The sequence below is a fragment of the Ctenopharyngodon idella genome, chromosome 5, assembly GCF_019924925.1.
Source record: "Ctenopharyngodon idella isolate HZGC_01 chromosome 5, HZGC01, whole genome shotgun sequence".
Lineage (NCBI taxonomy): Eukaryota > Metazoa > Chordata > Actinopteri > Cypriniformes > Xenocyprididae > Ctenopharyngodon > Ctenopharyngodon idella.
In genome coordinates, this window is record NC_067224.1 from 8,993,461 (window position 1) to 9,065,549 (window position 72,089).

Here is a 72,089-nt window from a genome sequence, read left to right on the forward strand (position 1 = left end):
ATGGAGCAGTGCAGCCATTAACACAGAACTGTCCAGTGGGATAGAGCAACATGATTTGGACGCAGGATCTATTCTTGTTTGTGTGTGTGCGAGGAGAAGGTTTGTTTTATCTGAAGAGCTGATTAAAATTGTCACTGCCACATTTGCTCCCGATCCACTTTGTCCTTTCCATAAACCACACTAACCCTTACCCTTGTGCAAATTATATGTACAGTGTTTTCTTAAAATGTAAGAGTTTTCCAGTCATCTTAGGGTCAGTGACAGACATGAAATTATTTATTTGGGGTATCTCCCCTGTACTGTAAGCAATTTTTGAAATTCTGGGGTCATAAGGTCAAACATGTTAAAGTGATATGACTATATATATATATATATATATATATATATTTAAAGGAGATTATATCATCAACAGGACCCCTGCTATTTTAATACCATTGATATACTATTATAGTTTTTGTTAATATCTTGAGTTACATTTTATTTTTTACATTTCAGTTTTAATTTTAGTAAAAGTTTCAGTAATTTTGTTTAGTGTTTTTGTAATTTTTATTACATTTTGTTTTATATATATTATATTTTGTTTTTTAAATATGTCTATATATTTTTAGTATTTAGTTTTACTTTTTATTATTTCGGTACTTCAATTTAAACTAAACAAAAATGAGAAATGTTGCATTGGCAACTAACTGAAATAAAATAAGGTTAAGATTTTTTTGTTTTATTTTTTATTTCAGTTCATATTTAATTTATTTCAAGTACTGTTTTGTTTGTTTGTTTGATTTAGTGATAGTTTTAGTTAATGAAGTTGTTTAAAATATCAGATATTTTTTGCCTTTTAAGAGTAATACAAGGGAAGGTTAGTTCGGGTTGTCATATGCCGGGACTTATAATTTCTATGAAAAAATACATTTATTCTTTTTTTTTTTTTTTTTTTAAATAATTACTAGGATGTGTACACTTCAGTGTATTCAAGGTAGAAGAAACACTTAAAGTACCTCTCTAGAATATGCGTTTTAAGCCTTTTAAAGTTAGTTTTCATGAATGGAGACTTTATTGATAAGTCAAGTGCTGTAAAATGGTATATAACAGTTGGTTGCACAAACCTGAGCCAGATGGGTTTCGCGCTAAAGGTGTTCTGATCAGTCCAGCTTTCCTAAATATAGTTCATTTACACTTAACAATGTTCTCTTTTGTTCTCTGCTTATGATGCTTGGTGCCTCTGAAACCCCTAGAGCCCCTAATTGTTGTTGAAAACCACCAATGACTCTGGGCTCTTATAATAAACAGGGCTATGTATTTTGAGAGGCTTTAAAGCATTACTCTACATTTCATTGAACCTGGCACCTGGCCTCCGATGACACTGCTAAAGCACTTAAGACAGATAGAAACTGCGATTATGTCGCCAGAGAGGGTCATCGCTGTTCGGATCAGAGCGAGGTGACAAAACCAAAGTGTTCCAGTCACCTGGTTCTTGATAAGAAGCTCTGGTGGTGTGAAGGTGGAAGCTAGTTGAGTGTATGTGTGTGTGTGTGGTCCTGGTAAACCCTATGTTATGGGGACAAAATGTCCCCACAAAGATGGCAATATCCGAAATCCTTGAGGACATTTTTTGGTCCCCTTGATGAAAACAGCAAGTGATGTTTTTTGAAAATGTAAAAATGCAGAAAGTTTCCTGTGATGGCTAGGTTTAGGGTTAGGGGATAGAATATACAGTTTGTACAGTATAAAAATTATTGTCTATGGAAAGTCCCCATAAAACATGAAAACCAGTGTATGTGTGTGTGTGTGTGTGTGTGTGTGTATGCGTGAGTTCATTAGGCTAGAGTTGAGGGAGTCCTATGAGGTTGCAAACAAGGAAAGGGTTCCTCTGATTACTGTTAATTACCTGCAGGGCCTTATAACACACACACTGAGTACGCAGCAAGTCTGAGCACACTGCCAGGCCACCCCTGAACTTCCTTTGGGTCTACCCTCATTTCCTCTTCCCGGCCATGAGTGATGAGAGCTGTAATGAGATCATGTTAAGTGTGTGTGTGTTGGGGGGGCAATGCTTTCTTCTGGTAATCAAGTATATGCTTCGCTTAGAAGGTTTGTTCCTAATTCTGTTGATTTCCCAAGTAAAACGTTAGGAAATAATCAAAAAGGCTTTTTTTCTTTTTCTTTTCTTTTTTTTTTTTTTTTTTGCCACTTGTATTTATAGCTATAGTGGGGGGAGAGGACTGGATGGAAAGAGGAGCCTTCAGGAAATGTTGCAAGCCAGATTCAAACTTGCGTTGTTCAAATGAGACACACCACAGTTCAAAATTTTCTCAGTTTTAGGCCTACTTTTTATTAGTTTTATCTGCTGGGAAAGAAAGTCATCAAAGTTCCCAGAACATGCGTTGTGCAGTGTATCTGAACTGAACTGAAAAATATGGCCCATATCCATAAAACAGCCATGAAAATCATAGGAATAAAACAATATGAGCCTGTACAAACTTTATATGAACAGGCAGTGATGAGAAGAGCAATAAGTATCAGTACTGATTCCGAACATCCTCTTTTAGCGAATACCAGCTGTTGCCATCGGGAAAGAGTGCCAATGTGTAAAACTAATAGACTGAAGCTTTCATTTGTTCCTGCTTCGATAAAACTGCTGAATTCTACCAAAAACAATGCACCTATAGTACTTTAGCACTTTTCTGTGTTTTGCACTTTACATATCTTGTATTTTATATCTATATACTGTTGTGTTTTAATGTATGTTCTTACTTGTTTTGTTTGTTTAATTGTCATGTTATTGTATGGTCAGAGTAACACTGTAGCACTTTGCCCAAGACAGATTTCCCTTCAGGGACAAATAAAGTTTATCCTTATCCTTATCATCTTCTTTCAAGACAGAACAAGTAGCTGAAGTTTGTGAGGATTATGGCATTAAGTCATTCATATTCATCATATTCAAGTGTTGCTGTTTTTTGTTGTTGTTGTTGTTGTTGTTGTTGTTGTTGTTGTTGTTGTTGTTGTTTGTTTGTTTGTTTTTAAGATTAAGTGAGATATCCTTAATCACTTTACAGTGAACATGATTTAACCAAGTACAATATGTAACAACATTCTAATCAACCAATTGGATTTGAGGGACAAGTTTACAGTCTATGTGAAGTTTAACCAGGGTTAGGTGCTCCTACACAAGTGTTATTCACCTATCATTTCACACATTTGATTTTAGTTATGGGTAGGGTTAGATTTAGGGGTAGGAATAGGGTTAGGAATACTGGCTACAGTAACAAAGATGTCAGTAAAGGTACCTTCTCGTTCCTCTTTTTCTTCTGGGCTGCTTTTCTAATTATCAGAAAAAAGGAGCCAGGAAGGAAATGACATCTCCAGCCTCCCTTGAGGGTGTCTTATCAAAGTGCTGAAATGCAGACACTAAAAATATCTACAAAGGTGTGCACTATGCCATCAGCAGGTTACAGGGTCATCAAATTGGCAGCGCTGGAGAGTTGTGATATGAAGATTCATCATGTCTTCACTTCTGTAATGAAATCATCTTTAATACACCAACAATGCTGGAACTTATTCAGCAGGAAATTTCACAAATGATAATACTGCTAGCTATGAAGGAGTTTCATCCTTCTGTCTAATCTTCACTTTGTCGTCACTTTAAATTCAGCTAAAACAAAGACACCAGACATCCGGCCATGGCACGCAAACAGGCGCACAAGATCCCACATCATACAATTCTCAATCCCGTCTCTGATGACAGGAATGTCTTGGATCTTAAGCAGTGACCCAGACATTTGCAGGCCTTTCATTTAGGTCTCACCCCAAACGAAGCAGCTGGGCCATCAGGCCTCATTTCCCCTAACTCTGGTTCTGCAGGCTGGCCAGAGCGCTGGGGCTTGTGGCAAGAGACCTGGCCAGCGTTTCCGTACTGTAAGCTGTGGTCTCTAGGGTAGCAAGGCTCATTTGCTAGCTCAATGGAGGCTGTCTCCTGCCCTGCGCCTCACCGCACTCTCCTTGGACTGCAACACGTTTCTTTTCTTTGCTTATGAGGAACAGAGAAGGAGAAAGAGAGAGAGAGAGAAACTGAGATGGAGGGAGCATGATCGATGGAGGGGCAAAGCTTTAGAGACACAAAGACAGACTTAAAAGAAGGGTGCAGAAAGGAGAACACTGTGAGCTATACATCATCATCATCATTTTTACATCGTAATTTATAACAAAAAAAAAAGTGGTACTGTTATGATTTTAGCATAGTTTTTTTTAAAAAAATACTATGGAGTACAATGTTAAAAGTGTCACGGTATCCCGGACGAGCCCCCATTTGTCACGGCGGCTCGCAAGCCACAACAAAGAAGGAGACAACACGTTGGATCATAATCAAAAAAGGAATAACATTTATTAAAGTAAGAATAAAATAAGAAAAATGACTAAACGAAAACAAAACAAACAACTGAAAAGAGAACAAGAATGATACGAGGAGAGGAGAGTGAGCGCCATCACAACTGAAGGGAAGCATTTGCCGGCATCAGCTCCAACACAGGTCCTTAGCCATAATGACGTAATGATGTCACTCACCCTAACACCATCCTGCAAAACAAACAAAGGGAAAAAACAAACAAGCAACCCACAAATATAACCCATACTGGGTTCATAACAAAAGAAGAATATGGTTAGCATTCACTGGTTTATTTCAAAGTAACGTAACATATCTTGTCTCCAACAAATGTCATGCTTTGCTCGCTGGTGCCCCAGAGTGGGATGCTAGTTTGCTGATGTCCCCAAAAAGGTTCTAAACTGGCTGAACAAGCAAGACCAAACGGTCTGAGCAGAAAGATCTTGATGGTCAACCAGCTTCAGCAAGTTCCACCAGTTTCCACAAGTTTTGCAATGCCATTCTGGTCACCAGCTAGACTAGCTCCAAATCAGCACTAACCACCAGCCTGGTTCAACATATAAACTGGTCTGATACCACAAATGTACCATGGCACTGTCCCAAAACCTTATCTTGTGATAAATCTGTAGTTTAGCTTTAGCTGAGGTTCTTATTGAGCATGTAGCACCTCTGATCAGAGATGGCAGTTGTTCTGTTGCTATATTGTGTTCTTCTCCAGACACATAATTAAACTCTAATTTTGTCCCTCGCTTAATCCACTGTCCCCAAAAATCAATGTTGCCCTGTCTGTCATGCTGACCCATCACCCTTCATACCATCTGCTGCCCCTCGCCTATAATTCCCTCTGTTAGTGCTTTAGGACCACTGTATGTCTGACTGCCTACAAACAGCACATACAGTTGCTCAGAATAACTAGACATTCTACAATGACCTGGTTACACACAAACACACTATAATTAAAAACAATAATAATAGACAGGTAGCACCTTTAATGACAGTATCAAACAAGTCGCAACAAGTTCTTTTTATATTGCTTTCTGTGCACCCTTTCTTGGCATTTGTGAATGTATCTATCTGCACGTGTTGAGGAGAGAAGAAAGCTAAAAGAACTAGCCCGAGCAGGGGAAGTGGCCTCCCCTCGATCCCTTAGCCCTTCTTTGAAAAGCAAACTTCAAGCCGGGAGTGTTTACCTTGGCCAGGGCAGTGGCAGATCGATGATCTGCAAAGTGGATTTGTTATTGCCTTGTTTGCCTTGGCAGCCCTTGAGAGCAGCCCACTGATTGCCGCCCCAGATGTCTACAGTACGAACACACACACATACATAGACAAATTCATATATATCTATACATTTATACACACACAACGTGCCTCAACAGCATCCAAATTTCTGGTGTCTCTGGAATATTTTTGAGTCTGTGAAGTTCTGCCCAATGGTGGGACATGATGCTTCCAGAGTCTGCATGTTCCCTATATTTATACTTCCTCTCATCCCAGTCCACCATCCTCTTATCCTGTCATTTGTCACAGAGCAGGGGTTCTCCATCGTATTCCAGGACATCTACCTTCCTGCGGAGTAGAGTTCCAATTTTAATGAAACACATCTGATCCAGCTAATCAAGGTCTTTGGGCTCTCTTGAAAAATGATAGGTGGGTGCTGGGATTAACCTCAACCAGGAGCCGAATTGAGCATCCATGTCACCATTTGGGAGATACATTATAAACTTTATCAACTTAGCTAATAAATATTAATTAGGTGCTCACTGATATTAATTTGGTGATGTTTGCCCTGTAGTTCTTGTTGAAAGGCATATAAGTGGACGCTATAGACAATTACAGCTTACTGCAAAACAGCTAGTTGATCTTAAAGTTATAATTTTATGCGAATTTTAGGCTACAAATTTTCCTTTACACATTGGCTGAAAATGTTAAAATATAATGATTATTCCCAAAAAGTGTGGGGACAAACTTAGAAGTTAGGGAGAGCATGTCCCCCGGTTATAATGGTTGCTACACCCCTGCCTGTCCCAGTGTGAACACTGCAGAGGAAGCAGCTCAGCTTTAATCTTGTAAAGACACACAGATGGATCTCCTCTTTCATGGTCTTCATGACCGCATCCTCATCATTGGAACTGGTAGAGCTGTAATTTCCATCCACTTCAAAATGTATTAAATATTAGCTTATGTTAAACTGGACCAACATTGACTTTATATTGAAGATAATAGACAGTAAGACTGCTGTTCAAAGAGAAAAGTGAGTTGTGTGCGTGTGTATTGGTGCAATGTCTCCTCGCTTATGCTGTCCACTCCAACTCTGCCAGACCTCCAGGGTTTTCAGGACTCTGGCCTCAACATCGAGGGCTGAGTTGGGGGCCTCTCTCTGTGTCTGTGTGGCCAAATAAAAATAACCTCTTGACACTTTTATGGCAGGACACAGTTGTGTGGATTTATGCTGCTTGTTTTCGCACAGTTTAAAGTGAGACTGTCCAGGGCCAAAGGCTTATAGCCTCTGTCAGCACATATTAAATGTTTATGCTGTTTGTCTCACACACTTGTCCTTTTATTTGAAACCAATTGACTCTTAGCCTTTATGCTAGCAATTCTGATATGCACCCTATTGAGACAAGTTGTGACATGGCCTTCAAATGAGAAAAATACAATTTCTTCTTCTTTTGTTAATCTCAGTAATTAAAATTATGTGTGGTATCCAGTAATAACTGAGCCAAAACAAAGAGTGAAATTGTCAATGCTGTCATAGAACTTGGTAGAACTGAATTTTCCAAGCAGGACACATTCTTGGATCAATATCCTTGTTGGCCATGGAAAAACATTCCTATCAACCAGTTTTTTTTTTTCTTTTCTTCTTCTTCTCACTATTCTTTACCTTCCAAACAAGAATATGGTTCCCTACCAGAGGTCCACTACCAACATTAACAAACTGTCTGGTTTTTCAAGAGCAATTTTGGGTTTGGTCTTAAAACTTGAAAGTACCAGTCAGGTTAGGTCACAGGGTCTCATTTATGCTTGTGTATAACTCTACACCCTGTATTTATCTCGCAGCATATTAGTGGAGGCCTATAACACATTTTATTATTGTACATTCTTTAATATGTTTGGTTTTTTTGGTGTATTTTTTGCTGACACAGCACGATGCATTTATTGTGGTAATTGAGGTTAAACAGTTTTATCAAAGCTTGCCATATGGCCGTTGAACCTATAACCTCACCTTTACAAGCACAGATCAAAAGCAGATTTGAGAGTTGAAAGTTATGTGTATTTATTGTGTTTAAGGTTTATATCACACTGACTTTCAGAACAGGCTAACCGCAAAGCCATAGATTTAAATCGCAGGATCCAAAGAACCCATAATAGATCTCATAAGGGTGATATGGATTTATTGTTGAGGAGTAATGAGATTATTTAAACATTAATATTTAAGCAGCTTCAAGCATAGTGTCTACTACCTACATAAGCAGATGTATTCCAAAAAAGCATCCTAACTGAAATGTAACCACAGGTGACTGATTTGGAACACGCAACTCTTGCGAAGATTATAAGAAACTCAACTCACTATTGATTCCAGCAGAGTTTGAAGTTAGCATATTGCTAAGCTAACTGCAATAAACACAAAATGACACATCAGATTATGCTTTTTTTGTTGTTTTAAATTATATTATAACAATTAGAACCTATTGATATTTTTTTATATGTAAAATACGTCATTCTGAATAAAGTATAAGCTGCAATTCTCTCGGCTTGCCCGCCATCTTGGATTAATGTTTTTCACTGAGATTGTTGCAGTGCATTCTGGGATTTCTTTCTCTTGGAAGGATCCATACAATGTTGTCAAAAGGAGGTATTTTAGAAGGCAGCATAATATTGCTGCTCACTAAGTTTTGAAACAGTGCTATTGCTTCATAAGAGATTATATTGTGCATTTTCTTTTTCCACAGATATTAGCCATACGATTCAAGGGAAACCTCTTGGAATTCTAAAAAAAAAAAAAAAAAAATTAAAAAATGAAGCTATTCTTTCGTCTTTCAGTCACGTAAACACAAACAAAATGGCTCATCTCTTTGTGTCGTGAAGATGCTCATCAATGGGTCATATGGGATCTCTGCTGTGTGTCTTGTTTTCTGTTTGGATTTAGCTGAGAAGGCAGACTATCCAGCCAAACAGAGCACACACTGACACCTGGGAGGCATATGACACCTCTTCTGTCACTGCGAGTATGTGTCCCAACGGTGCACATACACGCACACTGACACACACAGTTTTTTTTTTCTTTATCCTAAACATACTCTGCTCATTTTGGACAGGCACAGAATTTAAACTATTAGCACATCTGTTGACGGTTGACTAGCAGGTTTTACTGTAGGCAGGACAGGGGGCTTTACAGGGGGAACTGTGAGGAAACGTGCTGATGTCCAGTATCAGGCAGCCATCAGGTGGGTCTGCCCTGCAGCCCGTATTAATCATATCACTTTCTCCTTCAGAGCACATGCTATGACAGCCATCAGAATGGGCATAGCTAATGCACTCTGACAGGGGTAGTGTGTGTGTGTGTGTGTGTGTGTGTGTGTGTGTGTGTGTGTGTGTGTGTGTGTGTGTGTGTGTCTGTCTGTGTGTGTGTGTGTGTGTGTTTCAGGTAAACCCTCAGTTATAGGGACAAAATTGTCCCCACAAAGATGGGAATATCTGAAATCCTTGTCCTTGTGGGGACATTTTTTGAAATAGTTTTATTATAATTTTTTTTAAAAAGGATCTGTTAAAATAGTATTAATATTTAAAAAAAACATAGCCTCTTTTTAAACCTTTTTTGTTCAAGTTTTAAAATGTCATGTGGTAGCCTATGACTCCCCAAAAACATAATACCTAAAAATTAAAAATTCATGAAATTTGTGAAACTCATGTGAAATTTATGGATTTTTATCTTGAATTATTTTCAAGATAAAAATTATCTTGAAAAATATACTTAAAATAGTGTACACTTACATGTATTTAGGGTGTTTGTACTTGATGGTTTTGGCACAAGTATTTTAAACAATTTTAAAAAAAAAATATTTATATATCTTTATCACCGACACTCTCATTGACCTAGAAATTAAAAGGGTACTTCACTTAAAAATGAACATTCTATCATCATTTAATCACCCCAGTGGTGTTCCAAACCGAAAAGATTTCAGAACACAAATGAATAATTTTTTAATTGTATCTCATTATGTTTGTCCATCCATTGAAAGTCAATACAAAGAAGTTTCAAAAAGTTCATAAAGACAACATGTGAACATGTGAATCAAGCCATTTAGTCCAAGTCTTCTAAAGAGGCACAATAGTTTTATATGATGAAAAGCTTGAATTTCGGCTTTTATTCACATAAACATTGATCAACTCACATATATAGAACACATCAAGTGTGCAAGCTCAACCGTGCATGCTGTCTAGGTAGGCAACTCACTGGGGGTTGGGTTAGAGCCAATATTTCAATGTACACTTCACTGCACTCAGTTTCTGTGCGTCTCACTTGCCCCTCTTGCACTACAACTGTATACACTTTTATTCACAGATTGTGGGCATGAGTTTATTGGCCTTAGATGTTCCTCACATTGTCGCTCATCTGAATTTGTGTGGTTGTATGCTGGGTCTGAGTGAAAGTGATCTGTCATGTGTACCCACACACACCGAGTGTGAAGTGTGAAACCAACCCCCCACACTCCAGAAATTATTCTCCATAAACATGCACAAAAAGCTAGTCTAAATGTACTGAGGTGAAGACCATATTGATGCAAGCAAGCAGTGTCAGGAGTCTGCGAGCTTGCTGCTCTGGGACTATAATAAATGGTTTGTTACATTTTGTTGTGTTGACGGAATATAAACATCCAACGCCAGGGCTGGTGAAGCTGAGATAAACTAAAGTGGTCATTAATCGTGAAAGAGGAGCGCAGCTGAGGTGCCAGAGTAATTAATGTAACAAATAGTGATGGCTAGAATGAAATGAGTGTCACTTACTTTTCTTCTAGCACCATTTACATTTCTCTACACATTCTGTAATTGATGTGTTTAGATGTAGAAAAATGTACACAGGCATAAGCTCTCTCCATACACATACAGAGATAGACACAAAAGCCATATGTTTTTGGTGCCGTTCTTCCCCTTTTCCCTCCTGAACTGTGAACAATAATGCTATTGTTTATAATGCCGTTTAATAAATCATTTTTATTTGTTGGTGGACTGAGTGTGATGGAACTGTTCACAATAAATCTCCGTTAGTGGGTCCAGATGAGAGACGTGCTAGTATTGCCATCCACCGATGTGCCTGCAGAGTACATTACCAGTTCAAAATAAACATGCAGTTGCTCCATCAGCTTTCTGTGTACACCACTTTCACCAAGAGCCATTACTGCCTGGGAGGGTGAGGACTAACAAGAGCTTGCTAGGCTTTTGCTAACTATTTATTATTGATGGTATTGCATAACTTTAGTACACCCCCAACCACCCCATTGATTCATAACACTGGAGACAGGAGGGAGAAATAAATTGTCGGACACAAGTTTGGTGGTCGCCTCATTCTGAATTGGACTTGCTAGGTTAGATGGCATAGAGATAGATAAATTGTGATGACTGAGCTGGGCTGTACGGTTGTAATAGAGGCTCAGACAGCTTGCCCTCAGACCGCCCAGGCACTCACTGTCCGTTCAATATCCACCTGAAGCATTTATATAACTTCTGGTAGTCAAAGTGACACAATGACCGCTTCTGAGGAAGAACTCATCACTGGAATTTATAAAGTTTGCCTGGTTTGTGGCATCACATCTTTGAAAGATTCTCTGAGTTTTATTTGAGGCACTTAGTAGCAGACAAACAAAATACTTTTGAGCCAAATGAACGTCTGTGAAATAATTCGTATTTATTACTTTTGGACAGGCATAAATTGTGATTACAAAGTCTAGACATGTTTCCGCTAATTTCTTTTGTGTTTTCTGTACAGTGTTTGAATTGCAACAGCGCTCTTGGCGAGTCCCCCATGAACACTAAGTACCAACCACTCCCAGCCCCTTTAAGATGTTAAACAGGGGTGAAAGAAGCATACTGTAAACTACATAAAACAAAAAGTTTAACACACAACCACGCTCAACTAATATTTGATGTGAAAAACTTTTAAGAACTCACATATAGCCTATTAAAAGGCATAATGTCAATGCGATTGCAATAATTAGACAGATTTCAACTCAATGAAACAGAACGGGACCCCCCAGGTTTAATGTTTTTTGTTATTATAGGGGTCCAGTACTCTCCCAGCCCCTTTCAATTCAAACACAGTGTCTGTACATCCGGTCTACAGCTGAGATTTTTCCCCACTGGTCTATTGCTGTGTGCTGTAATTGGTCACTTTTTGAGGGTAGCATGGTGGCACAGTGAGTAGCAACGTCGCCTCAAAACAAGACGGTCCCTGATTTGAGTCCTGGCTGAGCCAGCAGGCCTTTCTTTGTGAAGTTTGCATGTTTTTTCCTGTGCTGGTGTGGGTTTCCTCCTGGTGTTCAAGTTTCTCCCACAATAGGTGATTTGGAGAGAGTATTGCCTGTAGGTATGAGGACACGTTGTTTGAGAATGGATGGGCTGTTTTGGATGATCTGTCTGGTCAGTGATGTTTGCCCACTAGTCTTAGTTAGTTATTGGTTAGGTTAGTTAAGAAGCCTGTTATGAGCAACTGATGTTTGGAGGCTGGAGACTTGATGCTGGTAATCAACTTCTAAAACAGATGCTGGTGACTGGCTAAGCCTGCTGTTAAACCGACTGGGGTGTTTAGAATCAACAGTTTCGATATTTCTAGTAATCATGAAGATTTTCATAAAGTTGTGGTCACATTCGAGAAATTTTGGTTAAATTAGCTGTTCAAGCAAATCAAGTTGTTTTCTGTTGGTTTCTGTTACTCGAATCTGCATGTTAAACTTGAACTGTGAAATCTGGGTGGGGAAATCTTTCGCCCTCGTAAAATTTGCAATCATGTGGATTTCTAATGAAATGACTGGTTTTCACAGAACAATGGAAAATGTGACCTCACCTTTAGAGTTGGAACTAAACTCTGCACTATCCTTCTCTAGGACAGTTCCTAAGAACAGAGATGGAAAGAGTCTAAGTTGGGTAAAATAACGCAATTAGTCTGTCCTGTGGCTTGAGCTGATGAATAGTCATTGAACATGCTAATTTGGAAAACTAGAATATTCTCCAAGATTATTGAGGTGAAAATTTGAAATTTGAGTTATGTTTTAACTTGTAGTTGAAATTGTCCTTAGTTGTTGGCAACCCTACAAACTTTGGTTAGTTCTGTATAATGGATGGCAGATCTTCAAGTGCTGACCATGACCGAGGACCAAGTGATGACTGAACCAGCTTAACTTAGTGAATGCTTGTTTTGTATTAACTGGATGAATCTGCAGTGACTCTGCAAGGTCAGGTCTGGCCTATGCAAAATTCATTTTGTGTTGAAGAACTCAGTAGCCCAAGAACAGAGCTGCAGTACAATGTGCTAAGGATGGCTTTTTGTTCTCCCAGTCTTTCATGAGGTGCCGGACATGCATGTGTAACTTCTGTACACTTTAAAAGCACACTGTGATGCCCTTCGGCATAGAGGAGAGCTATTAAAACTTAGAGAAGACATCCTCGCAAACACACACGCATATGCGCACATAAACAAACATATACACACTTAGCTGTGGGTGCACTCCCCACCATTAATGCTTTGAGTTCAGGCTCACCTCCTTCCCCCCTCAATATATTGCTTTTAAGATGACTTTGCCGTGTATGTATGTGTATGTGTGTTCGTGAAGGAAGCAAGCTGAAAGGCAGATGCATTGTGTGAATGGGAGCGTAAGTAAAAAGTCTTTTCACAGATGTCAGTTGATGGGATTACTCACACTCTCTCAGCCTAAGGACAGAAGTGAGAGAAAAAGAGAGAGATTTGGAAAGGAGAGGGAGAGAGAGAGAGTGTAAATGATTTAACAGCTAGCTTTCTGAAAGCGCTGAAGATCAGAGATCGTGTTGTGAACCACCCATCATACTGCTAATCCAGAGGGCTCACATCCGCATTAACACCCCCACATCACACGAAGCGCTATTGGAGGCGGTGGCTGCCAGGATTTTTTGAGAAACCGGAAAAGAGAGGAGTTTGTTTGAAGGTCTGGCAGAGAGTAAAGGTCCAGTAGAACAAGATGATGTAGATGTTGATGGAAAGACAAGAAATTTATGAGAAAACTTGAGGCTGCTGTCTCATCCTGGTCTAGATCAAGGCTTGACTAGATCTATATCATCTAATCCCGCCTCCTACATGTGAATAAGCACACTCTAATGGAGCTTTGTCGAACTCTATAACACAGACATCCAGCATTACAATTTACGCCTGTTATTTTAAGTTGATAAATGTTATTTCAAAATGGCAGAACACTCCCTTTCCTTGTGTGATTTATATGGTGGGACTACAAGGAGGTGTTGACTTTACACTGTTTCAAATTAATGTTATTTCTGTTCTTTAACTCCTGGGGGTCTCAAACTGTAGGACTGACCCATCAAAGCCAAATGTAGGTGACTGTGCAGCTTTATCAAAAGAAAATAGTTATCTCCCATGTAAAAATGTGATCAAATGGAGCAGAAGTGCTTTTGAAGTAACTGAATTGGAAAGCAGTTTTATCATAGTGTGTTAATTTAGGTGTCCAAAAGATACAGTCACTGTTGGAAATTGTATTATTGCTGCAACAGCGTGGAAAAAGAGAGATGTTGCTTGCCTCTTCATAACATTCTTTACAAACCTATGTGGAAATTTCACTTGCTTAACTCTTTCCCGCCAGTGTTCTGGAAAAAAGATGCCAGTCAGCACCAGCATTTTTTATCATTTTCACAAAATTTTTGGGATTATTTTTGTGTGAATATCTGAACATACAATATATCGAAAGAACGGAGCCTCTGCTTTTAAAAATAAATAAATAAATAAATAATTCTTAGCTTCATAAATTATTTTCTTATCAACACTTGAATGTGTGTAAGATTCATTAAAAAAAGCAACACTTTGAGGAAAGAGCTGAAAAAATTGCATTTGTGTCAAAGACTAAGTCTGGATTTGATTCAGAACAATTATCAAAATATAGATGGAGTAGATCGAGTCCATCAACACCCCCAAAGATTGCACAGTCCTATACCTCTTTGTGGGTTTGACATTTAATTCAGTAACATTATGTTTTGATTTATTTGCTGTTAATGTTTGATGATCGCGTTAGCTTACATGTGCGTAAGCAGTGCTTCTATCACTTGTTTCTGTTTCTTCTTTGCTTGTTTTTGGATCTGGAGATTCTGTACTATTTCAGAAGATGCATAATAGTGCCCCCTACAGTATAGACCATATGCGCCAGAGAAACAAGCACAGCCATCTTTAGAATTTTGTCGTTGAACTTCTGTTTTTGCGGTAGCTCTGTATATTTTTATGGCATTGCTGTTGAAGAGTAATTAGCTGGTAAAATGCATTACTTATTGTAGAGTGAACAAAAGTTATCATGAGCACTGTAATGTTTGAAGCGGATGTCACAAATGTCAGTAGACCGGGAAGATTTTAAAGAAAGGGGTTCATTCATAAATCCATAAGATCTTACCTTCATGCTGTGGAAATACAAACCGGAAGACAGAACACAACGAGCGCAATACTGAAAAGGGGAGGGGCTACATAAGATCTATAACAGTGAAAACATGGATTGCCAGAAAATTCTGTCAATGGCGGGGAAGCGTCGTTTCATAAATGACGGAAATTCCATCAATGGCGAGGAAAGAGTTAAGTTTTAACCACTTGGTTGCCAACATCTGTTTTGTTGTTTCTTTTTATTTTTTATGAACAAAATGACATTGATGATAAAATGGCTTTTTACTACTTTATGTATAGCTACAATTGGAGAAAAGACAATAAATGAGGCAGAGGAGAAGAGTGAAAACAATCAGAAAATCTTATTGGCTGGATTCAAACTCATGACACCCACATCAGAGCATGTGCACTAACTGGCTTAGGCCACAGCTCCAAGTGCTGCTCTTTTATCTCTCTCTCTCGACACATTATTATTTTATTGTGCCACTTTAAAAGCTGGGTGTGAAAGTTACGGAATGCATTCAATATCTCACTCTCAGACAGTTTTGGAGAGGGAAGGAGAAAGGAGACGAGAGGATGAAATCAGAAAAGAGCAAGGGAGACATGAAGAATGGAAAGAAAAACATCTGGGATTGGACAACTCATAACCTCGACATCCAGATAATCCATTTTATCACCCTGTCTTAGGCCTAAGGCCTTAAAATAACTGTAGCAAGTACTGCTTGTTCCTTTACTGTAGTCTGTAGCTCTTTCAATGACAGTGATTATACATTTGAAGACATTTTCAAACATTCAAATGTCTATGTTGTGGGATCCATGTGTTTGCATAGCATACCAGTATATAGGAGTGACCAGGGCTATTTGTCAACAAGAGGGGAATTTGGAATTTGTGGTCGTATTCTGAAATTAGGTAAATTCTCCCTTTCTCAAATTCCATGTTACATTTCTATCTTCCATTTTTTTTTTTCAGTGTTTAAATGTTTCCTGCTTAAAATCTTCTGGAAACACATTTACCTAAAGAAAAAAAGAAAACATTTTTTGTTTATTTTAGCCTATAGTTATATTTATTTTGCTTATTGTGCAATGTTTACATTAATTTATAATATTGTTCATTATCCATAATAAATTATTGATGTGCAAATAGTTATACATTGTAGCTATGTAGAGTTTAGCCACCTAGCTACACTGACATTTAGTTAACAAAGCTAAATGTCACTGCAGCTAAGTGGCCAGAATCCAATTTAGCCAATTTCACTTGATGGAGGTACGATTGCTCGGTGGGTAACACTCAACTTACAGCAAAAAAGCCTTTCCATTGGAGTTTGCATGGATTTTCTCCAGGTTACCTGTAGGTATAAATGTGAATCTGTGTGACTAGCCCCCATCCAGGGTGTTTCCCTCCTCAACTCTACATAGGACAAGCTGTTTTAGAGAGAGATGTTGCTTGACATTAAGGGGCAGTTTACACGACACTGATTTCAACTAAAAATGGAAAACTTTTTATGTGTTTTGGTCGTTCATTTTCATAACAATGGCGTTTTGGGGGCCTGAAAATGCAAACTTTTGAAAACGTGTTCCAAAGTGCACGTTTTTGAAAACGATACCCTTATTGTCTCCGTGTAAATGACAAAAATGTGAATTTGTGAAAACGGTGACGTCATGCGTGGGCGCGTTCAAGCTACAGGCACATCGTTTTTCTTTACAAGGTGATATCAACAACTACTGGCCTGGAATGTATAATACAGTGTTTTTTAATTGTTTCCGTGGATCTGTGTGAATGGGGATCATTTTGTCGTCTGTACACAGAAAACGCAAAGGGGAAAAAATGTTTCAATTTTTAGTACATTGTTGTCGTGTAAAAATACCCTAAATGTTGGAACTAGAACTTCTGATTAATTTTAAACATGAATTTCAAAATAAATTCCTATTTTTCAGTTTATGTTTGTAGACTTCCAGCTTTTAGAAGAGGCTTATTTGATGATTCCAAAAGGATTCTCCAAATTCTGATTCCCAAATTATAAATTCAATTAAAATTCCAGTATATTTCCCCAATGCATCAGTCCAAACCTAATCCAACTACTTTACTTAGTGCTTTGATGACAGAATCACAACTCTGCAAACAGTGCTCTGCAGAATCATCGGCAGACATGCTCAGACAGCTTTATAGTTGTCTGCTATCTGCTGTCCCGCAGTCTGCTTGCTTGAGTGTTTACCAGGAGATAGCAGTGTCTTCTCATCCTCTAGCCCCAGTCATGTTGTCCCCCACCCCTCTCTCGTGTGTGCAGAGGCTGCTGGTTCAAGGCTTTCCCCTGTGTAATACCAGCTGTCTGAGGCTTTAGTGTGTGGCTGAGGGAGTCCAGGCCCCAGGCACAGGTGTAGATAGCCACTGGGCCTCACATCAAAGTTCCTCCAGATAACCCAGCAGTGTTTCATGTGTGAGGTATCTTTCCACAGAGCAAAACGCCCCCCTCTCCCCATACTCCTGCTTTTCTCAATCCTATACTATCTCTGCTGGCTGTCTGTGGGTCTGTGATCCTCCAGACCAGACTACTTCCTCTCCTCCTCCACATTGTTTCAATCTTGTCTTTTTTTCCCTTCATTCACCATGGTGAGTTAGAATTAGAGGTCTACACACCTGACCCGAGCCAGACAGGATCATTGGCGTTTACAGTTCAGATTGGGTTGGGTAGAGTCACACGGTCTGGGCTTCAAATTCATTCCTGATATCAAGACTGTTATCAATAGTTACAGTACGCTTACCGTTTTTCATTTCAACAACATCTCAAATCATGTATTGTGTTTAATAGCATTTTGTGATGTAAATGAATTTCATGGAGATTACATTTTTTTAATCTACTTTTTTTTTTTCATTAAGTGTTAGATTTGCTAAGTGCAGATCTTGCTGAGGCTAATTTCATAGCTAAATACTAACAATTAAATAATATCAGTTTTTTTGCATTATTAGACAAAATTGTATCTTGATTGGAAATGGTAATATAAATATTCTGCTCAAAAGTAATATTTACCTTAAAATAGACATTTTTTCACATGTCCCATTTAGGATCTTCACTGACATCGTTGTCTTCTTAGTAAACAAGTGCTTTTCAAGTTTTAAAAACTGTGGGACAGTCACAATTTTTGAAAAATTGATTAATAATATTCAGAAAAATACATATATAATTGTTTACACTATGTTTATTGCATTCTCTTAGTTATAGTCTCTTAATTTAACTAGTTTAGTTTACTCTGCTTAGTTTTGTTATAAACATGTAATAATGATTTTTTTTTAAAAACTGATTTTAATGTTTTAATGTTGTTATAAAATTTTCAAAACCTGAAATCTAATAGTTTTAATAAAAATCAAACCCGGGACATAAAAATGCATAAAAGTATTGAAGAAACACCATAACACATCTCAACTGTCATTGTGAGCTTCATTGTGATTTTATTTTGACTCCAGTAGTACGCATTTACAAACTCAGCAGCTAAGCAAAATTCAGCATGTGTCGTAGTCATTTGATTTATGGTTTTACACAAGCATTGTGGACAGTGAGATATTTAATGAAGGTTCCTAGGACTTAGATAGCGCTCTTTTTCTTTCAAAAGGACACAGTGCTGTCTTCCCCTTCCATATGTGAACAATGAGGCCTTTTTATTTGGCCCACTGTAAATTTTGCGGGCAGCAGCGGTGGGAGTGGGGAGGTCACAAGGCTTTAATATGCTTAGCATTGACTGTCTCTCCCTCTTTCTCTGCAGCACATCTATTAGAGCCCTGATTTGATTTCGGTCTATTCATTTGCAGTCCCAGCAGTAGCCTGCGGTGGCCCACTCTCTGCCCCTCTAATTGGTTGTGTCTCTGCCTGGCTGTCATTAGATTAAGTCGGACTCCTGGACACTTGTAGTCTGCGCTTGTCCTTCCATTTATTCAGGCTTAATGTAACACAAAATTCATTACTGATCACATTAAGAGTGCAATCACAGATGTGGGGGCGAGTTCTGACGAACATGGGGCTAACCTGATGGAGCGAGCAGGGAAATGGCGGAAAACAGTGAATGATATAGGAGAGTCATAGCTAGATATTGGAATGTAGGCTACTTGCTTTAGGGTCCTCATCAAAGGTGGATACTGCAAATGACATTTAAATCCATAATGAAAGTGTGATTACTAATTGTTTAAGATATGAGATGTACACAAACTATACAGAAGCTATTTAAAAACTGTATGAATTGCATGATTCATTCTTTAAAAAGCAAAAATCCAGATTACAGTGAAGTATTTCAAAGTAAATGGGAGCAATCCATAAATGTTAAAATACTCACTGTTTCAATAGTAAAGCCATTCTGTAAACAATATGTGTGCTGGCATGATTTTAGGGTGAAAAAAAAATGTCTTACTATCCTCTCATGTGCAAAGTCATATACAATTTTACAACTTTGTTGTCATGACAATATAATGGCAAAAAAAAAGAGAGAATGATTTAAACTAGGGATGCACCGATGTGTCGACCACTAAAAGCAATTATTTTCACTACCGGCGATTGTTTAACAGTCAATGATCAGGGATTATATCCTGTTAATCAGGCGGCCGAAAAATGTGTGAACTGCAGCTCATAGGCCGACTCTAAAATCGCATACTTTTTGGACTATAGGTACTTTTTTGAATAAGTAATTACTTCAAGACTGCTAAAAAATATGAATGTGTGTGGTATGAATGTAATCGGGACATAGGCCTACTACATTCACTATATTGTCGTTGTCATGTGACCTACCAGTGTCAGTTGCGTCAATTCACTGACATTCACAAATTCTTTCCTGTGGCATCATGGGATTGTAAAGTGTCCATCATATTCACACTTCAAAACCTCACCGGAAGTAGTACTGCAGGTCATGCGGGTAGCCTACTTTTTGCCTACACTTTTATGAGTACCTTCTGTAAATTTGGACATACTACTTTTGTCACATAGGCCTACAGTTTTTTACCTACTAGGGAAGTATGCAATCTCGGGTCTCAGCCATACTGTGTGTAAAGAAAATGTCTCTTCTGTTGAATTTAGGGCTGTCTAAGGTAACGCGACAATAACGCAAAAAATAGCGGCGTTAAAGCAGGCTCTGTTTGCCCCAATGAATCACCCGTATAGTTCAAGCAACAGTTGCCAGGTCCTCCATTTTTCCCTACACCGAACATTATTATTTATAGTGAGCCTTCCATCCAATAATAGCAAAGAGCTTTGTACTTTGTTACTCCTGATAAGAAACAAAATCTCAGCTTTCAAGTTCTATCTATTTTATCAAGAAATTCAAACAATAAATGGCGCATTGACGCTCTTAAATGTGACGGACCAACCCGATCTCACAGCAATTCATACGTATTTTACGAGTTGCCAAATTTATATGAATTCGTATGAATGACCTACCCCTAACCCCGGCCATAAACCTACCCGTCACCTACCCGGGTTTAGACAAATCGCATGAATTCATATGAGTGAGGTCGTACATATTTGTATGAATTAGCCACCTCGTAAAATATGTACGAATTGGTCGTGAGATAGCATTGGACGGACAGATCACTGTAGCGCTTCAGTTAAAGTGGCATGAACATCAAAAGGTATGTTGAAAGATACAGTACAACTTACTGAAATGCATCTTATATATTTATTTAAGTGCAATTATTAGCCTATATCTGAAAATAAATAGCAGTTGAATATAAGAGTTTGGGCTCTGTTGTTAATTTTAATCTGTAATATTATACTAATGTACCATATGAGAGGGTTCCCTGTATATACAGCATCAGATGGGAGAGATTATTTTTTCTTTAAGAAAAATCAAACTATCGGTATCAACAGATATAATTCTGAATAATCAGCTATCGGTATTGGCAGAGAAATTTAGTATCGGTGCATCTCTAATTTAAACATTTTAACAGAAGAATTAATGTAAACACTATTATAAAATTATAAGCTTCACATTTCTGGAAAAAAAAATAATAATAAAAAATGGCCTATTGACTTCCATTGTATGTCCATTGTACCAATCCAATCTCACGGCAATTCGTACGTATTTTACGAGGTGGCTAATTTGTACGAATTCATACAACCTCACTCATACAAATTCATACGTTTTTTGCTAAATCGTACATATTTTACAAGTTGACATATTCGTATGAATTCATACGAATGACCTACCCCAAACCCCGCCCCTAAACCTACCTGTCACTGGGGTTTAGACAAATTGCACGAATTCGTACGAATGAGGTCATATGAATTCATACGAATTAGCCACCTCGTAAAATACGTACGAATTGGTTGTGAGATAGCGTTGATTATACTGTATGTACTCACCGAGATTAGCATTACATGATGGCATCATGACAGTTTATTCATAGACTTTAGTCAGGGTATAAACATGGATGAAAACAAGGCTGTGAGTGATAAATAGAATTAAAGTCTTTGCAATAGCTTAATAACGGACCTAGAATACATGTAGTTTTCAAATCTCACAACTTTTAAAAGTGTTTTATGAAGTTTGTCTGCTGAACAACTGCCATGTTTTAAATAATACTATAATCAATTGAACACACTGTACTTCTATCTCTCACAGCCTTGTTTTCATTCCTGTCAAAAATTAAATATTGCGCTACCCTAACTAAGGCCCAAATTTATCTATATTGAACAGATATTATATACACACTATAGACACATAAAGATGAATGAAGAAAGACTGAAGATGAACGAAAGAGAATTTCTTATATTTAAGCCACAAGAAAGTTTAATGTCTGAATGACCATATTGTTTATATCATATATTGATTTCTGTCATGACAACTCTCTGAGTGTTTGGCATGGTAATGGGTATGACAATGTTGATATGTTTGGTCTTGGCGGAATAGATCTGCTACACTGCTGCTGCTTTTATTGCTGCTGCTGCTGTTGATTATTGCTGCTGCTGCAGAGCAAGTTCAGGACTTGCTACTGCCAATACATACACGACACGCTGCTGTGAGCAAGTAAGACATGCTGCTGCTGTACAATATAGCGTACATGAATTACCCCCCAACAAAGCAGGTGACATGATATTTGAACAATACAAGCCAAGTGTACTGTATGTCAGAAAATCCCCCATCAACGCAGAAGGCAAGATAAGGATTCAGCCCTCACCCCCCAGCAGATCTACCACCAAAACATATGAACTGCTGCTGCTCCGAAGAGCCATAGGAACCGTGTGTATGTTAGCTATGTGTGCCTGGCCCATTAGTCTTGAGTATGAGAAATGGGGCCATAAGGCTTGGTTCTAGTGACCTATTAGACTATGTGTGCCTGGGCTACCCGTGAACCGTGATGGGTGGAAGAGGAAATTTGCTCTCTTTTTGAAAATGTGTGTTTATTTTTCTCGCCATGAGAACGCGGTTGGCGTGGGCGCAACATTTATGGGCCCAGCGCGCACAACAAACATCTTTTCTCCAACACCAGGAAGCGAACGGTGTGGTAGGAGACTTAAACGAGGCAGCTTTGGGGGTGGTCCGGCCGCAGCGGGACATTGCTCCATCCTCATCCTTCCTGATTGATCAGGAGGACTTCGAAGGCGTCGGGTCCAGGGTGCCGGTGCTGCAGGCGGTCGGCGGTTCTCAGCTGGTCCACTGTGAAGCCCCGTCAGTGGCGAGAAGCGAGCTTGATCCGCAGCAAGAAGGCAAGGAAGGCAAAGGCGTTCAGTCTCGGTGTTCAGCGAAGAGAAGCGTCGTCGTCGCTGAAGGAGATAAATCTGATTTCCTATGGCGAAATGCTTGCTTATATAGCCAGACTCTCCGCCCATTTTGGCGGGCTTTGGCGCGCTGCATTGCCATAGGCTCGCACAGCTCCGCCACGCCGTCATTGGTTCAAAAAGTTACTCTGCTCAAAACAATGGCCGTGCAGTTACACTGCGTTATTGAAAAAGGCTTCAGTGAATCTGAGAAAAAGGAGTTTTCCCCATCCGCAGTATGAGTGAAGTATCGAAAGGGAACCCCTGTACTTATATTAGATGTTGATTTTCAGATGATTCTGAAGCGTGCAAGGCAAATGCTACTGTATTTGAAGATTGAGCATGCAAGCTCATTGGCTACTAATACAGCAGGAACCAATCATCTGTGTCCTATAGATAATGATGTGATTACAAGCAGGTGAGTTAAAGGACCTATTAGCCTGCCCATTAGAGTTTCATGCCAGAACTTTGTATATATGTTTATATATCTAGTCTTGTTGAAAGGCTTTGTGTTGTGTCCAGACCAAACACAAAAAAGGCAAAAGGCACCAGTTAAGAGACTGTGCAGGACAAGGCAAAGAAGCATGGTTTCCAACAAAGACCAGAGACCACCAGCCCCTAGTGGTTTTGTTGCATAACACAGGTAGAAACAAAGCCAAAAAGTCAATTAATGTTGATTCAAACACAGTCATTTGCTGTGGTTAAATTACATGGTTTAAATTAGTACAGTGGTCCTTAAAGGATTTTAAAATCACCACATTACTTGGTCCAGATTTTTTCTTTTTCTTTTCCAAGTAGAAAGCAAGGAGTCCCTCCTTCAATGCAAGTCAAAAAGACATTTTTACGACCAGGTGAAAATCCAACATTTAGGTCCAAACATTTAGAATAAGCACACTTCTCATCAACAAACTGTATTAGTTTAGGGCTAAAATCTTGAGATTGAATGTTAAATTAAACTCTTCATACATCAATTTTAAGCAAGTACCACTAAAATGTGGATGCATATTAAATAAAAACAGTGAATAGGTTAATTTATCATTGCAATATCACATGACGACTAGGCTAAAAGTTATTATGGGAGCCATGTCTGTGTCATTAAACTACAATATCATGAGAACTCCTCCACAACACTCTTCAACTATTGTGAATGTTTCTGTTTTCTCCTGAGGCGGGGAAAATAGTGGCAGATGGTTAAATGCTTACTGTCTGTGCTGGGAGGGAGGTGGGGGCTTGGAGGTCTGGATTCAGAAGAGAGCTGCCAATATGAGGTCATTTCTGTTTAGGAAGAGCACGAGGCCTATAAAGGGGTGTGAGATACTTCTTGACATCCTTTGAAGATGCCTTGATAATGCCTGCAGAGTTGTGTAGCAGCACATAGCTTGCAGCGTAAAATGTTTGTAGAATTTTTAGATCTCAATTCAGTGACCATCAAAGCAATAACTTACCAAAAAATTATTTGATTTTAATGTGTAGCTCCTGAGAGAATATACATGTCTACAGTAATAAGTTTGTTTTATGAATGATTACAGGTGTTTTTAGAAATAGGCAGGAAAGCGGCAAGAGAAATTGGCAGATTAAGAGAATCCCTTCCCCTTTCTGTAATCAGATTTCCAAAGCTGAGAAGTTTCACTCATTCAGGCAAATCCGAAGCAAATCACATTTCGAAAATGAACAAATGTTCAAAGCGGCTTCTAGTCTAATCACATTCCCACACTCAAACTGACAAAGTTACACATTCTGATGGACTATCATGCTTATCGTATTAGCATTTCATAACATTTAACACATTTTGTTGGTTGTCAAGGTTTAAGAACATCATGTATACTCACACTCTCTTAAATGGTAGGAAATGGATAATCTTGTCCACTCGGTTAACTTCTACACAGTTTAAGTTTGGAATTTGGGATCGAACCTATGACCTTGGTGTTACACTGTATGAGCTACAGTGTCACTGTAAAAAATGACCGTGATTTTAACGGTAAAAGACTTTAAAAATGCTATGGTGAAAAACAGTTAATTAGTTTACAGAAAGGTCCGTACTATATACGGTGAATAACTGTAATAGTTCTAACGGTACATTAATTGTAATTTTGCGGTAAAATACCGTTAAATGTACAGTTTTTGGAAATGAAAAAAACAAGTCATAATTTACAGTGAAAACCGTAAATTGACATTCCCACAATTCCCTGCGTGACACTTCACATTTGATGCATTTTCGTTGAAATAACTGTTTCTTTTTTTCATTATATCAGTTAATGAAATACGTTTTTTATCGTAAATTTAACAGAATATTTTTTACAGTGTGTAAAATAAACAGTTATGAACCATAATTATTACAATATAAACATTTAAATTATACAGTTTTAAACTGTAAAATAGACAGTAAACTAAGTGCTGTCCCGTAAAACCTAAAATGTTGCTACCGTATTTTTTTACGGTAAAGTGCAACCACAGCTGCCAGTTTTTTACCGTAAATTTTACAGGGATTTTTTTTTTTTTTTTTTTTTTTTTTGCAGTGTAATGCTTATCATTATATTAACTCCAATCATGTTTTTTACACCCTCCTCTCATTTAAAGAGATGAAAATTCTATTATTTACTTAGCTGCATGTCATTCCAAACCTGTATGACTTAAGAAGATATTTTAAAGAATGTTACATCCGCTTCAGCTTTTTTGCCCATACAATGAAAGTCATGTATTCCTAAACAACACTGGAAAAATACACACAGATCTTTTGTGTTCCACAGAAGAAGGAATGTAACGATATGGGTGAGTAAATGATCACAAAATGTTTATTTTTGGGTGAACTATCCATTTAAAAGCAACAACGGTTTCAATGAAACTATTGACTAAATGCATTGCAAAACAAAAAAAAAAAAAAAGTGAGCTCATCAAAATTTATTTTGCAATGGTTTTCTGATTGAGTAAATTACTCCAAATATGGTTTGCCATTCAACCATAGCTTTACAAACTGATCTGTGAGGCCCTTTCTAAAGATTTCTCATATGCCCCCTCTTTGCCAGATCCTTATCGCTCATCAAAACATTACAATTTCATTCAACCGATCACTTTAACATTGATTCATACTTAAATACATTCACATGTACCCTCATAAAGTTGCAATATTAAACCTAAATGGGAGGTCCATAACTTTAAAACTTATAAAACCTTTTGAAGCAGTTGCATGAAAAGTGTTAAACTTGTTAAGTGCATTTCAAAACTTGCTGGATTTGCCCTAGCAACCAATTGAGGATAAACAGCCTTTTATTTCTCCTGAATGCACCAATTCAGATGTTTTATTTGGTGAAGCACAAGGTCAGAGCGCAATTATGAATTGGTTTTGAAACATAATTGGGCCTTACAAAATGTAAGATGAGGTTGGCAGGGCATGCAATGAAACCCTCCTTTGTTTTGCACAACGTCTAATAACGATGAAGTAAGCTTTTTGCAGCACAGGCTGTTTGCATTGGAAACATATCTGTTCACATTGCCCCGGCGCAAGGCTGGGTTGATTATAGCAGTGAATGCGGTGTTGCATTGGCGTGTCCCAACATAGATATGCATCTTTGCTGTGGCCGTGCCATGGCTGAGTGCCTGGCCCTGTGCTCTGGGCTTTCTGCGCCCGCTCGCTTAATCAAATCCTGATTCGGTTCGCCTTTGCGCTTGAGCGCCATGTCACACTAACATAATGTTATCTGGACTTGGGTCTTTTTCTGACTGCCATTCCTAACCCATCTGGAACGGGCGTGGTGGGTTTGTTGTTTTTTTACAGTCACATTCATGAAGCCTCTATTTTCTGGGTCCAATCTGACTCTTTTAGGCTACTGTACGACCATTACATGTGGTGTATGTGTGTGTGAGGCCAAGGTAAATCCTACGTTATGGGGATAAAATGTCCCCACAAAACTGGCAATATCCAAAATCTTTGTCCTTGTGGAGACATTTTTTGGTCCCCATGAGGAAAACAGCTTATAAATCATACTGAATTATGTTTTTTTGAAATATAAAAATGTAGAAAGTTTTCTGTGATGGGTAGGTTTAGGGTTAGGTTTAGGGGTAGATAAATTTACTTGAGAAGAAAAATTTCATGAGAAAATTTGCAGTATTTTTTAGATTTTTGCTTTAAAAACCATTAACATAAACTGTATATTTTATAAATTAAAATTCTATATTTTCTGTAAACAAGGCTTATTATCATACACAATTTTGAACTGAAGTAACATTTTTTCAACATGAATTCATGCATCAGCTAACACGAACTAACAATGAGCAATATGTGTTTTAGAGCATTTATTAATATTTGTTAATGTTAGTTAAAAATTCTATTTTTCATTGTTTGTTCTTGTTAGTGCACAGTGCATTAAGTAATGTTAACAGATACAAGTTTTGATTTTAAAAAAGTATTATTCAATATTGAAATTAACATTAACAAAGATTTTTGAATGCTGTAAAAATATTGTTCATTGTAAGTTTATGTTAACAAATGGAACCTTATTGTAAAGTGTTACCAATATTTTTAGTGGAAAACTAGACAAATATACTTACAGGAAAATAATTACATAGTAATTATTTTTTCTTCTCGACTTTTATTTATAACAATACAAAAGAATGTGTGTGCGCATGTTTGCACGAGTCAAATGGCTGTTTTTTTCTTCTTCTTCTTTCTTTCTTTTTTACTTGGAACTAAATGAGGCAATAAATTGTGCATGAGTTTGGAAGTGGGTATTTTTTTGTGAATGCATTGCTCATACTCTGATCCATCTTGAGAGACCAGCACCAGTACTCGGATGAATCATATTCAGTTTAACAGTGTTTGATGCCCCCCTCCCTCAGCAGAATATCATTACATTCCAAGCATGTGAACTTTGACAGCCAGATATGTAACGTATCTGATCTGATCTCAATTCAGTGGTTCTGAGCTCATGGGCTGATTTTGAAACAAGATATTTAACCAGGGACTCTGGCTTAACTCATGGCTCAACAGTGCAGGGTTCCCCTGCCCCAGGCTTCAGCAATGCCATAGCAGGGTTTTCATTAAAGCGTAATTGAAAGCGGCTCTAGTCATACTCACTAGACTTCCTCCACTTCCACCTGCAATGTCTGGAAGTGTATTTAATGATAACAATGCTCCATGCTACTAGGCTCATTAATGATTCCCCTCTTCTTAACAAGTATGATGAGGTATATCTGTTTTCAGTTTGTGATTGGTGCCTGATGGTAAAGCCATGCCCACATGATCAAGGAAATGGTTCTCAAATGTGTCCAATCAATGTAGACAAGGAGGGTTTGATGTATAGAAATGTCAAACATTATTCAGAACAGCTCAGCAGCAAGACACCCTCTACTGGTACAACTATTAGACTGGATTTTGTTTAGTTTTTGTCAATCACAGTGATGACTAAAACATATAGGCCTATGCTAAATATGTCATTTAAAGGGTATATAATTTTTTCACTGCAATTTTTTTTTTTTTTTTTTTTTTTACAAAACTGGTTCCCTGCTTATTGATATATTTAAAAAAAAAAAAAAAAAAAAAGAAAAATGAAAGGTTTTAAAATGTGGTGGCACTCTCCAAAAACTTGATAGTTATGAATTATTAATTTGTGATATTTGTATTTTAAACAAAACTTTTTACCTTAATTAATTAATTGATTTAAAATAAAATAATAATGAAGATGTATACACTATGGTTATTGGTAAATAAAACTATATAGATATATTAAAAAAATAATAATGAAAAGGAAAATAACAAAAATTACTAAAACTTAAAAAAATACTAAAAAAACTTTAACTAAAAATAGACTAAAAATAATAATAAAAAAAACTAAAAATAACTAGAAAACAGAAAATATAGGCATAAAATATAATTCAAAATATTAACAAAACTATAATAGTATATCAATATTAAAATAACACTAGAATACACTATATTCAAGGTTTAAGGAAAATATTACTTTTTACTTTTGTGGTGCTTCCATAATATTTCCCTGTTTGTTTAAGGGATAACCAGGGTTTTAATCTAGTTTCTAGTCCTGAGTTCTGTTAAATAAAGTTTTAAACTGCTGCGTTTACCTTTTACTCCTTTTATTCAGCATTACTTATTTCAACCAACAGTGACAGTTTGTTTGAACATCCTAACCTGCCTAGTCCTTATTTTTGCAATTCCAGTTGGCGACACAAGTGGCACAGAAATTACACACTTCTCCTCTGAACATTTTAGAAAGACCAACGGCCTGGTAAAATATGAAGATAAGGGGAATGAACAAGCATTATTGTTCTGGCCACATGGACAATTTCGAATTTGACAGATGGAAATGTTATACTGTATATAATGAGCATGTAACACAAGCTCATCCTGAATGTCAGTGATCTGGCTGTAGGGCACTGGAGGTGAGGATGTCTCCTAGCTTTGCCCTGTCTAATGGACCTTGATTGGAAAATATGGAGGTGGAGCACTTGTGCTCGATTCATCTTCCTGCGGCCTGATCCACAGAGGGGCATTTTGACGTGCAAGCGCTAACCAGAGACAGCTGGGGCATCATGGTGGGATTATACTTTAAACAACATGACAAATCAGAGAAGGAGGAGGGAGGAGAGAAAGCACAGGGGCCTGTGGATGTGGGTTGCCGCTGAGGATGGCCGAGACGGGCTGGGGTAAGTCACGAGTTGGCCTTGAGTCCCTCTCACTCAGGTTTGACACTGGCACAACTCACTGATTAAGAGCCTCCTGTGTTTCCCTTTGATCTCAGGCTCAGTTTTTGAGCCTAATGCCGCCCTCCATGTATCTCTGTCACAGCGGCGCTTTCATTCGGGGCAATGTGTTCTGAATCAGAGAGAGAGAGAGAGAAAGAGAGAGAGAGGGAAACAATTGTGGATGGTGGAGATCTGATCAGAGACCAGATTTGCTCGGGTGTCTTAAAGCGATTAGCTTTAGAGTCAAAGAGGTGGACGCTTTCCCTTGATCAGACACCCGGATGATATGTATATATTGGAGAGGTCTCAGTTTTACTAACAACAAAGCCATTTTGATATCACGTAAAAGCAGATTTATATCAGCCTGTATGAGGCTGAAAGTGAGAACAGAAAATGTAAGAAGATTATAGCTATTCACCGGAGCGCTCTAAAGCCGGACCTTATCCGTGCATTCTAGTGTGCTTGTTCTTGAAGTTGGTTCTTCGTCTATTTTCCTAGTGTTTTTACTCAAGCATGTTTCATCAATGAACTGCACGAGGATGAAATTAGGCAAAGTACGTTTGCACATTTTGTTTGCCGAACTGTTGAAGATGTTTGGATTCTCAACAATTAGATTTTAAATGAACAAATTGTCTAAGTGAGTTTTGCTTGAATTTCAAAAATGCTACATTCACTTTTTAAGCTCTAAACCAGCAGACCGCTGGGAATTCGGGGGAAGAAGAAAAAAAAGCAAATAGCTGCAGTCCAGTGTCTGAAAAGTCTCACAATGTGGGTACATTAGGCCACACAAGAAAGGCTTTTAGGTCTTTAGTGGTGTTCATCAGCTTAAGTCCTTTAGAGTAATGAGCCACACTCACATTCCAGGGGGAGCTGGGGCTCAGAATGGGACTGGGTCTGATCTTTGGCCGAGAAAATGATATCATTGCAGATTACGGCCGATAAAGACATACACAACACGAATGCATGGGTTTCAGTCACGTGTGTGACTATGCAGCATGTACGTAAGTGTTATATAATAATGAAGAGAATAATACATGCAAGGAACATCGTTCGAAGATATTTTAGTTGCCCATTCACTAAAAATCAAATGGGTCCAATACAACATTGGACCAAATTGACTCATTGTATGGGAAAAACAGTTGAAGCATTCTTCAAAATATCCTTTGTTTTCTACAGAGGAAAGAAAATCTCACAGGTTTAGAACTACACGAGGGTGAGTGAATGATGATATACCTTTAAATATAAATAAACTGTTAAATTATGGTTCTGTCTTGACTGATTTATTTTGCTGAAACATTGTTATCCCTTGACAGAAATACTCGATGTTGTGAACTGTGTATAATTTCTCTTGTTCCCATCTCTGGGCAATCACAGCATCATCTTCAGCCTGTGTAACATTTAGCCCACTATCACTTTGCTACAAGTTAACTTCTCATCACATCTGTACTGCTCGTTGTGCAATCTGAGCTGCTTAGATGAGGAAAATAAAGTTAATCTCAGTGATGTCTAAGCTTTTGAATGGGATTTCAACTTTACAGTTTCGACCTTGCAGTGACTCCATCAGAGCCCAGGGTGACCTAACATAATGTCAAATGTGTCCCAGGTGTGGACTGTGACCGGAGAGGTGAAAGCAAGCGAGATTGATGGACCTCTTCCTGTCTGCTCTCTTCTCTGATGTTACTAGAGATGGAGCTGATCATTCAGGGGTTGGAGAATGGCTAGATGTAGTGGGCCAATCGTTATTTCTCTTGAATAGTGACTGAGGAAATGCAGAACACCTTTTCCATTCTTTTTGTGTCATCGTTCTCTGATTGTCTGTCTTTTTCTTTCTTTTTTCCAGTGTGTCTTTAAACAGTCAGTGTACAATTTATTGAGAACAGTCAGGACTCAGGAAGGAGAAAAGAGTTATATGCTGATCTTGAGCTGTAAAAGCAAACAAACAGCCTTACTCGTTTTGGCAGAAGAGAAAACTGCGTGACAAATTCTGATATCATTTACTCACCCTCATGTTGTTTCGGCTCTTTTTGTCCATATTAAGTAAATGGGACCCAGAACTTTAAAGCTCCAATAAAAAGGTAGCATAAAAAAGTAGCATAAAATCCATACAACTCAGCTGGTATATTCTTTCCTCAAACATCATGACTTTGGTCATGTGATATGCAAGTACCAATGAAGTTTGGCGTTTAGTTGACGTGAGATTTGTGTGGCCATATTTGGTGTATTCTGTGTATATGTGCGCTGAAATCTAATCTTTTGATTAGATTTGAGATTGAATAAAGGCTTAAATATCAGTTCATAATATAAAGCCATCATGTCACTTTAGAAGACTTATAATATAACTTATCTTATAATATATATTATAATATAACTTAATATAACTTATCAGTCGAGTCATATGTCAAGCTACCATAATGTCTTTTTCACAGCTGGAATGTTTTGGGTATACCATTGACTTGTATAATATGTACAAAAACAGCTGAATCATTATCCCAAATATCTTTGTGTTTTGCAGAACAAAGAAAGCCATATGACTTTGGAATGACCTGAGAGTGAGTAAATTATGAAAGAATTGTCCTTTTTCGTTGAACTATTTACAGTAATATAGCAGTTGTTTCTTAGACAGCAATTGATATAAAATGAAGAATTTGCTGTCTCCTGCTACTCAGATGTTTCTCTTGAGAAAACGACTCCAGTGATGTCAAATTTTTCCAATAAACCGAAGTATTTGCAATCAAAAGTCAGAGATTTTAATATGATCTCCAGCATAGAAATTATTTAGGTTATCTGTCATACTTATTTATTTTATAGCTCTTTATTGCCAGTTGTTTGTCGAAAATTACCTCTTTTGTGTTTTTATTTCTCATACAGAATTTTGTGAGAAACATCTGACAAAGTTGATGCATAATTAAAACATGAATTAAATCTCCATAAAATCACCTGAGCAATGAAAGAGAAGAGAAGAGAAGAGAAGAGAAGAGAAGAGAAGAGAAGAGAAGAGAAGAGAAGAGAAGAAGTGCGAGTAATGTCCCATAACCTGTCCTCCCCACCTCTTGACTCAACTCATCGTATGGCTTTAATTACGAGTTATTACCCTCAGTATCCTGGGAGCCATTCCTCTTGTGTGGGACCTCTGAGATCACTTCCTACGCTAGAAGTGTATTGTCATACGCCTGCAGTCTCAGCACAGAGAGACAGGAGTGAAAATGTGTGTGTGTGTGTATGTGTACATGAACCCACCAAAAAAAGCAATACAAGTAGATAGTTTCCACAGAGTAACATTTGTTGCCAATACAATACCACATAACCACTCTGACAACAATGTTTCCATCAGACTTCCCAATATGAACCCTCGCTACAGTCCCACAGCCTAACCCAAGCTGCTAAGTTACCTGTGTTTGTATTAACCAGGCAGTATAAAAACATCTATAGAGCATTCCACAGAGAGGTGTATAGTGCTGATGTAGGGTGAGATTGACCTGTGAAGTTAATACATTCACCTTACAATCCAGCCCAGAACAGAGCTGACTCTCCCCCACACTCCCGCCAGCCTTTGATCAGTGGTGAATCTCATCCCAGAGGCTGGCCGAAAGAATGACCTTTTTAAGGCATCCCAAACATTTTTTGCCACTTGCCAACAGATGAAGACCAAAAAAAAGGACAAAGGAAATTTTTACTATGGCCAGCAATACGGCAATATTTTACATGAATTCAAAGGCCAGCTAGGAACAACTTATTGTATTTCTCTTGTTACCATAATGCATCAGTCAGAAAAAAAAAAAAAAAACCTACAGGCTCCAAACTGCTACTTAGATTAACACCACAAAATCACTTATAACAGGACTGTTTCCTTTTGAATTTATATACATTAATGCATCATGCAAAGCATATCTCCAACCATGGCTCAACTGTTTGATTTAAAAATAATAACTAAAATAACTAAGGCTTTCAAACCTATTGTGTTGTTAGCATAGCCTATTTGCGAACAACATGGCAATACAGGCTTTTAAGCAGGCCTTCTTGTATTTTATTGTATCTTATTTTGCAGCACGCAAACTTGTAACAGTGGACACAGAGGTTCAAAGCCACGCGAATACATGCCCATCAATATTACTGTACACGAATGGCCTATAAACATCAGCGCGCAGTCTGCAGATCAACAGGTAGAATATGAGTGTCTGTAAATTAATGCTTAGATCAGATTTAAATCGGAGAAGATAGCTAGCTATAGAAAATGGGAATTAATGGGATGAATTTGGGAATTCGTGTATTTTATAAAATATTAATCTCTAAATCAACTGCAAGTGAATACAGACTAGTTATAGACCTGAATATTGTCAACAATTTAAATGAATATACATGTTTTATAATTAGCTATTTTTCCAGTCTTTTGCACAGGTGAAATCATTTTTCTGTTATTGAATATGAAAAGGAATCAGTAAAACTTTATTCTTACTATTAAAAAAAAAAGTCATTTTCAAAATAATAATTTCCATTTTTCTTTCGAATAAAGGGCCAAGCAGAGTTCTATAAAAGTTCAAAAACCTTTCTTCATTCGACAATGGGATTCTGTGCTAGACGATTCATGTTGCTGTCTTTTCTTTGTGTGTGTAACATATATTGATCACTCGTCTTAAAAAAAAAAACTAACTAACTAACAAACAAACAAACAAACAAACAAAAAAACATATTGATCACTTGATCTTCTATACATGATGGAAATAATTCGTTGCAAAGAGATTTAATAGTAATGATTAAGCAGCCCCTATCTTCAAGAATACATTTAGGCATATGTTCGTCCTTGTAGGCTACATGTTTGTACTAAAATTCCCCAAAATAACAAATCTTACCTGATCCTTGACCTGATGAATATTGAAAAATAGGCTAGATATTTCCAGTAGATTATATATGATATTATCGGACTGGGTAATAAAATGTGCGACTTATTGGATGTGAGGTTGTTGAATTTTTAAATGCTGTATGTTGTGCCAGAACTTTGTAGCACTGTCGTTAATAATGTTAGTGGGCTCTTTGGTAATAATTCGTAAAGAAACTAATTTCAAACCCTAATAAAAGAAAACGCTGTTGAAAAGTTCACATCTGTTCTATCAAGTAACATTTCCAAATCCTGGAATTGCAAACAGAACATTCCTATATTATATTAGGCTATATTATTCTTATCTCTAGATGTTTTAATCTTGTTCTATGTTCTTGTGGGTATTTGGTTTGGATGCTGGATGAAAGGCGTGTTTGTGTTTACAATGGACAAGGAGTACATTATTCATATAGATCCAATTATCATATTTTATTTCCAGTCACTTTAATATTTCAAATTGGAATGTTAAAACTAAGCGCTGTTCAAGTCATATGTTCTTATATCGTCTTGTCTCCGTTTGCAAACTTAATAAATAATTGTCTTTTGTATTTAAGATCGTTATCTTCCTTCTAAACAAAGAAAACAAAGTTCACAATTTTATATAGAGAAAAAAATACAATATTTAAAACGGGTTCTTCTTAAACTATGACGTGATTTCAAATTGCAGTTGTCCACAGAGTTCATGTTACTCAGTGTGTTATTGTAGAGGTCACCTGTTTACTCACGAGTAAACTAAAAATCATCAAATACCAAGGATTAGTCATGTTCACTCCTTACAGAAGATTCTGTGGCATTATGACCCATAACAAAAATAATAAAGTGCCTAAAAGTGATTAAATATTTCGACCTATTTTAGCGCCTCCAACTGATGCTGGCTTAGAGAAATTAGGCTATTATTTTTGAGGAAAAAGTTTTTATGTGAAAATAACGCAGAATGTAGGCTAATTTGTCATAAAATAGGCCTAATTAATGATAATGAACTAAATGTCTACTTTTAGAGACTGCTTTCTATATCACCACATGTTAAAACAATAACTTGCTTTGTTATTTAGCCTATAAATATCTAGTTTGGCCTCTATCTTCCAAAACATCTAGCCTATGAAGAACGACAATTTTACATTTCAATTTCATGTGGTGACAGAATATGCACCTATAACTTCGGAAGCACTACAGAACAACGGAGGAGACTGTGTGAAGGAGGGGTTCTGGGCTGTTCTTGAACCGGAGAAATATGAAGAACTTTGACAGGTCTTAAACGGTCTGGCGCCAAGAACTTGATCCACAGGATAAATAGCCACAGCGTTGGAGCATTTTGTGAGTGATGCTGTGCAATGGTGATTGCTTGGCTTGCAAAACGTTTTGGAAACAACATAATTTAAGGCAGGGAAATAGATGACAAATAATACAGGCTATTTATATTTTTTAATTTCTTTAAACTCAGTTATTTAACCTAAAAGACCAAAGAGTAGTAAGTACGTTCACAAGACTTTAGTATCGGTTATACTAAAAATGTTACGTTTTATGTTGGGAAAAGAAGAAAAGATTAGAAAACGTTTTAAAGCGCGCCCTTATAACACCTGCATTGACAACTGGTACACGGGGCCTCGGCGTAAATTTACCAGAATAAATAAATGACTTGGACTACTACATGGATCTTTGTTTATATAATTAACTTGATGAGTATATACATGGTAAAATCATTAACTTGCTTCATGTGGGGTTAATCTGTGTAAATCTCTTCAACATACTGGTATATAAACTAAAGTAAACGATGTTATTGCACAACATAGTTGTGTAGGCTAATTCATTTTTATTTACTCTTGAAATACCCTCGAACAGGGAGATTCATTGAATTCATTCTTCTTCTTCTTCTTATTATTATTATTATTATTTCAATACAGGCCTATGCAAACAACAAAAGACACATTTTCTAAAATTACAATGAAGATTTAATAAAGAAGCTTACAAAAACTTATTTATAAACAATACTATATTTATCAATAATAAATCAATTACTGTTCAATAACTTACAGTCAATAAAATACACTTAATAATTTCGATATTTAGAATTATAGTCCATAAAGAATCAATTAAATACAGACATCTGTTGTTGGATATTATCTTACCAATATCTTTTGAACAATTCAAACCCCACCTGCGTTCATTTATTCTGCATAACGTTGGAACATATGAAGCTTGCCCACATAATAAAAGTAGGCTATATAGGTCTTACCAAAGACGAAACATGCATGTCGATACAGGATGATCCAAAAAAAATAAAAAATAAAAATAAAAATGTCCTTCTTCTGTTGTTCTGCGATATTTTCCATGAACCCTTGGCTGAAAATCCTGGACCCGTAACTCAAAATCCTAGCATCGGTCATAACTTCAAGCTCGCAGAGCGGCTTCATCTCTGACAGTATTAAGTCGGAAGCAACCTGTGTCTCCCTCTCAGGACAGTCCTGCTGTTTTGAGATCTTCAGTAGGAAGTCATTTCTGATGTTTACAGTGAGCATTTTTGGAGAATGAAAGGAGTTAATTGAAAGGAACAAATAAAATACATTTCCTGTTGACAGTGCAGTACTGCTTTCCAGATCTTTGAACAAATTATGTGTGGAATTAATGTCATTCATTCTTCTTCTTCTTTTTTCTCATTCTACATTTGTCAAAGTATGGCCTAGCCAGAACTGATCAGACATCGATTCAAACACAGGATATAAATCTTCCATCCGTGGACTTTCACTAGATCTAATTAACCTAATTGTTGAAAGCAGGAGCTGGCACGAAGAAAACATTTCTTTGCATTTTTCTCAAGATGTAGGCTAAGCTTTGTGGAACATTGAGTGGATTGGTGCACGCTGTTTGAGAATTTGGGGGTAAATATGAATTGACAGGGGTAGGTTCTTATTGTGGGACTCCAGCCGGCTGGCGCCAAGCGCTCTTTAACAAACGGAGTCCCACTTAATCAAGGATCTGTTGACGAGCCTCTTAAAGGTACACGACTGCTTATGGAGCTTTAAAGCTCAGATTGTTACTCTGCTGTACCCTGTCGGCCGATTTAACGTGAACTAATCTTGAACAGTTCTGTGAAAATGAGGATAGAGGTCAGATGAGTCTTGCATTATTGGCTACATAAATACACAATCCCTCGATTTTGTTGCACGCATATAGCCTATTGGAGAAAAAAAAAAAAAAAAGAAAGAAAAAAAAAAAAAGATCTGCGTGTTGTTTTGACACACTATGTCTGATAGTAGTACCTCGTTATTCCAGTAGGCAATCCGTAAACCGTACAAATTCTCTCGCTGAAAGCTTCCTTCCTTTTCGCCTTCAAATGCACTCTGCTTTTAGGCGAGCATCCCACACTGTGCAACCAACGTTGTTCTGAATATTGCTTGGAGAAATAAAACATCCTGTAATATATTCCATCCGGTCGATTTAAGGTCAGATAACAGTGCAAACTTTGGGAAAGTCGTTATAATAAATAAGCATTTGTTGATTAACACAAATGCTACTAGAATTTTCCTAACGTGTGTATTGCTATATTATTAAAAACTGTTAAAATACCAACAGTTTATTAAACATTTAAATCATTTTGGTATGTTACACATAACCTCAAAATATAATGTCCAATATATTTCTTAAAGTTCGACAATGGAGCATAAATATCAAGCACACGGTCCTAAAACTGATGAAACACAAGCCGGGAAAAGCACTCTCTTACCCGGCTGCCTACAGCCAGATGACCGTTCCTCTGTTAGGTTATGCGGGGGTGGGGTTTCCAGATCCTTACTCTGTCATTGGTTAATATTTTATTCTGTTGACATGTTTTCTTACTGCAAATGCTTCCGACACCTTCTAGCCAACCCCCCCTTCACGATCTTGGCTGGAGCTGTCAAAACCACGCCTATGGAGCTCTACAATTGGTCCAGAATGCGTAAAATCTGCAATCAAGACGGTTTGGTTCATTAGTGCGGGGATCCAGTGAGAAGGGACATGTAAGACAGTGTGGTCAGGGAAAAACCTTCCAATTCTACATCAGTGCTCACGAATTTCGCATCCTTATTGTGGCTGCTTTACTTTCTGTAGACGCTTGGACAGAAGAAAAGCTGTAAATCTACACCGAAGTGTCAATGTTGCTCTTTTGAAGGATATTATCACTGTGCTGCAACTGGACATCCTCGACGGTAGTGAAATTTCCTACCAGTCCTTTTCAGCTACTGCGAAACCACCACTGTTTTTCAGTTATAAGAGGGCGGCAGTCAGTCGGACTTACGCGAGTTACAGGCGCAGTTATTTTAGAATATTATACTTTCATCTGGCTTTTTGGATGCACCGATGAGAGATCCAGTTTTCACAGCGAACGCTATGGCTTATCACCCTTTTCACGCGCACAGGCCGGCCGACTTTCCCATGTCAGCTTTCCTTGCCGCGGCTCAACCCTCGTTCTTTCCAGCGCTCACTTTACCACCGGGTCTCAGTAAACCACTGGCGGATCATGCGCTCTCTGGTGCGGCTGAGGCTGGCTTACACGCGGCGCTTGGACATCACCACCAGGCGGCTCATCTCCGCTCCTTCAAGAGTCTCGAGCCAGAGGAGGACGTTGAAGACGATCCTAAAGTTACATTAGAAGCTAAGGAGCTTTGGGATCAATTCCACAAAATTGGAACCGAAATGGTCATCACTAAATCTGGAAGGTAAGGCTTTTTTATTTTATTTATTTATTTATTTATTTTTTCCTTGTATACTTGATCATAACGATGTTTATATATTTCACTTAGAAAAGGTTTAATCGACGGCACAAAACAGTCACAGAAGGCTCAATATCTATTTCATGTCAGCATTAGAATAACATTTGTTTTGTTATTAAGGCTATCATTTAGAAACTCATACCTGTTATTTAAGGAAGTTAAGAAGTTAATGTATCTGAACAATGTAAATATTGCGCTACACGAGGCGAACTACTTTTTAGGAAGAAGAAAAAAGACCAGCCATAATTGGCTGTTTTTCTTCTTCTTCTTCTTTGTATCAATAGGCCTACCTGAAATATATAAATATACGAAGGATAAAGGGGTAACAATCCCTTTCACTATAGGCCTAAATACACTTGTAAAATATTAGAAAGTGTTAGCGATCGTATCCGGTACGATTTTGTTAATAGCCTGTTAGCCTTTGCCAAACGACAAATAAAGGATATTTATTTGTGGTTAAAACGGAAACCTAGCTGAACTACATTTCGTATTCATTTTAAAATGTCTTCAAAATATTAAATAAATATTTTGATGAAGAAATTCAACAGAACAGATATGATTCTATCTCTGTTCCGTCCACAGGAGAATGTTTCCTCCGTTTAAAGTACGCGTGAACGGCCTGGACAAAAAAGCCAAGTATATACTTTTGATGGATATTGTTGCGGCAGATGACTGTCGGTACAAATTTCACAACTCTCGATGGATGGTGGCAGGAAAGGCCGATCCGGAGATGCCCAAACGAATGTACATTCACCCGGATAGCCCGGCCACGGGTGAACAGTGGATGGCAAAGCCTGTTGCTTTCCATAAACTCAAACTGACCAACAATATCTCGGATAAACATGGATTTGTAAGTTACATTAATCTTTCAGAAACTGTAGCCTCTGTCTGTATGTAAATGTAATTACAGTTTTACTACAGAAACTACTCTGTTTCCTATGATTTCTTAGGTATGATTTCTGTTTCCTTATTTCCATTCAGTGGTAGTGTAACAGGAAAAGGGGATACTATAGTGTATAAAGTTATCTAAGTGATCAAGAAGCAAAGATGATTACGAGATTAAGCAAAGCACAGAGTCTGGACATTTAAGGTGCACTGGATTCCAAACGCGTTTTCAGTGTCTGTCGCTTAAATGAAGCATGAAAGAGCAGTTGCCTTAACTTTAAATGCCACGGGGCAAACTAAGTCCCATGATCGACGGTGTAAACCAAAGATATTACTTTTTTTTTCTTTTTTCACTCCAGGCTAAATGACAGTATTCCTACCCACATGTAAATCATTTAAATGGCATTATAGAATATTGTTGTGTTATGGCTTCCGATGAAATAAATAAATAAATAAATAAAACACTCAATTATCCAAACAACTAAAGGCCTGAACGATCACATCAAAAATCCTACTATTATTATAGGCTAGTACAAAAAGGCATTCTGCTCTCATAAGACCCACTATACTATCAATAAAGATGTAAGAAACATTTTAATAAGAGAAATCTAAGCATTTTTTAGTGTGCATATATTTCTTTTTAACAGCATTTTGATACCACTGATTATTATTGACCGGATAACTGTTCTATTTTTCAGACCATTCTAAATTCAATGCACAAATACCAGCCCAGGTTTCATATCGTTAGAGCCAACGACATTCTGAAGCTCCCTTACAGCACCTTCAGGACATATGTATTTCCTGAGACCGATTTTATAGCTGTCACTGCATATCAAAATGACAAGGTAAGTTATAGAACACTTTAAACGCAGTGTTAAATATGCCATCCTTTTATTTTTAAATGTTTTGTTTGTTTTTAATTATCCGTTGTAATATTCTTATTATTAGAGCTGAAACAGAAAAACTATTTGTATGTTTTAGAATTCTGTTTAGTATCAATCCTACGCAGCTATTTTCTTTCTTTCTTTTTTCTTTTTCCCCCCCCTTTTTTTATAAATATTTTTTTTCTTCTTGTTATGGTCATGAACAGAGTTCAACTCTGTTGATTATAATTGGGATGACAGCACACTGAGTCTGGTGGCCCTGATCGTAAAGTTTACGGGCCAGTTACAATCGATACGGGCACCGAATATTCGCTTGTATGTATATTTTGAGATGCTAGCAATAGCCTATGCTCAACAATCAAATGTGACCCCGAAAAAATGAAGGGCTAGTGCGACTAGGCTACATCACGTGAAGGCACAATGAATTCGTGTTAAACAAACGAAAGTATCTAATTTGTTCATTAAACAATTCAATTATAAACTTGATTTGATTAAACTTAATTCACAAAACAATTCAACCTGTCGTTGTGGAGATACCAGGACAGTTTTTATAGCCTACACGATTTAGGCTACATGTTTCATAGTTTATTTCACTAGACCACGAATTATAGCCTATTCCAAAATAAATTAGTGCTATTCATTTGAAATACGGAAAGCATGATAAAATACAATAAATTCAATTTCTCTCTCTCTCTCTTTTTTTTTTTTTTACTAGATCACACAATTGAAAATCGATAACAATCCATTCGCAAAAGGGTTCAGAGACACAGGGAATGGAAGAAGAGAAAAAAGGTAGGCTATTATGTCTAAACTCTTGTTTAACCATCGCATATGTATAATAACACTATGACATGACAGAAATTTAATTTCAGTTTAATTTTCAGAAAACAGTTAGCCCTTCCGTCAATGCGCATGTATGATGATCAGTGCAAAGTGGATCGAGATGGAGGAGATTCGGACGCCTCATCCTGCGAACAAACTACTGGCAGGGATTCAGTTCACTCACCGATTGGATCAGCAACAAGTCCACTTAAATTCAACAGATCCAGAGGTAAAAACATGCATTGAACTTTTCCTAATTTAGTGCAGAGTTTCTTATGTAGCCTAGGCTATTTATTTGTTAACACCAACAACGTGTTTTTGAATGGAATTTACAACCATGCATTAGATTAATATATTTTAATGTGTATCATGTAGAATTCGATATTTTTATAATTTTGTTTCTTTTGTGGAGAGTTGATGAATTTTACGCTGCTGCTGCTGAACGAGCAACTATTTAAAGCCACTGATAGAGAATGAATTGATGAATATGTTTACAGTGCCAATATGTTTACAATTAGTTGCCTGTTGTTTAGATACTGTCAGTTTGAACTGTCTGGCTGGAGATGTTCTGTCTGGTTTATCGCTCAAAATGCATTGCTTTCAGCAGAATATATGAATTTTCAATATATACATGGCATACCTTTGAAGATTGAAGAACCATTGAAGATGCTGCACGATATAAATTATATAAAATTAATAAATAACTGAGATTTATAAAATAAGATTGAATCAAATTAATAAAAACTGCCTACATAAAAATATAAAGTAACTGCAACAGCTGCTTTGTAACTACTTGTGAAATAGTTACTGCCAGGTTGACCGGTAAAGGAATGCTGTAGCCTAATTGTATGTGCAATTAGCTACATACACTATAAATATGCACAGCATTGTTCTATAATTTGTGATTACCCAGTCTGTTATTTTAAATGACATCTGACAAATTACATGCTAAAATCATTTTAAAAGAGCCCAGAAGAAGGAAGTTTACCATAAAAAACATTTCAATACATTTAATCGTTATGAATGTTCTTAGCCTTTATCTATTATCATACATTCTACCATTTTGTGGTGTTTAATAACAAATTAAGAAATAAATCTCACTTAAAGGGATAGTTCACCCAAAAATGAAGATTCTGTCATCATTTACTCACCCTCAAGTTGTTCTAAACCTGTACGAGTTTCTTTGTTCAGTTGAACACAAAAGAAGATATTTTGAAGAATGTTGGTAACCAAATGGTTTTTGGTCCCCCACACCTTCCTTTTCTTTTCTTTTTTTCATACTATGGAAGTCAGCGCGGACTAGCAACTGTGTAGTTACCAATGTTCTTCAAAATATCTTCTTTTGTGTAGAAACTCGTACAGGTTTAAAACAACATGAGGGTGAGTAAATGATGACAGAATTTTCATTTTTAGGTGAACTATCCCTTTAAGACAAAACCTGTCCATGTTTTAGTGCAAAATATGAATTGTACTTCTTGTAATTTAACTGCATTTATTTTTATTATTTTGCCTTTTAATTTAGCTTAAACTATTTTATGACTAATTTACAGATGGAATGATGACTTTTGTATTATGAAGTTTGCTGAGGGATAGCTGTCATTTTGGTTAGAAGAATGCATTTGTAGATCCTCAGAATATATTAAAAATGTGTGAATATTGTCAATTTACATGTTGTGAAAATTCTGAGAATAAGATTAGTTGCTAAGATTTGTAACCCCTCGGGGTATTTAAACTAAGTGCAGAAGATATAGAGAATGTCTCATGCACATGCTTTGGGTCTGCCAATTTGTCATCTGAATTTCATCACAATTAATTAGGAGCTCATTAATTTTTTTCCTTCGAACTATCCAAATCTCAAATGTTTCATGAAGTCACGCTCATTGTGCCACGGATGAAAACAGAGGAAGTAGTTATCATGGAAAACATTTCATCGATCCTTGTGTAATCACAGGGAGGAATTAAACAGATGCAAGTTGGTGTGTTTTTTTAGGGAGTCGAAATTACAAAATAAATGTATTAAAGGAACAATTTCTTTGGTTTTATCAAACGAAAATAAATTTGATGTGCTTAAAATATTTGTATCTTCCAGACGACAAAAACTGCAATGAAAGCGACAACGAACTTGACCAACATGATGATGGAATGATCAGAGACAATAGTCCAGATCAGAGACCACGATCACCATTCAGCCCACGTTGTGAGGACAGAGTCAAGGACAGATCTAACCTAGAAAAGAAAGGGGACTACTCGGATTCGAGGAAAGAGAATGATTCTGTCTTCAGCATCAGAAACTTGGAGAAGGACAAACTGGACAGCAGGAATTTGAAAGAATCAGACACCTCCAAAAAGGATGCAGACTCTGTGGGCCTGAGCACAGTCAAAGATGGCTTTTCTCCTCTGATGGTTCAAACAGAGAGCCCATCGCATTTCAGCGCAGGTCACTTGCAAAGTCTAGCCCTCTCTGGTTTACACAATCAACATTTCTTTAACCCACTGAGTACAGGGCAACCACTCTTATTTCACCCCGGGCAGTTTGCTATGACTCCTAGTGCTTTCTCAACCATGGGCATGGGACATTTGTTAGCCTCAATGTCTGGAGCAAGTGGACTAGAGAATGGCAGCCTCTCCTCTCAGAGTACCAGTTCACCCAACCCTTTCCCATTCCACTTATCACAACATATGCTTGCATCTCAGGTATGATGATTATTTATGACTATAGTCTAATAGCTGGTAAAATGAATTTCAAACCTATTTCTAAATATTTGCCAACAGTATTTCCAGATATTATCACAGCATTCCCAAGATACAGTATTTAGTAGTTCTTGTTCTTTATCTGTTGTAGCCTAAATCTGCCATCATTTTACATTTGTAAACAGTTCCATCAGTTCTGTTAAACAATGTAGGCTATAGCTGAATTTGGAATCAGTCCTAAACAAGGGAAATTGATGTTTATGCTTGGAGACAGAATTTTTTCCATTATTATATCACGCAGTAAACAAATGCAGATATTTGCTAACCGCGCTCAGCCATGTTCATTTTGATTTTGCTTCGCGCGATAGCAACACAATTGGCTACAATGTACTAACTATAATTATATTTCTTAACAAGCTGAATTTGTGTCTTTATTTTGGTCTGACAATTAGTTAAAATAGCTTGTTGTTTGTTTTACATTTAGGGTATCTCCATGCCACCGTTCGGGGGACTGCTACCCTACCCGTACACGTACATGGCGGCTGCCGCTGCAGCGGCCTCTGCTCTCCCCGCCAGCAGTGCCGCGTCCACCCTTGGCCGGAACCCCTTTCTCAGCAGCACGCGGCCAAGGTTGCGATTCAGCCCCTATCAGATCCCCGTGTCTATTCCTCAAAGCTCCGGTCTGCTCACCACCGGAATACCAAGCACTCTGAGCGCGGAGTCAGAGTCATCGAAATCAGGCAGCAGGGAGAGCAGTCCCATATCTGAGCACCACAGCCATAAAACCGGAAGCAGCCAGAATACAAGATCTCCCAAATCTTCAGGGAAGGATTCCATTAACGAACTGCAGAATATACAAAGATTAGTCAGCGGACTGGAGAAACACAGAGACGTGTCACCCCGTAGCGATTCACCAAAGTGACCCCATGAACACAACCACTGACTCTTTATTACATAACAATGCTTCAATGAAAAAAAAAAAAAAAGGTCAGTTTGTCGGTTGAAGTTATGGCTCAGACAATGGAACATCTCTTATCAACTCAAGGCTGGAATTCGACGAGAGCTGTAGCAAATGTTACACACCCCTTTTGGATCTACAAAGCATGCTGATTTCGTTCATCCTTGATTTGGCGATGAAATTATATTATGAAAAAAGCGCAAATTCCCTGGACTGTTCTTTAGCTATTTAAATGGGGTTGCCCATTTTAAGCTCACACATTTCAGTGCATTTTGAAAAAGGACTGTAAACGCAACAATTTCTGACAACATCTGAAGATGCTCAACGTTTAAGTTGCCTATGTCTGGGACCTGTTTTTCTAATTATTTATAATAATAAAAGTAACACATATGTAAATAAGGATAATGGACTGAAGGAGACAGATTTTAATTTATTCAAAACTGTACATTGGTGTGTAAATACTATTAGGTCTCGATTTGTTACATTTATATATATTTTCCCATTTACAGATATGAACATTAGCGCTTGATAGCAGGAAACCGAATGTGATGTTTGTGATATCCTGCCAGAAGTAAAGGAAAAGCCACTGTAAATCTAAATCTCTGGTTATACTTTTTTTTTTTTTTTTTTTTTGTAGCTAAATTCAACAAAAGGTGTTTAAATTTAACGATGGTCCATAGGCAGGGACAACTCAGGTTTCTTTCTAATCTTGCATTGAGAAGGTCATTGTGTAGTTTCTCTTATGAGAGCTATCTGTTTAAACATCTCGGTGCTGGATTTTCGGGTAAATGAGCGATTTTGTTGCATTCTCTCAGTTAAATAAAACGAAAGTGTTCATTTAGTCTTTTGTATTACTTCATTTAACCTATGTAAATATAAGACTGTATATTTATGTAAATATGTTTCCGTGTAAATAATACTGTTACAAGCATTAGCTTACGTTTTATTTTCTATATACGTCAGTGTTATTGCCATTGTTTAGGTAAGATGCGTGAATCTTGCAGCTTTTTGCCTTGCGTGATCCTGGGATTCAAACATTAACTGTATTTGTGAGTTGAGATCAAGTACATCATTTAATTTAATCTAACAATGTCGTCGTGCTTATATAAAATACATTAATATAGTTAAACTGATTAAACTGGTTGTGTTACGTTCTGCAGTTACCTGCAGCTAAATCTGATGTAGCTGCGCCATCTGTTGATCGCCGGGATGTAGGCCTAGCCTAGATTATTGACAATGTTATGACAAAAGTTTCAGTCACTGCGATCTAATAATGAATAGGCTAATGACTTCTGATTTATTGCAGTACAAATTAGACATAGGCAATATCTTCAAAAATCTTTCTGTGTTCACCATAATTCGTTCACCAACTTGAAAAAGCACATTTGTGATATGCTATTTGAACCGACTTGCTCTGTGCTTGTTACAATGTGTTGTTTGTTCTGTGCGGGACTTTTCTTAGGTGTCGGTCGTTAATATAGCTACATTCATCTTTTCTTCACCTGTTATATCTCTATACTGTACCATTATGCCCGGGGTGGGGGAGGATAGGGAGTCGAGAAAAGTGTCACCGTCCTGGTGGAAGGGTTAATCGCCGCGGCAGGGACGCCTCACAGCCTCAGCAGCAGACAGTCCTTTGTTCACAATCCGGCGCCTGTCGCCTGCCTGCCGGCCACACAGCCTCTGCACACCCGCGCACAATGGCCGACGGGATCTCCAGAGTCCTGGCTGGTAATTAGAGAGCCCCCTCGCCTCTTTTCTTCTCTTTCTAAAACCATAATCACAAAACTCGTTTTATTGAGAGCCTATTGTTAAATTCTGTTGCGTCCAATTAACAGAGCCAAATTCTCGACCTTGTACTCTCATGGAGAAAAAAATGTTTGTCTAAAACAATTAGTCAATGACTGATCACTTGGCTCCAATAGCCGCCTCAGAATGAGTCCCAAACAACTGAAGAATGAGCGCATGTCTATCCCTCTGGACCCTTCAAACGGCTTCTAGTGCTTTAAACACAGTTAGTTACACATTAAACGTGCACAAATGCTAGTAAATTGCAAACAGTGTGTATTTACAGAAGTAAAGAGAAAATTATTATTGTTGTTGTAGTAGTAGTGTGTTTTCTGAATTATAGGCCTATCTACGCCTACAGGCTATAACCTATGTGTGTGGTTTTTTTTTTTTTTTAATATATATATATATATACATCCGACATGGTATCGGACGGTGAACTGACAATTCAAAAGCCTAGTCCGACTGCCATTAACTAGCCTGTAGTTTTATCTACATATCAAAAATATATCAAAAATTTTTTAAATGTTTTGAAAACGTTTTCTTAGCTGTACTATTTGAGGTTGCACAAGACAAACACCCTAAAAATTAATGACAGAAATGAATTTCGTGCAAATGATAAAACATTTGGTGACCATAAACTCTGAATAGTTGTTTTCTTGGTGGAGGCTTCTTCTGTTGCTTCCAGCAGAGAGATACAAATTAAAGCAGCATTGCTGTATGCTGTATTAGGCCCTGCTGATAACCAACGAGGGGAAAGTCAGTCTGTCGCAATATAATTTAAATAGTTTGAAGAAGTCTAACAGTTGATTCTTGCCCGAATCTTTGATAACTGCAAATCATTGGGCTTGATACACTTGTATCACCCAGATTGGATGCATGACCTGTCACTCTTATAACTGAAGTTTTTGTTATTGCCCTTTTCAAGTTCACATCGCCCTCTGCTGGTAAATAATGCAATGTATGAGCCCATCATTTCTTTGAGAGGTGTGTATTGAATTTATAATCTGATTTTGAACTGAAGTTGATTTTATTTTTGCCTCGAATTGCGGGTATACTGAATAATTAAAAAACCAATGGCATTTTTGACTCTTCATACATTGATGTTTCAATGACTCTGTACTGCTGGTCCAGTCAAACAGATTTATTGTCATGCTATACTAAACAGTGTTTAGCTCATAGCAAGACTGACACGTAACACGAGCAGACAACAAATTAATCAATTACAACATGACGTTCATGGAGTTCAATTTTTAAAAATAATTTGTCAGTATTGCGCAAACTAAATTGTTTTTGGTACCTTTATACAGTCTGCTATCTTAAAGACGTTTTAAACACATAACAATTGCAGTCTTCTGATTCAGAATGTCAGCTCTGCCTAGTTAGCTTCAGACCTGCTAGCTTTAAACATTGTGTTTGGTTGAGGTTACAGTGACTGAGTTCAGTCGAGTCATGAAATGTAACCTTAACCCTGTGTTTTACTTCCCTGCCTGTTTATTACACCAGACTTTTTAGTGTAACTCTTAAGAAGTAAGGAAATATTTTACCAAATCAAGACATTTCACTATGTCTGAAAATGGAAACATAGGTTGTGAATTGTTTTGGTGTTGTCTTTGTTTGAGACTAAAATTATACCAGACATTGAGCGACTGCACCAATGCGCCAACAACTTGGATGAAACAAGGAAACATGTCAGTCTCACCAAATTTTAAACTTGAAGATGGTTAATGCATTGACAATGATAGTGTACTTGTATCCTGACAGTTCATGAAGGGATTTTTTTTTTTTTTTTTTTTTTTAAGAGGAAGTGGATTTCCAGGGGACTTCATCACTTTAAAATGTATACATTCCAAACGTATTCAGTTTCTAAAAGAAAATTAATTTATATTTATTTATTTATTTTTCATGAGGGGGGCTTAAATGTCTAGGTGATGCTGCTGGCAGGAAACTGTAATAAATAAAAATTTAATTAAAAGATCTTTTACTGTTGTTTCCTTAAAGGAAATAACCATGCAGTTTTGTTTTGAAATATTACTAATATTTGAGTCAATGTAACCAATATGTAATTTTGTTGTTAGAATATCCATAAAACAGGAAATGATATCACACAGAGGACCCAAACAATCACGACTATGTGTCCTGTCTAAAGATCAGGTTAGTTCAGGTCAAATGGAGTAACTCCAAGAAAATTTCATAGTTTATATATTACTTTTAATTGACAGTTATACCATTTTAGTCATCAGAGTCATTAAATAAACCAAACATTTTTAGTTAGTTTGTTTTGTTTTTTACCAACCAACATGAATACAATGATTACATTTCTAATATCTTGCCATTTTAGGTTTTGACCTTTTTTTTTCTTTTTTCTTTTTTTTTTGGACCCAAGATTTTTCAGTTTCTCTGACATGCTTTTTTGTTACTGACCCTTACACAAATGTTGTAGAATTAGTTTCAAAACTGAAAAAAGAATGCCTGCAAGAAAGCCTTCTGTCTTGATGAATATTATTTTAGATTAGCTAATTCAATGTTGCAGTCAATCCCAGGCAAAAGTGCTCCAGGAAGTGGAGAATTACCGCGATCACAAACCTGGCCCATTGCCACGGTGCCCTTGAAGAAGGTACCTTGACCAGTTCACTCTGAGACAGGCAACTGACGTGTATTAAAGGTGCTTTTGGATGAAATATCTCTGCTATAGAGGCAGTAACTGCAAAGTAAACCTTACCTGGGACATCAGGCTTACCTTTATCTAACCTTTTAAACAAAAGCTGGAATGTAATTTTGAAAAACTACAAACATCTTTTCTGTAGTGCTGCTCAAAAACAACTGTTTTGCTTGGCATTATATTGTCACAATTCATTTTGTGCCAAGGAACCCACCAACTCCAATTATTGTATTGGGGGTTCACACAAGAGCCTCCATTTCCCTTTGCCATGTGTGGGAACCTTTTAGCATCTAAACCTTTGCCAGCATCGGTTCTGAGTTTCCTCAGCGCCACCTTGGTGAACAGCATGATCAAAAGCAAAGCTAATGTCAAAGCACCCTCCCCCAGTCCCCTGTAATCATTCCCACAATATTGTGGGCAGCCAAACCACGCGTGCTTTGTGTCTGTCATTAATGGACATGTGTTCCATATAAAATAAACCTGACTCACAATAGCCTGCCACTGAACCTTACTGCTGGTTGCGTGACAGAGGAGAGACTGTCTCCATGTGGATCCATTATTGCAATGTTGTGATGCTAATGTTCAAGTAACAGTTTAAAGAGCAAGGGAGCTAAAAGGGGGAAAGGGCAAAAGAAGAGTGGAGGTATGGTTCAAGACACTGAGCTGAGAGAGTTTCAGGTAATTTGAACTCTATAAAAACTTTCATTTACACACACTTTACATATACTAAGAAAAAGACAAAATAAATAGCTTTAGTTTGGTATTTTCTGGGTTCAGTAGAAGGTAAACTCAATCAATGGCATTTTTGGCAAAACGTTGATTTTCTTAAAAGAAAAAGTATGGGTTACAATGAAGCACTTACAATGGAAGTGAATAGGGCCAATCCATAATTGTTAAAATGGTTACTATTTCAATAGCATAGCCACAAGACGTAAGCAATATACACGTTACAGTAACATGATTTTAGTGTGAAAAAAATGCTTACTAATCTTTTCTGTGTACAATTTTTTCTGATTTTAAACCTTTGTTGCCATGACAATGCAGCACCATAAACACTGAAAACAACTCTAAAAATGATGATTTGAACAGCTTTACTGTTCAAATACAATTTTAACATAAGAATTAATTGAAGTGGTTTTATAAAATTCAAATTTCTGTTTTTAAATCCAAATTTCGCTTTTAAAAGCATGAAATAGTTATAATGCTATTTCATGCATTCTGACTTATTTACACTGTTAAAGAGTTGGATTATCATGCTAAACATGGTCAAAGTTTCAAAACACGAGTTGGACGTATGACGGAGTATTTCTGTGCCTTTTTTTTTTTTTTTTCGAGTATGGGCCTGAGTGACGTAAACGGGGACGGAATTCCTTGTACGGGCACTTCTCCCGGAAGGGCGCGCGCACATGTCGAGCAAAGAGAGAAGCAAGAGCACGCCCATCAACGCGCGTTCGGCTTTACAGAAGTCGTCGACGCATGAATGAGATGAGAGCAGATGTTGTTGCGTGTTTTGTTTTGTTTGTTTTTTTTTGTTGTACAAAGCACTTGTGTTGGGGGTAACGCATTACAAGGAACACAAGTTACGTAATCAGATTACTTTTTCCAAGTAACTAGTAAAGTAATGCATTACTTTTAGATTTACAACTAAATATCTGAGTTAGACAATATCTGACTTTCCCAACACTGCTTGTGACACTGCATAAAATTGAGGTTAAACAACTTGAGCCACATTGATTATCTTTATGTCTTTACTATACCTTTCTGTGGCTTGAAAGTGGTAGTTGCGTAGGCTGTCAATGGAGGGACAGAAAGCTCTCAGATTTCATTAAAAAGATTTTCATATTTGTTCCGAAGATGAATGAAAGTCTTACGGAACAACATGAGGATGAGTAATTAATTAATTTTCATTTTTAGGTGAACTAACCCTTTCAGAATTAATACCTATTATTATAGTAAGGACGTAGTACATACATGTAGAACAGAACTGTAAAATAAAGTGCTATACTAAAATTTATTTTTATACCATACCATTTACTTTTATTTACATTATACTTTTAAGTGCCTCGTGCAGAATTATTTTTGTGAGAATCAACATTATGCCACAGATGCTATCAATTGATCTTTTTTATTTACCTTTATTTATATAGCGCTTTTTACAATGCAGCTTGTGTCAAAGCAGTTTTACAGTGATAACAGGTAATTAACTTTGGCTGCACAGCAGCTCTTAAAGAAAATGGTGTCATTGTCCAGCTTAAGTAAATTCAGTATTGATTCATTCCGTTGTAAACAATCATTAGTTATTAATTTAGTTTGCATACAATGGTGTCAATGCAGGCAGAGCAAAAACACTGTTGGATATCAAGTGTCCCCAACTAAGCAAGCCAAAGGCAACAGCGGCAAGGAACCTAAACTCCCAACAGGTGACATCAGGTGATAAAAATGGAGAAAAAAACCTTGGGAGAAACCACGCTCAGTCGGGGGGCCAGTTCTCCTCTAGACAACAGCGAACAGTGCGTGATTATGATTCAGGCAGCTTTACAGGTCATAAGCCCGATTGGGATTGCAACAGTCAAAATATTTAATCCAGTTCCATCTAGTTGAAGATCGTATTCATCACGCCAGTACAGGACGGTTTGTTGGAATTGAACATGGAATATTACCTTAACCTAAAAATCAACATTAATGCACTCAGTTTTTTTAAAAAGGAAATTACTAGCTCATTCCCCACATAATCTCATTCTCTGCTAGACTGTAATTGTTGTGTGAAATCATTGTATCAGGGCTGTGCTCATTAGCTCTATGGCTGCTGGAGCCTCTGTTAGTCCTGCACTTGGATGGACTGTCAGATCCAGTGGAATGCTTGAGAGATGATGGGGTAAATAATGAGAATAGAGGGGGCAAACAGACCCAGATGGAGCCCCTGCCTTCATTTAGGCTGGAGAACAGGAAAGGACAAAGTTAGAGTCCAGTGCCTTCTGGGAAATCATACAGTCCCGATCTTGCATTTCTTATATGTCATCACTAAATAAGCTATTCACATTTAGAAGTTGTTACAAAAATCATACCTAGACATACAATTTAGTGCACTTTACAGTGGAAATGAACACTAGTGGCAGTAAAACACCAACAACTTTTATACCTTTTCAAAAAAAAAGAAATACTAAGAGGTGAAGATTATTAATTAATAAAGACTTATTTTAATGCTGTTCCTAGCAAAACACTGTTATTATGATCTCAAAACACTTTTACCATAATGCATCATTTGTAAATTAATACATTTTGACGTCTGCATCACATAACCAGTTCCATATGTGTGGCTTTTCTGAGGCAGACAGCTTGCTCGGTAGCTCACCTGCAACAGCATTGCACGGCGTACTTGGGCAGTCCCGTGAAACATGAGTGATGATAAAAGAGTTCAAAGATTTGTAGAAACAAGCTAAAATGGCATGGTTGCTTCAGGAAATGTTTTCTTTTTTTATATACAGGGCCAGATTTATGCATAGGCATTCTAGGCAAGTGCCTATGCTCACATGTTATTATTATAAATTCACGATTCTAAAACTCTTTAAGACAATTACTTAATAAACTTTAAAATCTTGTCACCGTCGCGCAGAAACCTTATATGTCCTTTATCATTTTTTTCATTAATCATTACTATTGGTCACACTTTATGTCTGCCTGTGGGTTTTGCAAATATTTAACCAATGAAATGTATTAAAAAGAGCTTGTGACTAAACCTTGTAACTCCATTGTCACCTCAATATGTCAGTCAAACCTCATAACTCCACCCCAACTCAATCTTGAATGAAGTCTTGCTTCATTCTTGGAATGTCTCTCCTAAATAAAGAACTGGTTATATATACAGTATGTGTGTGTGTATATATATATATATATATATATATATATATACATACATATACACACACACACACACACTAGGGGTGGGACGGTTCAGATTTCTCATGCTTCGGTTTGTATCACGGTTTCGGTACAGTTCGGTATGTGCTATGTTCAGTAAAAAGTAGCACAATTGTCAAATAAAGATAAAGAAAATAAAAACAAATAATCTAACTACAAGAAACAGCACAAATAAATACATGAGAACTAAGATACAAATAAAATAAACAATGCTTTATGGGTTTTTCAGGTATCTAACAGCTTTCAGGTACAGAAATTGAATAAAGTAATCAAATATAAAATAACACTGCATATAAACTTCTTTGAATAGTTAAATAAAGATGAAACATTATTGAAGTTACAAAAGCTATTCAGTCAAGAGTGATTTCTTCGTGCTTTGTCATTCGATTAATATTAAAACACACAGAGCAGGAATATTAGACTGCTGTCCCTTTAAGACATAATTCAAAGATCCAGTACACTGATACTCATGCGCTGTCTGTCTCGTTTTTCTCCTAAGACATAACCTACTATGTTTGTTAGGATACTCGCTGAGATGGGCATGTTGACATAATTTTTGTGTGAATTTGTCCGTTTAGGTGCAAGACTTGAAAGAAAATTTGCGCGAGATTTTTTGCGCGAGTTCTCTTTCGCGTCTTACAGTTCAATGTTTAAATCGGCAAGGTTTAAATGAGTTTAGTTTAAACACAGATAGCAATGTGAGATGTTCAGTTCTCACCTGCGCTTGCGCGCTATCAACACCCGGGTGATGACGGTGTAAATGACTGCTCATAGAGCTTTCGGGACGCCATTGAACGTTTGTTTACGAGTGACTGTTTTGTCCATGTTCTTTTGATCATCGCTGTTGTAACGTATTGGGAAACTAGAATGCAAATCCATCGACTGAAACATACATTCACAGAATCCGTCTGTTTTGCACGTTGTCAACAAACCATATTATAGATGCGTCGTCAGATTTGGGATGAAGCAAGCACGTGCCGAACTGTGGGTGGAGAACCGAACGGTTCGATTTTTTACAGCGAACCGTCCCACCCCTAATATATATATATATGTATATTATATATATATATATATATATATATATATATATATATATTATATATACACACACACACACACACACCAATCAGGCATAATAATTATGACCACTGACAGGTTAAGTGAATAACTGATCTCTTCATCACGGCACCTTTTAGCGGGTGGGACATATTAGGCAACATTTATTAGAACATTTTGTCCTCAAAGTTGATGTGTTTAAAGCAGGAAAAATGGGCAAGTGTAAGGATATGAGCGAGTTTGACAAGGGCCAAATTGTGATGGCTAGACGACTGGGTCAGAGCATCTCCAAAACTGCAGCTCTTGTGGGGTGTTCCCGTTCTGCAGTGGTCAGTATCTATCAAAAGTGGTCCAAGGAAGGAACAGTGGTGAACCGGCCACAGGGTCATGGGCCACCAAGGCTCACTGATGCACATGGGGAGCGAAGGCTGGTCCATGTGGTCTGATATAACAGACGAGCTACTGTAGCTCAAATTGCTCAAGAAGTTAATGCTGGTTCTGATAGAAAGGTGTCAGAATACACAGTGCATGGCAGTTTGTTGTGTATGGGGCTGCATAGCCGCAGACCAGTCAGGGTGCCCATGCTGACCCCTGTCCACCACTGAAAGCGCCAACAGTGGGCATGTGAGCATCAGAACTGGACCATGGAGCAATGTAAGAAGGTGGCTTGGTCTGATGAATCACATTTTCTTTTACATCATGGCTGGTTGCGTGTGCGGCACTTACCTGGGGAACACAAGGCACCAGGATGCACTATAGGAAGAAGGCAAGCCGGTGGAGGCAGTGTGATGCTTTGGGCAATGTTCTGCTGGGAATCCTTGGGTCCTGCCATCCATGTGGATGTTACTTTGACACGTACCACCTACCTAAGCATTGTTGCAGACCATGTACACCAGGGGTCTCCAAACTCGGTCCTGGAGGGCCACTGTCGTGCAGAGTTTAGCTCCAACCCCAATTAAACACACCTAAACTAGCTAATAAAGGTCTAATTAGGCATACTAGAAACTTACAGGCAGGTGTGTTGAGGCAAGTTGGAGCTAAACTCTGCAGGACAGTAGCCCTCCAGGACCGAGTTTGGAGACACCTGATGTACACCCTTTCATGGAAACGGTATTCCCTGGTGGCTGTGGCCTCTTTCAGCAGTATAATGCGCCCTGCCACAAAGCAAAATAGGTTCAGGAATGGTTTAAGGAGCACAACGAGTTTGAGGTGTTGACTTGGCCTCCAAATTCCCCAGATCTCAGTCCAATCGAGCATCTGTGGGATGTGCTGAACAAACAAGTCCGATCCATGGAGGCCCCACCTCGCAACTTACAGGACTTAACCCTTTGTCACGTACGATCACACCGGTGTGATCAGTCTTGGCTGGTCCCTGGAGTGTACGATCACACCGGTGTGATTAGAACGTTCAGCGCATCATGTGATCAACTGCCAAATTCAAATGTGCTTGCCCGCATTGGCTGGCTCTAAACCAGAGACGGACGTGCACAGCACGCTTTTCATATATCACAAATATGCTGTTTTCAACCACTTTTATTTTAGGTTTTCAGACATTTAAATACACATAAGTACTAACAAAACAATACATTTAGAGTTTGTAAAATACACACTGATGTCTATAGAAGCGGCAATAACAATCCTTTCCATTATAATTAGACGACACGTTATATTCATATCAGATACACATTGTGTAAGTAACTTTAAAGTTTACTCTATTCTTCCCCAGTTCACTGGCTCACTTACTTTCATGTATTTCGGGAGAAGTGGATGAATTCACTTGTAAATCCAACAGATCCGATTCTCTACTGCGGCACAAATATAATGGCACCCATAACGCGTATAGCTCAACAAACGCGATCATTATAAAGGTGTTTAAACAGCGAAACACATCCACTTGCTCATATTTGACAATCGGAATATCAGATATTTCATGTTATAGCTAACAAATTTGTGAATATTTTGAATAAAAAAGGAAAAATGAAATAATAGCAGATCATCTGTCATACAGCGCTATTGTGGCTGCGGTTTGTCACATGACAAGCAATGACGCGTCACCATGGAAACAATAAAGTGATAAGTTCTAAATAACGGTCACCTTGAAAAACTCACGCTGGGGGCTCAGCCAGAATATTTTAAACTTACGTGTGAAAGGGTTAAAGGATCTGCTGCTAACATCCTGGTGCCAGATATCACAGCACACCTTAAGGGGTCTAGTGGAGTCCATGCCTCGACAGGTCAGGGCTGTTTTGGCAGCAAAATGGGGACAACACAATATTAGGAAGGTAGTCATAATGCTATGCTTGATGTATAGCATTATGGTGTATATATACACTAATGTTTAGGGAGTGGAGAGGAGCGTCTTAAGGCCCATTCACACCAAGAGCGATAACTATAAAGATAACTGTAAGGATAACTATACTAGCGTCCACACCAATGCACAATATCATTCTGTTTATTCTAAGCTTGCGCTGCTGTCATGTTGCCTCCCACCTTAAATGCTTGAGCTCTTTAAAGCAGGATGGTTTCTGATTGGCGTCCCTGGTTTTATCATTCATCAGCTGGAAAAAAACAAAACAAAAAATACAACTGTTCTTAAGGCCAGTTCACACCAAGGACGTTAACTATAATGACATTGATAAAGATGAAGTTCTAAACATCGTTCTAAATATAAAAGAATAGCAGAGTCCACACCACAACTATAATGATAACGGCATAGAGGAAAGATATTGTTGGAATCACTTTCAGAATGATTTTTTCCAGCTGATAAACGATAAAGTTACAGCGATACATTGACAGCCAATCAGAATCCATTCTGCTTTAAAGAGCGTGAGCATTTAAAGCGATAGACAACATAACTGCAGCGCACTCTTAGGCCCCATTTACACCTGGTATTAAGATGCGCTTTGGTCGATCGGATCACGACACTAAATAGGGGTGTAAATGGAGTGTAGGTGTAAATGGGGGCGTAAAACGTTTTGAGCTCATCCAATTTCGACCACTTCCCGAGGTAGTCGAAATCGTATTCGACCTGACTGCTTTCGTAGTGTAGACACTCATGTGGTCACCTACTCTCTGCCTACTGACTTAATGCGTAAACATTATGGGAAATGCGCTAGCCAGATGGGATTTAAACTTTGTCAGCTGAAGACCTATGTTTGGTTTGAAGACGAAAAACATACCAAGCATGATGTTCTCTCACCATTCCTGATTTCTAACATGAACTCATCATTTGGCACGATCTTACGGCTATCAGAGCAGAAACGAAAGCTGCTGCTCTACGAATGTTTTTCCATCGTCTCCATATGCATTCATGTGTAAATTGCCAAACAATTAGATCCATTAGACTGAAAGAAAAAAGTACCACAAAACATGCAGGAAACAAGGTAATAATGAGCCTTTGTTGGTTATTTTATTTATTATTGTTTGCATTTGTTTTTATTGTTTATTGTGACATCAAGTCACAATGTTACAAGCTGTGCTGTGTTATACTGAAGAATTTGTTCTTTTTCTTCAGTGTATATGAGAATGACATTACACCTGACTTGACCAAATTAATGATGCAGACAGGACCTGCTAGTTTAACAAAACTGTTCTCTAGTTGCATTCTTTAAAATATTTCATGTAAACTCAAAATCTAGTAATTTTTTTAGGTTTATACACTACACCAATGTTGAATATTAAAAACTGTGTTAGCTAACATTGATAATGTAGTACTCCTAGAAAGAAGCAAGAAAATTAAGAGAAGAACGCTGATGTGATGGCTTCTCGTCTCTGCATTTACTACGAATGAATCAATAAAGTATATGCATATTACAACCGTTCAGCATATTACTTTTGCATAGTAATGACTGAATATAAACATTAACAACTTTAAATTCAGCATTTACAATTGCCAAAGTGACACTCTAAGCGATAATTTCAACAAACACATATATATGTATATATATATATATATAACATTTTCACTAGTATTTAACCTTTATCTAAATAATAACATGAAATTGATGATGTAAAAATACATTTGGAATACAATCCATATTCTCAGTTGAGAACATACTGCTCAGTTCATTGTCTGATATATTACATTGAATGACGAAACATTTGAAATTCACTCTTCAAATACATTCACTCAAATGTAACGCATAACATAGTTAACAGACATCACCGCAGATTAAACGGCCACGTATGTAAATTGAAGATAATTCATAACGCTAAACAATATTATCTATTATAGATTCGAATAATATTTCTACTTTAACCATTCATTATATATGGCGGGCTTTCGCGCTAATCCCGGAGCACCTATGCTAATCATGTGCTCAACCGCACTGAACTCATGACAAACTTTTACTAAAGTATAAAATAACAGCTTTAAACACATACAACTCATTCGTATTATATTAAACGGTGTTTATACTTAAACCGAAAGTGTGTTTTGTGCATTATACTTTGCAATTACCTGGAAAGAAGCAAGAAAATTAAGAGAAGAACGCTGATGTGATGGCTCCTCGTCACTGCATTTACTACGAATGAAGCACATCACAGGCGCGCACCAAACTAGCGTGCGATGACGTCATGACGCAGGTATGCCAAATGAAAATAATTAATTCACTAAATGCACATAACACTCTTTTTTTCTCATAAATACAAATAAGAAATTAATATTTTGCAGTATTAGAAAAATAACATTAAACAATTTTATACTAACTTTGAGAACTTATTCAATATATCACAATAACAGTCAATATTACCTGATTGATACTGCAAAAACAGATTCAGCATGTGAAACTTCAATTACCTTTGGACTTTATCCACAAAGTTACTTTATTTTCATTAGAATAGCATAGAATAATTCTTTCTCTTGTATTGTTCAAGTATGTTTGGCAGTGCTCGGTGGGCAGTGACACACTAAGTGTATTTTGACTGCTACTCATTTTGCACAGTGTGGTTAGAGAAAAGTGGGGTTGGTAATCTCAGGATTACCTCAGAAAATCGACTCGATACTCTGCTCTGCTTGAAGCATTCTGTATTGCAGCAGATCAAGTGTTTGCTCCTTAAGTGTTTCTTTTGACAAATGGGTATACAGGGAGGCAGACTGAAGCAGGGATTAAAGAAAGACTGCACCAAAACAGATCAAGCATAAAGGAAAAGGTGATTATTTGTCTAAAGAAAGCCACAGAAGTTCATCAGGGCAACTTTGTTTGAAGATAAGCCATTGTTAGGCTAGTGAAGCTCATTATGCTAACTCAAAGCTCTCCTCCATTAATATGGCAAAACCCTGCAAACATTATGACACGCAGGGCGATTTGTTTATCGTTTCTTTCATGTAAAGTTCCGAGTAGAAAATGAGAAGAGCAAACTGCATATAAACTAACAAAGACTAAAATCACAAGTTCAGAAGAGCCATATCCTACTCTAAATGTTATATTAAGTTAGCTATCTAACCATGTGTGTTGGACTAAAGAAGCTAGTTGCTTTCAAGGTTACAAGCAAGCATGTGACCTGTTTAATTTCACAGGGGCAGGCATTTCTTGGATACCTGAAGCTTATCTGACCATAGTTACTTGGTGATCACCTAAAGCTGGTGCATGAAGTCAAACTAGAGGATTTATTGCCTCATCCCTGGCTTAAGAAGGCTCTTATCTGAGGGATGAGCCACAGCTTATGGCCTAACAGCTTCTTCCAAGCTGCTCCCATCTGACACAGGTCTTAACCATTCAGTGTGTGTGTGATCCCCTCAAGGTGAGCATACATCTTAGAGGGCATACACCTGAGCCAGCCAGGGAAATTTTGGGATGGAAAAGACCCTGTACCATAAGTTCAGATGGTTTAAGGGTCAATGACATGGCACTCATTGTTTGTCCTATCTATTATATTTATAATAGGGGGGTTAAATTAAGGGTAATAGAACTACCATGATATTATAATGAAATTCTTGAAAAGGAAACCTTTTGGTATATTATTTTTATTATTAAATTATAGAAAAATCTTTTCTACTGTATTTAAATCATGTGGTGCAGCCAACATGCAGAAAAAACAACAACATATAACCGGAAATTATATCATAAAATATCAGATAATTTGACCCTTTTTATGACAAGACATTGTTAGTTCAAGTTGTAAAATGTCATGTGGTGGGATTCAAAAGAGTAATTATGTTTATGAATTAATAATTAATGATATTTGTTAAAAAAAAAACTTTTACCTACAAAAATAGCCTATATTTAAAAAGTTTTTTTTGAAAATAATAATTAATAATAATTAAGATGTGCGCATGCAGCCACATGTATTTATATTTTTTACATGCCCATATTTATAGGAATGCCCACCTGGAGGGCAAAACACACAACCGCATTCTGGGAATATTCGCGCTGTGTCACCGGAACAGGACTGGACAACTAGTTGTCTGTCACGTCATACAGTGTGAGAGAGCTGCTCTGCTAAGGTGTTTTGTGTGTGGTTTCGCTTTTGGTAACTTACTGCGCAGAGATGTGAGCTGTGTGTCATCTGAAGGTGTTAGATCCAGTCACTGTTCTCCACCGGAGTGGCTCCCGTCAGTTTTGTGTTTCTTTTCCAAATTCAAATGCCGTGTCATGTGCGAGACATTGCAAAGGATGTGACACGCGAGTGCAATGGTTAAAGACTCCGGCTAGTGCGTGTTTACCTGCTGCTGTTGGTTAATAAAGTTTTGATGGATGAACTTGCGGTTCAATTAGTCTCTTGTCATGTCAAAAGTGATAATACTTTTCAGTTCCCTTTCGAAAGGTAACTCGCACTGCGTCTTAATGCATTTGGGGAACACCTCCGCGGGAACCGGTGTCTGAAACGCTATCAAATCACGGCAATCGAATTGGCCAGCGACAGTCTATGACGTCACTACTAGTGCGACCCGAACGCACATAAGGAGTGCCTAGAGAACAAGTCATCCTCTTTCGTCTTTCAGGGACTGTTTTGTTTGAAGCGCTATTCAAAGGTAAGAACGGCTGTTTATACAGATGTTTCAGTCAGTGTGCACATCCATGTATAGTTACCTGGTAACACACTTGACTCGTACATCTTTGTTAGAGCATGCATGCCCAGTGCTTGAGAGTTCTGTCGGCAGGCGTTGTGAGCGTTTCCCACTGAGTAAGCTCCACTCTCGTTTGTCTGTCTCTTCTCGAGGGAAGCAGGACGGGTTTTTGTTATTAGAGTGTTTTGCTAATTTAGGATGCGTTGTCTCTTGCGTCCTCAATATCAGTAAGCAGTGCTCTATCTACGTTTAGACGAGTGTTGTGTAGGTTTGTGTGCAAGCTTTTACATCTATCACACACATTACTTGTGCATTGTTTGTTTGGACTAGGAGCACATGCATTCGCCTTTTATGATGTCCTCAAGCGATGGCCTGTTAAGGCCACCTTGACATTCCCTGTGGTGAGTGTGTTGGTTTCCTCTCACTTAGAGAGTCGTTTTGCTGAAGCCACCGCTCCATTGAGCTCCAGGTGGTCAGTTCCCCTGAGTGTTGTGTGAGCGGGCCTCCTTCCTTTAGAGTTGTTAGGCTGAAGTCTCTGCTTCATTGAGCTCTAGGAAGGTCATGAGTGCATGTGTGCTGGCCCTTCTTTTGGGCCGCCCCAATATCCGGCCTAGGCTTGTACTCAGGAATACGTCTTTTTTGACAGAGTTCAGCTGTAGCTTTCCGCCTCCTAGCATGCAGTAGCCCAGAGTAGGCTACTCCTAGGAGAGCCTCTCCAACTTAAGACTGGCAGCTAGTGATCCTAGTACACCACCTCTCTTTGTTAGAGCCGTCCCCGGCCGGGGCCCGCCTTCTGCATTAGGCTATTAATGCAAGTAGCAGGCCTTACGGCCTCCTCATTTTATATAGATTGAGCTGAAACTCCTCTTGATATTAGAGTATAAGCGATATGCTGAGCTAGTTCCCTAGTGGTGTTAGGCACAGACAAATAGCCAGGTGTTGTAGGCTTTCTTTGAAAGCCTCCCCTGTGGTTGTCCTTCAGCTTTGTTAGACTTCCTCTCGTTTAGAGAGTGGAAAGCACTATGCTGAAGTCGCCGCTCCTTAGAGCTTTGGTAGTAGCTTTGTCTAGTTTGAGCTTCTAGCAATCTCTCCACCCAAAGCTCCTTGATTATTATCAAGTCGTGGGGTCGAGTGTTGCAGGCTCCTCCTGTGGAATTTCTTCCTTTTGGGGCCTCCATTCCTCCAGAGCTGAGTTCAGGCGGCCTTTCTTGTCTTGGAGCGAGAGTTTTTGCTCAGGTCTTCACCCTTGAGCCTTTCTCGGGTTAGCTCACTTCGCTCCCAGAGCTCTGTGCCCCACATGTGCCCAACACCAGTGATGCTCAGGTTGAGCGTATCGAGTACTCCCTCCTTTCAGGGCGAGTTGAGCACGCTCCCTTAGAGCTCAAGCATTAGCCTCGGGCCTGTGGACGTGTTATGCTAGATTAGTAGGCCCTGACTGAGGCCTCCTCGTCAGCGATATGCTGAGTACACGGCTCGTGATGGCAATGGGAACGAGTATTCCAAGCTTGCATACCTCTAGTGGCTATCTCTGCTGGAGTTAGATTTGCTACCAAGTAGTTGGCCCTCCTTGGGTCACCTTGAAAGCTATCCGCTGGGTTGAGCTAGGTTCCTGAGTGTCCTAGTTCCCTAGAATTGAGCAGATGGTTATCAGGTAGCTCAGGCTCCAGTGGAGCCTCCCTGATACTAGCCCTGGAAGGTTGAAGGTCTCTCGTGAGACCTCCCTGGGAGGTCAGTATTTTAGGCTGAGGACCTCACCCCCTGAGTTGGTCTTTAAGGTTTAAGAGGTTCTTTTTAGTAAGAATTCCCTTGGTAGATCAGCTCCTGTTGGAGCTGGAGGTATGTCTCACATTAGGGACCCTATGTAGAGTACTCAGCCTCCAGAGTGCTTTATTTAAGAAGCTCTAAGTAATTTAATTTAAGTAACTCCCCTCGATTGCAAGGGTTCAAAGCGCTATGCCGAGTCCGGCTCCCCAGGATGCCTGTCTCTTCGTTCCGGTCTGAGTTGGTTACTGCCAGTTTGCAGTCCCTCTTTCTGGACCCCTCCTCTGGAGGCTAGTGCTTTAGAGATTCTGTTTGGTAACAGACAGGTTGCTGGCCAGACTAGGTTACTACTAAAGTAGAACTAGGTCGGCCTCCCTGGTGGCAGTCAGGGTAGACTATGCTCCCCTTAGTAGTGGCTGGCCGGGGCTCCTTTCGGCTCCCTGGCCACATTCTCTTAAAGGGACCCCTTCTGTTAGAAGTTGTTGGTTCCAAGCTTTTGAGCGGCCTTGGTAGGCCTCTAGATGTTTCTGGAGGCCTCTTTGAGGCTTATAGCTTGGGTGGTGGCCGTAGGGAATGCTGTCACTGACAGCCTTTGTGACCCTTAGGAGGAGTGTTTTTTGGCATTTCAGTTGGAATTGTTTCCGATATTTGTCACAGCCATTCTTGGCATGCACTCCCCTCAGCATGGCGGCGTGGGTATTTCGTTCCCCAAATGCGTTAAGACGCAGTGCGAGTTCCCTTTCAAAAGGGAACGTCTCAGGTTACGCATGTAACCATGGTTCCCTGAGAACAGGGAACGAGACACTGCGTCTCCCTGCCATGCCTCGGGGCCGCCTGCTGAACAGTCCCTTCAGATGATAAGTCTTCTCTAGGCACTCCTTATGTGCGTTCGGGTCACACTAGTAGTGACGTCATAGGCTGTCACCAGCCAATACGATTGCCGTGATTTCATAGCGTTTCAGACACCGGTTCCCGCGGAGGCATTCCACAAATGCGTTAAGACGCAGTGTCTCGTTCCCAGTTCTCAGGGAACCATGGTTACATGCGTAACAATTTTTCAAAACCATATAAAATGAGCATCAGAACAAGGATTACATTTCTAAGAACTTGGCAAACTGGCAAAATGTAAAATAATTAAAAAAAAAAAAAAAAAAAAAAAAACCTTTTCTTTATCATGAGCAGTTTTAGGGTTCGTTTACATGACAACAATGTGCTAAATACGAAAAAGTTTTTTCTTTGCGTTTTTCACGTACAGACGACAATGTTGTCAAAATGATTCCCGTTCACACGGATCCACGAAAAAGACTAAAACGCTGTATTATGCATGCCTGGCCAGTAGCTGCCGTTGCCACTTTGTAAAGAAACACTTTGCGCCTATAGACTGAACATGTAATACACGTGTATGCCGTCACCATTTTCACAAATTCACGTTTTTGTAGTTTACACAGAAACAATAACAGTATCGTGTTCAAAAACTTGTACTTTGAAACCCATTTTTAAAAGTTTTTAGGCCCCCAAAATGCCATTCTCATGTAAATGAATAGCCAAAACACATAAAACTTTTTACTTTTTTAGTCGAAAACATTGTAGTGTAAACAGCCCCTTATACTATATGTTATTGACTCTACTTCCTTAAATGATTGTCACTTTTTCTTTTAGACTTTGCCTTCTTGCAACCACCTTCCACTCACCAAATTACATGGTATCTTCAACTTTTTAAAAGTAAATGTAATATATGAATGTAACCAAGTTTAAAATCCCCCTGAAGCTCACTTCTCCTTCCCGATGCACGGCCCTCCTTTCACGTTCGTAATTCATGACTGATAGAGGACCTGCTCTTAGCCTCTTTGATAAGATAAGACACAATCAGCCCTACAGATAAAAGAGGGCCTGCTGACCCTGCATACAGGCTCCAGATGTACCATGACTCACAAACATACCGCTGGAATGAGAGCAAGAGAGAGAGGCTGATATATATCAGTAAGCATTTGCTGCAGGCTCTCTGCCTATTGCAGGACAGCAGGCTTTAGTCTGAACAACAGCACTGGACACAAGCAGATACCGGCTGAATGTGAGTTATGCAATGCAGATGAAATCAGGCTGAAGAAGCGAGTTATGCTTTCACTAGGAGCGAGTATCAGATAACCTCTGCAACTCTGCAGGGCATGAATGACTGACAGACCAGACATCTCAGCCTGTTATAGTCCTTCTCTCAACACAAGTTAAACACGTAGAGTCGTGTGTCTGTGCCTGTGTGTGTTCATGTACAGGGGTGTTAAGGTGAACTACTTAAGCCTGTGGGCCTCTGTGTTGTGACAATTGTTGCTGATGTGCACGGCCAAAGATGAAAGGTGAGATAGTATGTTTGCTTACTTTGTGTCATGCCTCTTGTTTCGGCTCTGTGACGCCAATGTGCAAAGAGAAAACCAGGTAATGCGCATGAGCACGCACAAACATGCTGAAGTGCTTTTGGGAATGATGGATGTTTGGTTCTGCGACACCAACACCTACCATCCTCCACCACCAAATACAACTTAACAGCCTAGTTAAACACTAATTAGTCTTAAAAGACAGTTTAACATCAATCAAAGTTTGAAACGTCTGGTTTTTTAGGGGCGTTGGGCATTCATGCATTTGATGGTGATTAAACCTTTTGTTCTTATATCTCACTGATTACTAAGACATTGAGAGGAGGGAGCTTACTCCTTCTTATCCGGTGGGCAATGGCTTACCTGGATCGTGAAGAATCACTGAGCAGATATTTTGTCTTCAGAGAATATTCTGGGTTCAAGACAAGTTAAGCTCAGTCCCCACTGTATTTTGTGGCAAATAGATAGAATAATAGATAAATAAATGTTTTCAAATCATGATTATTGTTGTTAAATAAAACTATTAAAAATGTCAATTAAAATAAAGCTGAAATAAAATAAAATAAAAAAAAAATAAAATAAAAAAATGAAATAAAATACTTAAACTAAATACAAATTAGAAATGCTGCCTTGGCAACTAACTGAAAAAAAAAAAAAAAGTTTAAGTTGAAGCACTAAAATTACTAACTGGAAATGAAAACTTAATAAAAGCTATTTCAATATATATATATATATATATATATATATATATATATGTAGTTTATATATATATAAACGACATTAGTATATAAATAATACCAAAATAACACTGAATGTCATCCCTCATTTTCTTTAAAAAAGCTAAAAATCAAGGTTAAAGTCCCCCTGAAATCAAAATTTATGTTTTTTAGCTTTTAGTATGATTATGTCAGCCTTAAGGTTATGAATAAGCTGGTGTGTTCCAAAACAATGACAAAATTTGTATTTAGGAGATATAAGAATTCAAAACTTGCAGTCTCTCACTTTCGCTTCAGCTTCTCATCAAATCTTCTGTCCAATCAAATGCTCTCTAGAATCTGAAGTCCCACCCCTCCTACACTACAAACAGACACTGAAGCTGTGGCTGAAATCAGTCATTTGTTCACACATTTACTAGTTTCTACATGGTGAATGGCACATACTGCACTATATAGAGGATAGGGAACTATTCAGACAGTGTAAATATGCTTTTCAATGACGTTAGTGTCACTTGAACTGCAGCAGCGTGAGCACAGTCTGCTCTGGTCCAGAGAAACAAGGGGTCCTAATCATACACCCGACGCAATGTGGTGCCATGCGCGACGCAAGAGTTTTTTGCTAGTTTCAGAAGGACGTAGTTATCATTTTCACGTCCTGCGCCACGTTGTTTAAATAGCAAATGCATTTGCGCCCATTTGTGCGCCCATGGGCGTGCTGGTCTGAAAACAAGGTGTGTTCAGGCGCATTGTTGGCGCGTTACTATTTTGAGGCAACTGAAATAGACTGCACCATTCACCATTGAATGTGTGAATGTGTAAAGTGTATTTATTTTATTTTATTTTTTTGTTATTTAAAGTGCTCATTAGTAATATGTGCCTATATGTGGGTGCACAACGCGCGTACACTCTGCTTGTTACACAGACAGGAAAGCGCAGCAACACACAAACATGTGAAGTTTATGTGTATTATTTGACCTGTAAAGTCATTTTGTTGTCATTTTATGATCACTTTATGGTTTTGGGTGCTATGTTGTCAATTTAATTTTTGTGGTAATTAACAATTTGCTTTCAACTGAGTTTAACTTGTATTGGACCCAGAATATTCATTTGACAGTACAATTTGAGGCAGAGCATCAAGCAACTATTAGTTGAGATAGTCAACAGTAGTCCCATTTTGTATTTTGATATAAAAAATATCAAACCAAGCAGCATATACTGTATTTTCAAGAAAACAGACTTCATGCATCCATTAAAATTCACTTTGGCACCAGCTGACTAAGTAAATATGAAAATGACCTACAAATGAAGTTAGTTCTGAAAAAAAGTGCAGCAGCATTTGTTATTTTATTGAATGCTATGTCAGCATGTGAGGTCAGTGCAGTGCTCATAATTTAAACACTAAACTGTAACATGCAAATCTTACCTAATCATTTTCCATGTGGATATTTGGCAGACCAGAGGAGTTTTGTAATTGAGCCAGATTGAGTGCGTGTTTAAAGCTGTAGACCCTTGTAAAGTCACCTGTGAGAAGCAGGTCGGACCGTGCAGATTATCCCATCAGATTATCCAAACTACCTCCTGTACCTGAGTGAATCCCCAGTAATCCCTTCCAGATTTGCCAAAGCTAAATGTCACCGTACTTGTGTAGATAACACAAGCTTGTTCTAATCCAAAAATGTTGTACTTTTTTTAAAGTAATGCCATAAAGTTCAAATTCCCAAAGGTGCAAATAAATAAATAATAATGAACATCCTGTGATATATACACTGCTCAAAAAAATTAAAGAAACACTTTAAAAACACATCAGATCTCAATGAGGAAAAATATCATGCTGGATATTGATACTGATATGGACTGGGTAATGTGTTAGGAACAAATCAACATCGTTTGATGGAAATGAAAATTATCAACCTACAGAGAACTGAATTCAAAGACACCCTGAAAATCAAAGTGAAAAAAATGATGCCGCAGGCTAGTCCATTTTGCTGAAATTTCATTGCAGCAACTCAAAATAGTACTCAGTAGTTTGTATGGCTCCCACGTGCTTGTATGCATGCCTCACAACGTCGGGGCATGCTCCTAATGAGACGACGGATGGTGTCCTGGGGTATTTCCTCCCAGATCTGGACCAGGGCATCACTGAGCTCCTGGACAGTCTGAGGTGCTTTGCTAGAAGCCTATCTTAAGTCTTTCAAACACTCAAGATACTGATGAACCTATAATATTTTCTTGTATGAATACATCAGTTTATTACAGTATGTTATTCTATTAAGGTTTATAACAATTGTTTTAGTATAGTTTTTTTAATAACCATGCTTTGAATTTTGTATTCATTAAAGTCAGCATGAAAAGGAAGTTGCTAAAGTCTTTTTCTATTGTGATAGCCTATTGTGACATATATCCAAGTGAACAAGAAAAACATGAAAACAAGAAAATATTGTAGGGCAGGACTTGATTTTGTCCATCAGGAATTGATTGGATCATTGTGGATTGATATGTCACTGCAAGTGGAAGGGAAAGTTATTTTCATTAAGGATTATGAGAGCACATGAATTTAAAATGATGTACACAAATATATCATTTATAATAAATATTGCAATACTTAAACTGTCATAAATCTTGAATGCTTTGGAGCACAGACTTAAGTTTGTCTCTTTTTAAAGAAGATCATTTGGCAGATTATTGCTGAAGTGAAAAAAAGTTAAAAATGAAACTAAAAAAAGTTAAATGAGTTTGTTATTATGAAAATGTTATATGAAAATATATATTTTCCAAAACATGTTTTACTGTAAAACTGTGAGAAAATCATAGGCATAAATCTAAACAAGTTGTGCTCCAAATTAGGGGTCGAACGACTTCAGTTTTTTTAAAGTCGACTTTTATCTGATTAAGTCGAGTCGACTAGTCCATGATGATGTCCTTAATAAACAAATAAGGGGCTGTTCACACAGAACGCACTTTCCATTCCAATGCGCTACTTTTTTCATTGTTTTTCTATGTAAACACGTGCTAGACAGACATGTATGCCCGTTGCACTCGTGTCTTGCGTCTTTTGCAGCGTCTTGCGCATGACATGGCATTCTAAAAATGTGGTGCTCAAGTTCAAATAAGTTCAACTTTTTAAAAAATCGTGTCTCGAGACCTTGCATTTTTTTCCCATTTCACTGCCTGCGTCTTGCGTTTTTTCTGTGTGAACGAGCCTTATATTGCTCCTACATATTTTTATCAGATCTTTTGTCTTTGGGTCGTTATATTTCTCACAGATTTCTGCTCGTTCTAGATCAGATACAGAGAAAGTAGCACAGTAAAGATTACATTTATATGAATGCATTAGTGAGAGAGTGATTGCATGTGAATTAATTCTACCTGGCAGCTTCTCTGTACAAATAGTGAAGCTGTGGGTTTTAGTTACTAAGAAATATGGAACTTTTCAGTTTCTAAGCTAATTTATAAAAAAAATCACAGAATAGTTGACAATACATTTCTGCACATTCTGTGTACTGTTGTCCGTGTGTGTGCGTAATGTAGCAGCGCAGTTTAGAAAGGCGATTAACTTACGTGTACAATAAGTTGTTTTGCATTCATCCGAACAATATTGAGAATCCAGATGGTATAATCAAATATATTCTGGAGAGCTCTTGGAGTATTATAATGTACATTTGAAAAAGCAATACGCGTCAAACATCTTTCCAGACATAAGAAGCATTTATTAACATCTTGTCCAACAAACGACAACATTTAATAACATGTTTGTACTCCAAACTCACTTCATAATGACAGTTGAGCATCCTACTGTGAGATGATGTGGCTTCTTACACAGAATAAGGCAGTCGTGTGTTTATTAGTCATGTTTAATCAATCAAAGCGTTTCAATCTTCTGTTTATTCAGCTACAGTGATAGAATGATGCCCATAGGGATTTTCTGGAATGATGCTTGTTATACTTCTGCAGGGCATATTTGGAGTTTCTGTGCAAGAGCGCCCTCTGGCTTTCAGATGGAGAAGCATTTACTACTGATTACAGATCCGTACAGCTCTGACAAGCCGCGCATAAAATAATCGCAGCCTTTGACAAATCGCGTGTGGTTTAATCGCGATAAATCGCGCAGCCCTAGTTGATATCTCAAAAAATTAACTTTTAGTAAGATTTTGTTTGGCCGCAGTACCAAACATTCTCACTAGAAATTTCATTTCCTATTCATTTCCAATGTGGTAATTTTTGACCGCGAACAATATGTGGGACAAAAAAAAAAAAAAAAAAAAAATCAGGACCATGTAACCTTTTCGAATCATGTCCATGATTTGTGTGTGTGTGTGTGTGTGTGTGTGTGTGTGTGTTGTGTGTGTGTTCACATAGCAAGTGCCAGAGCCTTAACCAAGTTTTGTACTATTCCGATGAAGTGAAAAAATTCTGAAAAAAAACCCAAACTTAAAATTTTTCTGTCAAAAATGACCGAACAGCACCAGAGTTAAATAAAGCCCATTGCAACTCTGCACTTGAGCCCTCATTCCATTCATCACCCTAAACCTGACAGATTTTACTTTGAACAATTTTAATTTAGAAACTGCTAGTAAATTTCACAACAAAGAAACAGCAAGTAACACATTGTATTAAACACAAGATTTTAAAGTAGAAATAATATTTTAATATTTTTTTCTCATAAAGCCTGCTCCAATAATCTTTGTATTGTTGTTGTTAAATATTTAAAATGCACACAACATTTCAGGGAATGCAGACAACTATATTATATTACATATATATTAGATTAGATTACATATAATTATTTCAAATAAAATCAGGTTTTGTCACTATGGCCTAGTGGTTACCACATGTTCAGGAGATGCCAGCACATGGGTGATGAGAGTTTGAATCTGGCACGACTTCCTGATCATTTCCTTCCAGACTTTGTTATACTGTCAACAAAAGTGTCAAAAAGAAAAAATTCTAACAGAATTGAGCAAGAATACAAGCACTGCAGTACGTAGTGACATCTACTGGCAACAGTATTGAGGTCTAAATCTCCAGAACTTTCTAACTCATTACCACTTAATTTGAAGAAGGATAAGATTAGAAAGTATCCTTAAGTCCAGACAGTAAAGCAAACACTTCTATGGAGCCGGCATGAATCCCAATAGGGAGGAAGGCAAACCTGAGCACAACTCTCACTCACAAACAGTGGCCAACAAAAGCCAAGCTCAGGCCTCTCAAGTGTCTCACAGTCTGTCGGAGGGCACATCAGTCTCAGCGTGGCTGAAAGGCAAATACAGTCTCTAACACAGAGTGCATTAGGATTGTTTAATCAGCGAGTTTACAGGGAGTGCCCTTTTATGCTCCGGCAGTGCTGAGAGGCCACTGCTAATTGTCTGCCCATTGTCTCTCACTGTTCCGAACAAGGGAAGCTCTGTGAGCTAGAGAGGAGTGAAGAGAAGAGTGAGAGAGAAGCTGTGTTTATCTTCCAGGCGTTTCTCTCATTTCCCGTACGCCTTTGCTGTCTTTGTGTGTGTGAACCAGCACTATTATATGTTGGCAC

The 72,089-nt window shown here is 38.0% G+C and overlaps 1 protein-coding gene and 1 long non-coding RNA gene across 3 annotated transcripts; one reads left to right on the top strand and one right to left on the bottom strand.

The window, feature by feature from the left end:
• Positions 1-4,353: 4,353 nt before the first annotated feature.
• Positions 4,354-38,075, bottom strand: LOC127512209 (uncharacterized). The gene is made up of 2 exons (XR_007930151.1): positions 36,526-38,075; positions 4,354-5,941 (listed from the first exon to the last, which is right to left on the bottom strand). It is a non-coding gene; the product is annotated as an uncharacterized LOC127512209 (long non-coding RNA).
• A 178-nt stretch (positions 38,076-38,253) lies between these two features.
• On the top strand, positions 38,254-48,164 carry tbx2a (T-box transcription factor 2a). Of its 2 annotated transcripts, none has more exons than XM_051892893.1 (7): positions 38,254-38,986; positions 39,623-39,890; positions 40,624-40,770; positions 41,525-41,601; positions 41,682-41,860; positions 43,721-44,325; positions 44,807-48,164. In XM_051892893.1, the coding sequence occupies exons 1-7, from the start codon at positions 38,628-38,630 to the stop codon at positions 45,242-45,244; spliced, it is 2,073 nt and encodes a 690-aa protein (XP_051748853.1). In that variant the 5' UTR covers positions 38,254-38,627; the 3' UTR covers positions 45,245-48,164. The 2 variants fall into 2 exon arrangements, with proteins under 2 accessions (XP_051748853.1, XP_051748854.1); XM_051892894.1 differs by having other exon boundaries at positions 38,255-38,986; positions 41,694-41,860.
• The last annotated feature ends 23,925 nt before the right edge of the window (positions 48,165-72,089 follow it).

What these genes read in the sequence shown, in the direction of transcription:
- tbx2a (XM_051892893.1), top strand. Translation starts at nt 38,628, where the DNA reads ATGAGAGATCCAGTTTTCACAGCGAACGCTATGGCTTATCACCCTTTT. An exon ending in GTCATCACTAAATCTGGAAG is followed by an intron (nt 38,987 to 39,622) that starts GTAAGGCTTTTT and finishes TTCCGTCCACAG; the next exon opens with GAGAATGTTTCCTCCGTTTA. An exon ending in AACATATGCTTGCATCTCAG is followed by an intron (nt 44,326 to 44,806) that starts GTATGATGATTA and finishes TTTTACATTTAG; the next exon opens with GGTATCTCCATGCCACCGTT.